Source organism: Protopterus annectens, chromosome 2.part2, assembly GCF_019279795.1.
Source record: "Protopterus annectens isolate FY-2018-M chromosome 2.part2, PAN1.0, whole genome shotgun sequence".
NCBI classification, from domain to species: domain Eukaryota; kingdom Metazoa; phylum Chordata; order Ceratodontiformes; family Protopteridae; genus Protopterus; species Protopterus annectens.
Window position 1 is genome coordinate 687,115,186 of NC_056730.1, and position 72,089 is coordinate 687,187,274.

Below are 72,089 nucleotides of genomic sequence, written 5' to 3' on the forward strand. Positions count from 1 at the left end.
TACTTTGCATATCCTGTCTTATACAAGTCTTGGCATATTAAATGTATGTGTTTTATTCCTTTTGTAAACTTCACTACATAATATGTTACCACTGGCAACTAATTGTTTAATTAGTCAATTAGTATATCTATTTAAATGGAAGCTAGTGTATGTATTTCTTAGTACTCTGATGATGCCCTGAACATTTACGGGTGAAAGCGCTTAGTACCTTGTGTTGTTTGGTTTTATTTTTAATAAATGTCTTCAGCGGTCGTACCTGGGTCGCCTGTTTTTAGTTATATTTCCCTCAGCCAAGCGAAGGTACTCAAGCGGTTTAAAAGCACAAACATTATACCACTACTGAAGAAAGCCACTCCCTCTAGCCTTAATGATTATAAACTAGTGCCCCTCATGTCCATCATCATGAAAAGCTTTGAAAAGTTGGTCAAAAAACACCTGACAGCAAACCTTCCGACAGCACTTGATCCACGGTGGTTCACATATGAACCAAACCATTCCATGGCAGATGCCATCTCAGTTACACTGCATCTCACAATGGCACACCTAGAAAATAAGGACAGTTATATTATAATGCTGTTTATTGATTGATTTCAGTTCACCATTCAGTACAGTGATCCTACAATAGCTAATCAAAAAACTTGTCCACCTAGGTGCTAATAACCACATGTGCAACTGGATCCTACATTTTCTGTCTAGAAGACCCCAATGAGTATGTGTGGGCAATAATTCCTCAAAGAGCATCTCTATCAACACAAGAGTACCTCAGGACTGTGTGCTCAGCCCACTACTGTTTACTATCTTGACCCATGACTGTAAAGTCAGATTTAACACCAGTCACATCATTAAGTTTGAGGATGACACTACAGTTGTGGGCCTCATCAGCAAAGGAGAAGAAAACCTTACAGGGAAGAAGTGAGTTCTCTGACTGACTGGTGTGCCAGATATAATCTTGACCTCAATGTTAGCAAAACCAAGGAGATTATAATAGACTTCAGGAGAGTATAACCAGCTCACTCTGCTCTCATGATAAATGGGGTGGTAGTGGAAAGGGTAAAGAACACAAAATTCCTGGGGGTCTATATAGCAGAGGATCTTTTTTGTTCAACCAATACCAGTCACATAGTAAAGAAGGCCCATCGATGCCTGCACTTCCTGAGGAGACTGAGGAAAGCAAGCCTACCTCCCTCTGTCCTTTCCACCTTCTACAGGGGTACCATAGAAAGTATCCTAACATGCAGCTTCATGGTGTGGTATGAAAGCTGCTCAGCTGCAGATCAAAATCCCTACAAAAGATACTTAGAGTGGAGAGAAGATAATGGGATGCAAACTTCCAGTGATAAAGGATCTATACACAACATGTTGTTATGACAGAGCAGCAAAAATAACAAGTGATCCTACACACCCTTCTTTTGAACCGTTCACATGCCTGTCATCTGACAGAAGATACCGCAGCATACACTGTAAAATGACCAGGTTCAAGAACAGTTTTTTTCTCTCAAGCAATTAGACTCCTGAACTCCGGTATTAATCTCAGGGATGTAAGATGCTGACAAGTCTTGTGATAACCAAACAACAGTGCAATAGCAATAAGACATCACAACCAACTTATCAGTTGACAAGAAAATTATGTGCAATACAAACTGCTACATATTCTCATAATATAGAGAACATGAGAATTACATTGTGTAATATGTACAGGTACAATAAGGAACCAATCAGCTGCTATAGTGGTGTACAGAATAAGCGTAGTAATAAGTCATAATATAAATGTCCAAGGGAAAGGTAAATGTTAGATGTGATACACATGATGTATATGTCTCTCTTCTAACCATGTGTAATTGTATGTATGTATTTGTCTTCTTAGTTCGAGCATGGTGCACAGAATTTCATTTAGACTTCACTTGTGGTGCCTAAATGACAATAAAGCTTACTTTGATATTTGACTTTGACTTTAGTCAAAAAGGTATGAATGGAGAGCTGCAAGGACTGAAAAGAAGGAATTACTAGTCTCTGAGCTGTCCTACATGATATGGAAATCTTTTTTACATTGCCTTGCAGCAAGGAGAATTTGCTTAAATTAAAATCAGCTGTGTGGCCAGGTTGCTAATTGTACACTAGGTGCTAATATGCAAAGGACCCCTCAGCTGATGTGGTACTAGCTTGGAAATGTCAGTCTGTTTGCAAATTCTGTTAAGTCATATCATCTAAAATTATTATATCTAAGTTTGATATCCCCACACCTGCTACGTGGTTTCTATAGTATAAGGGCAATGTTTTCCTGTTTTCTCTTTCCATTCAAGGCCACGTTATATCTCCTTGTAACATCATGTAAAGCATGTGGTTTTCTGAAGGTGAAGAACACATCATTACGTACATATCTGCCCCTGGCCATTGGAATGCTGCCCTTAACACGCATGTTTAAAAGTATGAAATTGGCTTGTTAAACTGGTTTTACAGCATTATGCTGGCTGTCCTTTGTGTATTCAGGGAATGTTGTTCTTAACAGACACTAACATTAAAAAAAAAGAAGTTGCAGCTCGTGTACTAGAGTTAAAAAAAAAAACTTGTTTGATTTTAGCAAACACACATTAGGTAGTTAAACTGGTTTTACAGCGTTGTGCTGAGATATTTTCATGTTTATAGCAATTTATTGCAGTTAAGGCTGTTTTACTTTATTGTTCTCAGTAATTCATGTGCAATTTGCTGCAGTTTATTTTGCAATTTCCTGCCTGTTGAGATCTTCTATGCTTTTTGTATTGTACAGATTAATATAATGCAATGTCTAACTAATGTTTGATAACTAAACTTGTTCATATTAGATTGTATAGTGAGCACACATTTATGCTTTAGAAAGAACTGTTTTGTATTCTTCTCTTTTCATGTGGTTTGAATGTCAGACACCCACAACGGAAGAAGTAAGCTTCATTTTGTAAATTATGTCTGGTACTATAATAATAGTAGACCTGTAACATTATTAGAAAGTGAAGACCTTGCTAATTTTAGTCACTTCCAGTCTCTGTGGATTATTCCCTCAGATGGAGTGTGGTTTTTCCGCTACAGCAAAGAATTTAACTGTTTTACAAGCCTATCTTACAGAGAAGTTACGACAGGCCAAATTCTCAACCATGCCTTGTCTTAATGAGGCACATTTTAAAACTTAGGAATGCATTACTTGCCCATTGCTGTTTGTTTTGTAAACTAAATATTTTATCTTTCTCTGTTTGTTAGGCTAAATGCATCACAACTTGATAGTTTCCACACATAAACTTAACTTTGTTTTAATAAGAATTGCAGGTACACAGAGAGATTTATAAAAACAAACAAAAAATGTGTCTTTGTGTATTATCACAGTTCTCTCATAAATGTGCGACATGTGACTTTTTCACTTGACTGAGGCGAGGCCTAATAACAGTGAAAATGCACACTTTTTCCTACAAAAGAACAGCCTTTTCATCAACGCTGTTTGTGCAGATTTTATTTAATAACTCCTTAACATATTACACTGGCCACAGCAGAATCCAAAATGCTTCTAGCATGAATTTTTGCTCTCCATTTCCCAGTGTAGTCATATACCTAGGATTTCTGTTTTTGAAGCCTCTAAATTACCTTTTGCCAGCATCTCTATCTGTCAGTCTTTTGCCAGATTGTTTTCATTCTTTCAGTTTAGATGCACATTTTTCAAGCTTCTACTTTAATGTTTCATTGTCCTTTTTCACAGGCATATCATTGTTGGACATGAATCTTACTGCAGAGTGTTTTTTATCGGCAGATTATCTTGCTGATTGCACCCAGAATGTGAACAATGTTCACTTGTATAAGACTGATGCTCATGCTTTACAACTGTGGAGCCGGCTATGGCTGTGCTTACACCTTCAAACCACAGCTGCAAGAATCTATCCTCACATCTTGCTTCCATCAACTTGTGTTGATGACAGGAGCATTACTATCTCTACAATGTGCTTTTTCTTTCAGTCATACCTTTTAACTGTTCCTGAGTTTGCTTCATATTTGTGCCCTATTCCTCATAAAATGCTTGATTTTCTGGCAAATTACCGAGGAGTACAGTTGATCAGTAAGGCCATATATTACAGTTTTATACTTCTTATTGTTCAATAAATACATATTGCTGCAAAACATGTTGTTATATTAACTTTTTATTTGAATTACAGACATTTTGTAAAATTGTACCCTCATTATTTTGGGCTTTGACCAGAATTCTCCAGGGAAGAAGTTGAGAGGTATGGTTAGAAATCATATATTTTCATTTTCACCAGATTTGGATTTGGATGTATTAGACTTTCTCATAAATTGTTCACATTTACAGTGATAAACAAAACTAAGACTAATTCTTTATATTTGCCTGGTTCAGTAGTAAGGAACTTGAATTCACATCAAAAAACAGCCTACACCAATCCTACTTGGTCAAAAATCCCATGACATAATGAAGATAAAAAAGAGATTTAAATGCCTGTATCTCAAATATTAAACTTTGCAGATTACATTATGGGACCTTTTGGTAGCACTGTTAAAAGTGAATCTGTGTTTCTTCCTTGAGGCTAACAAGTGTCACCTTTTATATGAGTACAGCCATGTTCTTTTCTTTGTGAAGCATCTGCAGTGACATACTGATGATGTCAGGAACATAACGCGTAGGTGTGTGTGTGTGTGTGTGTGTGTGTGTGTGTGTGTGTGTGTGTGTGTGTGTGTGTGCGAGCGCGCGTGCGTGTGTGTGTGTCTGTGTGTCTGTATGCATGTATGTTTATGGTTTGCAAGACTAAAATGTAAGCCACAAATGTTCAACACAAGACTAAAATGTAAGCCACAAATGTTCAACACTTTAAAGTTTGAACACCAAAGTGCCACTTGGAAGTATAACAGAGAACATTAAAACTTGCAGGGAGGCACCCTTCCATACTCTCTGAGACATGAAAAATATCGCTCTTTAACCCAATGCTTATAGGTACAAATTCCAAGATAGCTGTACCTCGGAGAAAGGGAATTCTCTGAAATAGTGCCGTCTCAGAATTAGTATAAATGCTTAGCTGTTCTTCAGAGTGTGTGTGTGTGTGTGTGTGTGTGTGTGTGTGTGTGTGTGTGTGTGTGTGTGTGTGTGTGTGTGTGTGTGTATACATTAGATTGTTAAACACATATTTAGCACAGAAGTGCAAGCTAGGCAATTGTCAGTGGTCCCAGCCCTATTGGTTCACTGGTTCATTTGCTGAACATGGTTCCTTCTGTGTGGAGTTTGCATGTCTTCTCTACGCCTGTGTAGTTTTTATCTTGGTTATCTGGTTTCCACAAACACCCTAAAGGCATGTTGTAGGTCCACTGCCATTCCTCTGATTTGCCTGTCAGTATGCATTTGTGTATGAAAAATAATCTTCACTAGTTTTATCTGCACACACACACACACACACACACACACACACACACACACACACACACACACACACACACACACACACACACACACACTCTCACATACTTGCATACACATATTGGGGCACATAAAAATATCATCTAGCTACCTGTAGAAAGAATACAGTTCAAAAATAAGGCAAAAATATGTCATGGAACATTTAGGCCTTCAGACCTTCTGAGGAACAGGTATTCCCCAGACTGCAAGCTGTATATGTGGACTTTGAAATAGGTTCAGTAGAGAGGAACCCATGGGCCCTCCTGGTCTAAAAGTGATAATATATAGTTGTGTTATTCCTTAGGAAAATGTAAGGTATACAGATTAGTACAAAACAAAACCAGTCCTGTAACACCAATCCAAAGACCACACTATGACAGTGTATTTTTTAGCGCTTTCATCCACTTTTTATTGCGTGAACTTCTTCAGAAAAACAGTTAACCCTACCCAAACTTCCTTTTATATCTTTTCTCTAATAGCGAACAGGAAATGACATCAAACCAATTTTGAAACAGAAACTAACATAAATAAGTACATATGTATAGCATTAATTGTAAAAAATTTTTTTTTATAAGTTAAAATATGGCTTCCTTTTTTGGTATTCCAAAAATTCAAACTAAGTAAAAAAATCCCCCATTTAGACCCATTATTTCAGCCAAACACTCAAAAACAGAAAACATATTGATCTGGCTAGATTACATCCTTAATCCCATTGTTTAGAAATCAAAATACTATCTCAGAGATTTATGGCATCTGCTAGAAATTCTGAGAGATTACAATATAACAGAAAGACCGATTCACTTTGGTACTTTAGACATTAAGTCCCTATATACTTCCATCGACCAAGAAAAGGGTATTGAGTTTCTTAGAGAGTACCTTACCAGCAATACTGATTTTACTGGTGAAAAAGTCAACACTATATGCAGTTCGATGGATTTGGTTTTAAATAATATTTTTTTTAAATTTAATAAACTTCTGTAAAAACAGGTTTCCGGAGTAGGGATGGGAGCAAGGGTAGCACCTGCATTCGTAAATTTAGTCATGGCTAACTGGGAACTGAAGTTTATAAACCAACATCCAAGTTTCAACAAGGTTCAAGTCTACTTTAGATATATAGATGATTTTTTTTTTTATATGGACTAGGAATTATGATTTGGTTAGTGACCTCAATTCCACCACAAATTTTTTTGATTTTAAAATCAGTGGATTTGGGGAACCCATCAACTATTTAGATTTACACTTAAGTATTGATATACTGGAGCTGGTCTACACTAATATGGGAGAATGCTACGCACCCCCTACTGTAATGCCTCTCTTGGTAAGATCAGACCACAAAATGGTCTCCTTTGAAGTAAAAATAAAACCTGGACCCCCAGCTAAACTGGGAATATTCTGGAGCTATTCTAAGGCTAACCTCCTTCTATTAAGTGAGAACCTGGCAAAAGTTCAAGCCCCCATAAACCATGAGAACACGGCTGTCTTTGCAGAACTGTTCATAGAAACCCTGTACAGTAATGTTAATAGCTGCATAGAGGCAGCTGTACCCACAAGGAAGAAGTGCAGAACTAACTCAAAAAACAAGCCACCCTGGTGGGATCACAAAATCAATAGGATGTATAACAGGAGGAAGAAAGTCCAGGCAAAAATTAGGAGGTGCAGCACTGAGCAGGATAAAAGCACTATCATCAAACTAAAGAAATAACTCAGAGGTCAAATAAAGTCTACCAAAGCCAAAGTTGAGGTAAGTTTGGCATCCCAGGACAAGGACAACCACAAAGCATTATTGAGCTATGTCTGCAACCTTAAAGGCAATACACAATTGCAAGCAGAGCTCATTGTAAATGGAGTCACCTATACTGAGCCAGAAGATACAGCAAACCTGCTGGCTGATAAGTTCAGCTCCATCTTTACCCCTCTCTTCCCCTCAACCTTCCCTCAGGAAATACCATGAAATATAACTCCCCATCCTATCACTAGGGAAAAGGTCCTTAATGCTCTCTCTTAGACAAAGAACACTGCATCAATGGGTCCAGACAATATCCCAGGATGCCTTCTAAATAGCATGAAACATGACTTATCAGGGCCTCTGGAATTACTATTTAACTGTAGCCTCTAAACAGGCTTTGTGTCTCATGAATGGGAAAAGGCAACATTCATCCCTCTGCACAAAGGTGGGCCATCTACCGACCCTGGAAACTACAGACCCATAAGTCTCACTAGTCTTATATGTAAAGCCATAAAAAGAATTATCATGGAGATATCAATAGAGATATAGTAAACGTCCAGTCACTGGACCTAACCCAGTTTGGTTTTGTCAAGAGCATATCATGCCTACTCAGCTTGGTGGACTTCTTTGGGAAGTTCATCAAAGCAATGGATGAGGACAACATCATTCACACTGCCTACCTTGTCTTGGCCAAGGCATTTGACACAATACCCCACTGGGACATTGTTGACAAATTCAAGAGGTTAGGTACAAACCTGTATGTCACCCGGTGGACAGATAGGACCCAGTAAGTTAGAATTGGAGATTCCACCTCTACAAACAGGCCGGTCACAAGTGGAGACCCTCAAGGATCAGTTCTTGGACTGCTCCTTTTTGGCATTTACTTCTCAGAAGTCAAGGCAATGTCAGTGGCCTCTGGCTGATGAAATTTGCAGATGATTGCAAATTAGGCACTGTCATTGAATCTCACACTGACACAAATGTTCTCCAGGTCTATATTACCCTATTGAAAGATCAAATAACTGACAATGATAACGTCGATACACATACTTCGAAGTGTAAGAAATACAAACTAAGTAAATATCAAAAAACATAACATGAACTGTCATAGTTGGCCAAACTCTTGTAGTGCTGCTTATTACGTAATGCCGTCCTATTCTTTCAGTTTTAGTACGTGAGCAGAACAGAGTTAATGAGATGAGAATACAGCTTATTTTAGGCCCCCGTTCACCTAAAAAAAAGAAAAGCTCTACAAAGACAACACCATTTACAGACAGTCTTAGAAAAGAATGATGAGAATGTCTTACAAGATTTTCTGACTGTGGTAGCTACACTTTTAAAAATGTAGCAATATCTGTCAGGGATGTCCTATGCATCAATAATACGGAAATTGTTTATTTTAGTTTAGTTTAGAATCACTTTATTTGTTTGTTCTGGAGGGTATAGCACTACCGAGCCTTTTCTTTATCTTATAATACATGTAATTTATGTTACGTGATTAGGTGTTAGTGTATTAATTTAGTTCTTCACTAGCAACCCAGGAACGCGATGTTGGCCTACTCTAAACATTCGATATTGTGAACTTCGACAATTAAGTGTTTTGTGCTGTGCAGTGTTTGATACGTCTGTGTTGATGTTGTTGTATTGTTATTTTACCTTTTGATTTCTCCCAGAAGGGGCTGACACAGACAAACAACTGGTGTCAGAGCCATGGACTAAAACTAAATGCCAAGATATACATAATAGCATCCTTTAGGGAACTCATCCATCCCTGGTAACTATCATATTGACAACACACCCCTTAGAGTTGAGTACAATATTCAGTACTCAGGGACTTAGGGACATACATACTGTAGATAGTAAACTAGCCTTTGATCATCATGTGTCTACAGTGGTGAGGAAATCATGTTATGTTGTAAAACTTATAAACTAAGGTATGGTATCTTAGTCCAAGGAAGTCATTGTTCCACTGTATTCGGTATTCATCAGACCTATCATTGACTACAATGTCCTCTTTGGTATGTACCTAACCAGGCATATCCAACAATTGGAATGTCCACAGAGGTTCCTCACTAAAAGAATACAGGGTGTAAATAAAATGCAGACAACCTCAAGGCCCTATCCCTGTAATCTGTCTCCTACAGGCTTTTGAGAGGAGCCCTATACCTGTCCTACAGGGCATTGTCAGACCCCACTCTGATGGCCTCCTGCACATCCACAAAACAAACAGCACCAGAATTACCTGTTCTAAAGTCTTCAACCTTGCCTGTGATATAAATAGGACCTACTGGAGAGATAGGTATGTATCCCAGAGACAACCCCCGTCTATGGAACAAGCTCCCCATCCATATTTATTTTATTTTATTTAAATTTGTTGACCAGGAGTGTCCGACTGGACATGGGTCCATTTTCAGCGGAGGCCCGGGGAGAAAAGCTCCACAGTAAAATAAACAGACAGTAGTTACATTGGATTACATAGTGATTAACAATTTAACATAGAAATTACTTACAACATATTTACAGATGAAGAACATAGTACATCAGTAGACAACTAGAATCTTTATCTGTGAAGTACATAACAGGCATTAACAAATGTAACAATGAGAAGTTCCTGCTGCATAATAAGTACTAGGCTTATGAGGATCTGAGCTTGCTATCATCAAGGTAGTTAGTGGAGGTGAAAGAAAAGTAGTAGTTGGATGGGGTGGATGATATTAGAGTGAGTGTTGCAAGGGCATAGCCAGCATGTTTTTAGGTGCGCTTTTAATAAAGTTTTGAAGTTGGTGCATGATGGTACAGAGGTAATTGTGGGTGGGAGTGAGTTCCATAATTTGGCTATGGCGCAAGAGAATAGTGCTTCACCAGCAGAGTTATTGGCTTTAGTGATCTGCAAGTGATTTTTGTTGCTGGATCTTAGTGGTCTGGTGGTGCGATAGGGTTGGAGTAGATTCTGGAGGGATGGGACATTTAGTGGATGGTTTACTAGTTTGTGGGTGAGTGAGAGTTGATACCACTGAAGGAGGTGAGGGAGTTCAAGCCAGCCCAGTTCAGCAAGTGAGAGACAGTGGTGACTATGGTAGGATGCCCCATGTGGCGAATTTTGCGATTTTGTTGTAGCAGGTCTCTAGCTTGTTTAGATCACATTGCCTTAGGTTGGTATATACTGGAGAGGCATAAAATAGGGTGGAGATAAGGTGGGAATTTGCTATTGAAATCTTTGCTGCTTTGGTGAGAAATTGTTTATTTCTGTATAATGCTCCTAGTTTTTGTGGACTTTTTTATGGTCATGGATATGTGAATGTCAAATTTTAGTTTATTGTCTATTTCCACTCCTAGCAATTTGGTGTGTTCAGTTGGGTATATAGTGGTGTTGTCTTTTGCTGTGATGTTAAAGTGAGAGTTGTTTTGAGTATGTTTGGTGGGTTGGAAGATGAGTAGTTTAGTTTTGTTTGGGTTGAGTATTAATTGGGCATCTGATAACCATGTTTCAACAGAGGAAAAGGCTTCCTGTGTGACTTTTTGCAGTTTGGGTAGGGACTGGGCTGAGCAGATGATGGTAGAGTCATCTGCGTATTGGATGAGTGTGCCATGTTTGGTGGCAGAGGCTAGATTATTGGTGTAAACAGAGAAAAGTAGGGGTCCAAGGATGGATCCTTGGGGAACCCCTATGGAGACAGGTAGTTGGGGAGATATGTCATTCTGCCATACAATGGATTGTTGGCGGTCAGACAGGTAACTCTGAAGCAGAGTTCCTCCCTAAAGCAATTCAAGTGCAACTTGGACAATTGGATGGCAAACCAGAAATTCATCCCTGGTTTGGCACCTATGTCTCTAAAGGACACAGGTAACCTGTAAATGGTTCATGTCCCAGGCCCATGCTTACACTTATCAAGGATTTCAAAACTTGTCAGAGATTTGGGATGCGTGGCTAGGCTTAAAAAGACCCTTTTGGTCATTAGCCTAGTAAACACCTATGAACCTATCAAGTTATATTACTGACAACAAAAGGTAACAACAACAACAACACAATCTTCAATGTTTCAGCAAATAATGAATTCAAAATGCTCTTTCCCTATGAAAACAGAATGTTATTTGTGCTAGATATAAACACATGTATTGCTATTTAGTTTGTTTTAATGTTATCTCAGCAGCATGATGTAAACTGTTAAAGTCTGTCTTTTTAAATTGCACTGAACAGCATGATCAGCTGACATATTGTCTGATCACATGACTATGTCTAGCTGTTTGCTATGTGATGCAGTTTCTGATTAAGTCCTTTATGCATGTTGGATGAGACCAATTAATCTAACAACATCATTCTCTGTCTGGATTCATGGTCATATTTATGTTTTTCTAAATTTGTACTTCGCTTATCAAGTTAGTCCCACTAGACCAATGGTCTTTTTTAATGAGAGACCTGAGGTGGTACTCATACTGGGTATGGAAAATTTGGCCAGGGAACCAAGGAACTTGTCTGTTTTTGATAAGTGCTGTGGGATCTTTTACATCCACATGAGCTACCACCAACTCAGGCGGATAGAGCCTTGGTTTAACATCTCTTCTGAAGGACTCTACACTCAGGAGTATATCATCCTGCTTATCCTGCACTGCAATGTTATTACAGGAAAAACAAATCCAACTAGATGGTGTGGGGATAAACCCACAGCTTTCTGCACTATAGATAAGTATGTTATCTGTTGAACTATAATTCCTTTGTGAGGAAATAAAATGTCGTCATTCAGATACCAAAATTGTCTCAGGTGAAGTCTGAAAGAATACTGATAAGTGACATAAACTCTATTTGCAGCAATGCAAGGGAACAGGTCAATATTTAGGACAAATTATTTCACAGTTAATTTGTTTGTAAACTGTACAAAAGTACATTATGTACACAAACAGAAAGCAGCTGACAGAACATTCATGATGTTAAATTTGATTTGCCCTTCTAGTGTCAAAGCGCAAATCTGTCCATTTCAACTTATTTCAAAGTAAATATCATTCACCAGTAACAGGATAATTCAGTCTCAAGGCATTACACTGACTATCATATTTCTGTCATCATTAGAAATCAAGAAAAGGAAGGACACATATCTTCCTTGCAGAGATGGTCACATCTATGTGAAAGAGTACTTGGCATGCATATAGACAGATAAAACAGAGCTTTAAGGCAAAATGCTAACCAAAAGGGAGACAATTAAAAACTTTTTGAAGGATGCAGCAAAACTATATGGCAGAATTAAGGACGTTCTGCAAAATCAGGGACAGTTGAAAGGTGTAAGTGGAATTTTTTTCTCGGGTGCTGTCATCACAAACCTGTGCACCACTGTTTAGAGATGTTCATAGGTCACAGGTGTATACTAGACTAGTGACCACTAGGGCCCTATTAAGCTTAGCCATGCAACCCAAATGGGACCCACAAATTTGATTTATATAGGTCCAAAAAACTAGGAAAGTGAATCAAGCAATGACGCGGTATAAAAAACTTTTGTTAAAATGACCACATAAGCGCTTTCCCAGTTGAGACACTGCTTCATCGGATGTTCAAAGGTTTCAACTCATACATATGCTTTAAATAATACAAAGCATTAGACCAACAACCAATCAGAAAAATTCCCTCCGAATACATTATTCTCTCCATTGGCATTTAAAGTAATAGCACAAGGTATTTTGTGTATATATATATATATATATATATATATATATATATATATATATATATATATCTATATATATATATATATATATATATATATATATATATATATATATATATATATATATATATATCTATAGTGTGAAGTCATATAACCTTATTTATACAAAGGTTTATCTTTCAAGAAGGGTTTCAGTGCTACCTTATCATTGAGACCAATACCAGTGTCAGCCCTCAGTCTGATTATCCATTTTGCTTCAGATACCTCAGTTTTATTCTCTATACCCCCCCTCTATAACCAGCTGTTACTCTCTCCATAACTAAAATTAAATGTATGTGTATGCCCAGAGATTTGTATATGCTTGGCTAATGCATTATTGAGATGTCCTTTCTTTATGTCATATATATGCTCTCTTATTCTATCTTTGAAATGTCTTATGGTCTTGCCTACATAAAACATTCTGCAAGAGCAAACTGCTAAATAAGCCACATCAGATGTGCCCCAACTAGCCGGTGTATTAAATTTAAAAATGTTATTAAAACCTGGGTGCATAAACTCCCCAGTGGAATCAATATATCTGAAAAAGCTGCATTTCCTGCAAGGAACTGTAACACCCCTCTGTTGATCTGTGTTCAAATATTTAGGATAGCAAAGCACACATTTCAAATTTCTCTTATTCTTAAAAGAGAATTTAGGTTTGTCTCCTACAATATTCTTAATGGTCAAGTCACTAATTAATATAGACACGTTTTTCTTCACAACATGTGAACAGTGTTGTTCCCAAAAGACATGGGCATGCGTATTGTATCACAGATGGGCTTGACAGAAAAGTTTGTGGGTGGCACCTCTTGGAAGAGGTATGGTTTTGCTGTAGTATGTCTATAGACATTAACGTCTGAAAGTGACCCTTCTATATCTTGGTTCTTATAGCCCCTTTCCCTTAGTCTACCTTTTAATTCATTTAAGTCCGCTTCAAATTTTCCATCATCAGGATTAAACCTCGATATCCTAAACCCTTTCCCTTTCACTATGCTCTTAAAAATGTGATTGGGATGCTTTCTGGTCCTATACAATAAATTGTTTCCATGACATCCTTTACTATAAATTGTAGTGCAAATGATATTATCAGCTTTCTTGTAAACTTTTGCATCAAGAAAATTAATTTCACTCCACAAGGTATTCATATCAAACCTCAGGAAGGATGTACTTCCATTTAGGTGGGCAAAAAATAAAGATAATTCACGTTCAGAGCCATCCCATAATAGAAACAAGTTATCTACAAAGCATCTACAGGTCCCTTAAAACATGTAATTTTACCATTTAGCCATCACTAAATTTGCATAACTATTCGCTCTGGGCATATCCATCGCAACACCTTCCTTTTGCAAATATAATTCCTGATCAAATAAAAACACATCATTTTCAATTATTAGTTCCATCGGTAAAAATACTAGATCTATAGAACTGTGAGTTAAAGATCCCTGCTCTACTAAATAACATCTCAGCATATCAATGCCCTTCACATTAGGTATCGTAGTAATATGTTATATAGGTGGTTATTTACTGATTGCCTCTGTCCATCAGAGACATAGGAGCTAGACAGGGGGTGAATTTTTGATTACCCATCCATTTTTCCAAGTTGCACTTAAAAAGGGATTGGAAGGAACTCTGATTCAAATGGGTGGAGGGCCAGTTCCAGAAAATGTGACTTCTCTGAGAAACATATCTGTCTCTCCAACATATCCTATTTATGTTTCAAACAAAATTTAGGTCTTTTAACCTAGTAATTCTGATGCTGTTTGTTTTGCAGTTGTGCAAAAGGTTCATCAAAACAAGCTCCACGGATGCCCTATAGCCCAGGCAAAGATCAGCTTTCAGAAGTTTGTATGATACCCAGTAAAGAGACAGGGTTTGAGGGGATCAGCATCAGACAGTGTGTTTACTGCCTATATTAGTTTTTGCGAGAACCTTTCTGGACGTTTCAGTTGCTGCATGTATCTGGTAAGGTACATACCAAAATGGGCATTATACTCTATGATAGGTCTGATTAGGGCCAAGTACGGTCATATGATGACCCCTTGGACCTAGATGCCATGCCTTTGCTTATAAGTTGAGCAACATAGAAGGAATTTCTTCCTACCTTGGGAAAATGCTGGTTGAAGGCTAGGTTACTATCTACATGAGTCCCCAGATCCCATATTAGTGAATCATCTTTTAAGGGTGTTTTATTGATGATATAATTACCCTGAGCAGTAGAATTTCCAAAAGGTAGCATAATGCATTTCTTGGTACTGAGTTTTAAGCCATAGCTTTAGCACCATGTGCTTGTCTGTATTAGATCTTCCAGAAGGATGTTTTCATCTTGCGGGGATTCAGTGACTGCTCCCAGTTTGCAGTCATCTGAGAACTTGGCCAGACAAAAGTCTTTGACATTGACTTTGACATCTGAGAAGAAGATGCCAAAGAGAAGTGGGTTCAGCACAGAGCCCTGGGGGCTTCACTGGTGACCGACCTCTTTGTGGAGGTGGCCTCACCTATTCTAACTGCCTTGGTCATATCACTGAGCCAGCTGGCTATCCAGTGTGTTATAAAGATATTTATACCTAGTTCCATAAGTTTGTTGACAATGCCCGAGTGAGGTATTATATCAAATGCTTTCGCTATATATAGATAAGCAGTATGCACCATTTTCCTCTTATCCATTGCCTTAGTGATCTTTCCAAGACATCCACTAGATTCAGTAAGGACGACTTTCCCTTGACAAAGCAAAACTGGAATGGATTTAGTGTCTGGAGGTCTCCTATATCCTTGTTGATGATTTCCATGATAATTCTTTCCATGGCTTTGCAAATGAGACTAGTCAAACTAAGAGGTCCGTAGTTTCCAAGATCCTTTGAAGATCCTTCCTTATGAAGGAGGATGACTGTTGCAGTCCTCCATTCACATGTCACAATGTTTGTATTAAAACTATAGTTAAATAATGAGTTCAGTGCAGGGGTCCTGATAAGTCATATCGTACACTATTCAGGAGGCATCTTGGGATGTTATCAGGGCCCACTGAGGCAATGTTCTTGGCTTTAGTGAGTGCAGCCAGCACATGCTCACTAATTATAGCTGGAGGGGTTATGTTTGAGGGTGTTTTTGAGGGGATGGTTAGGGATGAGAGGGAGTAAAGTTGGAACTGAATTTGTCTACTGACAAATTTGCTATATCACCATCATCAGTGAATGTGGTACCATTAACCAGCAGTTCATGACATTGCTGCGTGCTGCTCTTGAGGTTTTTGACACAGCTGTAGAGGGCCTTATGCTCACCTTTCACCTGGGATGCTTTCTTAACCTCAAAGTTGGTTCTGCCTGACCTAATTAGCCCTCTTAGTTGCCTATTTACTTTGATGAGAGACTTTCTGTATTTATGGGAATTACCCTTCCTGATTGTTGACACAATGTTTTCCTTTTGTTGCATATCCTGTTTAATTTGGGATGTCACCAGGGTGGTTTGTTTCTAGAGCTAGTCCCGGATTTATGTCTGGTAGGTACAGCAGCCTCTATGCAGCCATTGACATGGTTATACAGAGTCCCTGACAGCAGTTCAGCATAGGCTGCTTTAGTCTCTGGGTTTGAAGGGCCATTGAATTTTGACAATTCATGACATAATAAAAGATAATTTGCCTTGAAATAGTTCCTAACTGTTACTGGTTTTAATGGTATGACTGAATTGATTTTGATTTCATAGGAAACAGCTTTATGGCCAGACCTTACCAGGGAGGATGAGACATGGGGGGGGGTGCAGTGTTCTCCCATATTTGTAACCATGAGGTCAAGTATGTTGGAGCCTCTAGTGGGCATATTCACTATTTGGTCAAGGGTGTTTGCATTTATGAAGTCCAGGAATCTCTGTGCCTATAGAGTCAAGGTTGTGTAGGATTTCCAGTCTACAGAGGGGTAATTAAAGTCTCCCATGAGTATGGTATTAGTTTGGATGGTAAGTGTGTCCAGTAGTCCATGTAAGCATTGTGAGTTTGTTGGGACATGAAGGGTGAATAATAGCTAGCTAGGATATGGTACAGGATTTTATCTATGGTGATCTGCATGTGGAGGAACTCCAGAGCATTCTCCTATCTGACCACCCTAGAGGCATGCTTGTTCTTCCTTTAGCCCTTGTCTGTGCAGCTACTGGTCTAAAAGTGTGTAAGACACTGAAATCTTGAGCTGATCGGGTACTCTCTGCCACTTTAATCCATGTCTCTGTAACTACACATATTCTATATTCTCAAGTGTGAAGAGAGCTTGGAGGGAGTGTAGATTTTTGCTTAGTCTCCTGGCATTGAGCAATCACACTTTAAATTCATTTGAGTTATTTTTTCTATGTTGGCAGGTTTGTTAATTTGACATTGTCTAAAAAGGCACTATGGGGTTGGATAAAGTTTTACCCAGTATTTGAAAGTCTACAGCTAACAAGTATTCGACTCTCTTAGAATGACACCACAAAGACAGACAGTTCATAGGTTCATAGGTAGGTACTAGGCTATCGGCCCAAGGGCCTAAGTAAGCCTAGCCAACAAAGTTCCCTGGCTTACGCCAACCCAAAAAAGTTAATTTCCTGTGCCCCTGTTGAGCAGAGCCATACAAGTGACCCCCGGGGTGTATTTCTATTTCCCATCCACTCATCAAGATTTTTCTTGAAGAGTGTTAATGAGGAACTTTGCTTAACATAGATGGGTAGCTTGTTCCAGAGTATGGGAAGTCTCTGGGACAGGACACTATCCCTCCCGCAAGTCCTGTTTATTGTGGTGGCAAGGTTTAGGTCCCTAGAGCATGTAGTTCAGAGGGATTGGGATTTCTTTAGGTGTAGCATGTCCAACAGCTCTGGGTTTGACATAGCTTTATATGTTAGGCAGAGATCACCTTGGAGTAGGCGATATGCTACAGAGTAAAGCTGGAGTTTTTTGAGAAGATCAGTGTAGGGCATCTGTTTGACACCAGTAATTCTCTTTGTGAGGTACTTCTGTGTCCTTTCCAGCTGCTGCAGATGTCTTGTGAGGTACATTCCAAAAGGGGCGTTGTACTCTATAATTGGTTTAATGAGTGTCGAGTAGAGGGGAACAATGATCTCTTTTTTCCTGGATGAGAACCCTTTTGTGATGAGGTGTGCTATGTAGAAGGATTTCCTGACTACTGTGGCAATGTGATTATCAAAGGAGAGACTACTGTCCACCTGGGTTCCAAGGTCTCTTATCACACATTAGGTGTTAAGAAGACTGGCGCCTATGTGGTAGTTCATGGGTACAGAGTTTTTACCAAAGGGGATAATGCACTTTTTGGCATTGAGCTTGAGGGCATGGCTCTGACACCAGGCATCTGTCTCAGTGAGGCCCTTCTGTAGGATGTCCACATCATTTGGGGACTTGACTATAGCTCCTAGTTTGCAGTCATCTGCAAACTTCACTAGCCAGAGGCCTTCTGTGTAAGCCTGTACTTCAGAGAAGTAGATACCAAACAGGAGAGGTCCCAGGACAGAACCCTGTGGTACTCCACTTGTCACTGGTTTGAAGTCAGATTTGGAGTCTGCAACTTTTACAGTGTGGGTTCTGTCAGTGAGCCAGTTAGCAACCCATCTTGTGACATAGGGATTTATACCTAGTTTAGTGAGTTTAGCTATAATTCCGGAATGGGGGATGGTGTTGAAAGCCTTGGCGAGGTCAAGATAGGCTGTGTGAACCAGCTTACCCTCGTCTATGGCTTTGGTGACTGCCTCAAAGAAGTCGATCAGATTCAGGAGGCATGATCTGCCTTTCACAAACCCAAACTGGGTGGGGTCCAGAGTTTGGAGGTTACCAATGTCTTTGTTTATGAATTCCATGATGATACATTCCATGGCCTTGCAGACGAGGCTCGTCAGGCAAATAGGGCGATAGTTCCCAGGATAAGTGGTGGATCCCCCTTTGTGGAGTGGGATAACTGTTGGTAAGCACCATTCAGTGGGCACAAAGCCTGGCGTGAGGCTATGATTGAACAGGATGCTTAGGTGGGGAGCCAGTTTGTTCTGACGTTCATGTAAAACGCAGCCTGGGATGTTGTCCGGTCCCATGGATGCTGTGTTTTTGGCTTTAGAGAGGGCTGCTTTTACCTGTAAAGTTGTGATTACAGGGACTCTGCATTCTTCCTGTATAGATATGGGCCCATTAGGGGGTGAGATGGGGGTAAAGTTAACACTGAACCTATCTGCCAGGATGTTGGCAATATCAGTTGGTTCTGTAATTTTTGTGCCATTGTGCTGTAACTCAGAGCAGATCTGGGTGTTGCCATTGAGATTCTTGACATAGCTATAGAATGGTTTGGGTTGTCCTTAGAATCAGTGGCAATGCTGTTTTCATAACTAACTTTGGAGGATCTTATAAGGGATCTCAGCTTCTTGCTAAGACTGACTAGGGAACTCCTCCACTCATGCGATTTTACTCTTTTGCAACAATTTCTTCCTTCTGTTGTAGAGTTTGTTTATGGCAGGGGACCACCAGATTGGCTTCCCTTTTTTTGGAGGATAGCATCTTGGTTCTGTTTGAGATAGCACAATCCATGCACTTGTGTAAGTGCTTAAAGAGTGCATTTGTGTAGGATTCAGCAGTCGTAACTGTATTGTCCATTGTGCATGGGTGTCATGAAGTTTACTACTTCTGTCTTAAGAAGCATGAAGTTGGCTTTGGAGAATTTTTTTTACCATGGTTTCCTTAATGGGGGGGGGGGGTGCAGGATGTGGATATCTAGGGTAATTAGCTTATGGTTGGATCTGACTAATGAGGAGTTGACTTCAGGTGTGGAACACCGGTCACTCATGTTGGTAATGACTAGGTCTAGCATAATATTGCCCCTGGTGGGTGTGTGGATAAGTTGATTCAGGGCATTGGAATTTATGAATTCCAGAAAGCGCTGAGCGAAGGAGTTGGTACATGAGTAGTTTTCCCAGTTAATGATGGGTTAGTTGAAATCAACCAATATTAGGGTGTTTGCTTGAACCCTAATATTTTCCAGTATATCAAGAAAAGAGGAGTGGGAATCCTGGGGCAATGTGGGGGATCTGTAGCAAGCTACACTTTGGAGTGCAGTTTTGCCCAGAGTCAGTTGCACTTGCATAACCTCGGCTGCATTATGCTGAGCAGCTAGCCTGGAGGTGTGGATATCCTTAATGAATATGGACACACCTCCTCCTTTGGTGTTCCGGACCAGGTCAGATGGCCGAAAAGTGTGGTATGAGTTATAGCCTGGTAATGCAGTGGTGCTCTCTGGAGCCTTGAACCAGGTCTCAGTCACTGCACAGACATTGATGTTCTCCATTTTAAGGAGTGCCTCGAGTGAGTGCATTTTGAGATTTAGACTTCTAGCATTGAGTAGCATTACTCTCAGTTTTTGCTTGCCTGTTCCTGTTATGGTGGTGAATTTGTCATTTGAGCCTTGCCTAAAAAAGGCACTATAGGGGCAGCAAGAGCCTTTGCCAGTATACAGAATCCCAGGGGTGAGAGGTCCAGGCCATCTCTGGCAAAGCATCGTGGTCTGTCGACCATGTCATCCCAGGCAGACAGATACTGGATCCCCTTAGAGTGACACCAGAAGCTTAGCCAATTGTTGAAGTCCAACATTTTATCCTTGTACTGCAGTATAATTCTGGCTGATGGCAGGATGCTACTCAGGGCTAGGGTCATACCTGCCTGGGCTACAAGATCGGAGAGTTCTTCCATGTCTCTTTTCATGTAGTCCAGGGAGGTACATCTCAGGTCATTCACACCAACATGGACAATCACAGAATCATATTTGTACTTGTTGTGGAATGACCTGAATGCATGGGTTATGTGGCAGATCCTGGCACCCAACAGGCAGCTGACAGTGACCATCTCCTTGTTTAGCCTGGTGAGTGGGACATGAGTGTGCCTGACTATAGAGTCACCTCTGACTAGCATGTTGGGTACATTGATTTGCCTTATGGGCTGTGGTTGAGTGGCACACTGAGTCTGTGGGCTATGTGTCATTTGGGTTGTGTTGGTGGTGGGAGGTTGCTTGCATTTCTTCTTTAGAGGTCTCTGTTGTTGAGCAGATTATTATTGAGAGCCTCCGTGAATATTTTTGTGTTTCTATGTGTGGATTTCGGTAGTGTAGGTTTAGTGGGACTATGTGATGAGTGTGGTGTGGTGCAAGTGTTTACCTTCTCCTCTTGACTATCAAGTTCAGTCTTGGTTGGAGAGAGCTTTACCTCCAGTTTGGCTAGATAAGTGCATCTCTCACAGGTTGTAGTGTTGGGTGGTAGGAATAGAGGGTTGTCTGTGTACATGAGGTAATTGCTACATTGCCCCAAGATGCCCAGATTCATCAGATAGAAAGGAGAGAACACTGGGAGCTGACCCTTGGACATGCCTGAATAAAAAAAACATTTTCCTCTAGACAAGTGAGGAAAGTAAGTACAAGAGTTGTTTTTCTCTAAGCAAGTGAGGAAAGTAAGTACCAAAACTGTTTTCCTCTAGGTAATGAGGAAGACTGAGTGCTGTAGTAATTTGTAGTTTATTTAGTGCTTACAACAAGTTCTGAACAAGTGCTGAGCACGGATAAGCAAATTCAAGTGCTAAAACTAAGAATCTGTATCTGGACCTTGTTGTAGATAGGCTACCTAGTGCTTACCACTCCCACCGATAAGCTAGAAGGCTTCCCTCCAACACAGAAAGGCTTGGGGGCACATAAGCTTACAAACAGTCCTGGCTACAGCAAATCTCTATCTGGACTAAACTAGTTACAGGGAAGGTGGGAAGTAAGCGCAAATGCAGGCTTTTATACCAGAAAGTTGAAAGAGATGAAAAAAATGCCCAGATGGCCAATAAACTACAATTTCTGTGCCAGAAACCACTCTTGTGATAGATATGCTACCTAGTGCTTACCACTCCCACTGATAAGCTAGGAGGCTTCCCTCCAGCACAGAAAGGCTTGGGTCACAGAAGCTTACAAACAGTCCTGGATACAGCAAATCTGTATCTTGATTAGACTACTTACAGAAAAGGCAGAAAACAAGCTTGGAATTTATAAATGTATATATCTATATGTATATAAATATATACACTTGAGTGTGTAGTAAAATTAAGGCAAATGCAGTTTAAATAAATGCAGATAAGTTAAAAATGACAAAAACAAGTTTATGAAAAATCAAATAAGAGCACTTGAACACTGATCATGTTTTGCTCATACTGTGGCATCATCCTTGGTGATGGTAATGTGTTTCACATTGCTAGGCTTATACCAGCCTGGGACACATAGTCTAAAAGCCTCATCATTTTTCTCTTCATATAGTCCAGGGAGGTACAGCTCAGATCATTTACACCTACATGGAGTATGATGGAATCGCACTGGTACCTGTGGCGTAATGACTTGAGTGCATGTATGATTTGGAAGATTCTGGTTCCAGACAACCAACTAACAGATATCTTCTTGTTCTGCCTGGTTAAAGGGGCATCAATATATCTTACAATGAAGTGCCCCATGACAAGAGTTCGGGAAAGTGTGTTTGCTTGGCTTAGGGGCTTACTGTTTGAGGTTCATGTGGGAGTGACTGTATGTGTGGTGTTAGGTGTCATGTTTTCTGAGTGCCTTTGGTCTTGCTGAGGCATAGCTTTGACAAGAGATGATCTAGGTTATCTTCGTTGTTTAGAAAGATTATTTTGAAGTGCCTGAGCATACGTTAGTCTATGTGTTTGTTGTTTACTATGTGAGGTGGTGTTGTGTGTGCATGGTTTCGAAAACTTTTAGCCTTCAGTGTCATTGTGTAAGTACATCTCATGCATACTGTGTCTGCTTCTTTAAGGATTATGTGGTCACTAAACATGAGACAATTACTACATTGCCTCAAGATGTCCATACTCACCAAGCTGGCTACAAAGAAATTAGGAAATTGCAAGTCCAGACTATCCAGACCTTTGATTTGTGAGCTACAAGGGGATGGTGTATTGAGGTTAGAAGGCTATTAAGTCTGCTTTATCAGAGCAAATTATGCTAAACAGTACTAAATTCTACTAACATCTACATGTTTGCACAATAATAAATTCAACTTAATCTCTAGGTATTGCCACTTAACTCCCAGCTAACTGCTCTAAGTTTTTTGGCACACAAGGACTCTGTACTAGATTACTGCTTTACTGGGTACAGTTTTATGAAGTGTTTTTTGCTACTGTACAGGGTGCTGCTAACCTATACAAATGCGCAAAATTTATAACAGTGCAGTTCACGCAGTTCCATACCTCTTCAAGTCCTTGATAAGAGACCCTGGGTGGGGTAGCTCTGTAGTGGAAACAGGAGGCTAGCTCGAAAGGCATACAATCAAATAAAGGCAATATTGGTGCTCTTCCAAAAATTTTAACTTAATGTGTTGGTGAGGGGTCGGCAGACAGAATGTAACTTTAAGCATGTAAAATCTAAGCAGAATATAAAAGCAAACCTTAGCAAAAAACTGTATTAGATTCAAGAAACAGGACCTGCCTTTCAAAAACCAAAATAAGTGGTTCTGATCAGTTAATTTGCCACTGGCTGCATAAATAAACTCTGCTGTATTTTATTCCATGGTTACACATATATGGCTTTTGTGGCTGGTGACCATATAATTTCCTGTGTCTGCAGTGTAGACTTCCTTGCTTAGGGTAGTCACACTGGCTGTTACCAGACATCAGCCATAAACCCAGTGGACAGGATGAGGTTGAACAGTTTATATAAAGGCTCAGATAGTGCATATTTGGCTCTGATGAGAATGCAGGCTAGTATGTCATCTGATCCTATAGAGATATTAATTTCAGCCTTTGACGGGAATTCTAAGATTTGTTGCAGTATGATTTCAGGCGAAACTAAATTTTAATTGAAAGCAGGGGCAACGATGTGGGTAGGTGGGTATTTAACACGAAATTTTTATGCTGTATGCTGATATATTTGCTTTATCCTTGGGATTGAAATGTGTGATATTATTATGGATGAGCTGAGTGTAGTTTTCAACATTATTCCTTAATTTCTAGATGTAACTGAATAAAGATTTGTAGTTTCCTTTGGTTTCTATAGTGACATTAACTTTATACAGTGCTCATTTTCCCTTATAGTGCCTTAAGTTCCTTGCTGGCATATTTCAGTGTGGTTTTGAGGTAGGGGTATGGGATTGCCTTATAAATTGTTCTTATTTTCCCTTTTTGTTTACAATTTATTAATTTGGCAATTCCAACAGAATGATTTATTCCTGAATTTACCATTGTGTTTAGGGTGAAATTTTCTATGGTACTCTTTAGGTTTAAGTTGAAGCTTGAGGTGGATAAAGCAACACTCTCTGCTGGGTTCATTTGTGGGGAGATTGCTGTGAATTTTGTGTATATCTTCTATAACATGAAGTAGGTTTGCCCTGGAGGTGTCCCTAAAGATGGTCTAATTTGGTGGTGTGGTGGTATCACCAGTCCTAACAAATAGGTTGACTGATTTAAGTTCCTATTAACTAGAGATTTGGTGATGTGGGGTGAGTTACAAGTGGTGGCAAGGCTGGCAAGAACCAGGTGAAGGATATTATAGCCTCTAGTGGGTAATTTTACAATTTGCTCTAGTGCATTACTATTAACAAGCACTAGCAAATGCTTATCATATCAATTTTAGAGGAGTAATTGTACCAGTCAGTGCTTTAGTAATTGAGGTCCTCTAACAAAAAGGTATTTATTTGATACTTATCCCCTCAATGGTGTTACGGGAATTTCTGTGATCTTTGGAGGACATTGATGTGTGTCTATATTTGGCAATGGAGTAACTGTTGTATTTATTAAGGATAGCTTGGATTTTCAGGAGCCTCAGGTTAAGTCTGTGGGAAACTTAATGTGAGATGATGCTGTTTCTGAGAAGTACAAATACTCTATCAGTCACTCATGGGCCTGGAGGGTTTTAAGTGCTAAACATTGGCATGGTGAGTGTGCTGTCATTTCACTGAAACCATGCCTCAGAACAAACACAGATATAAATGTGTTTGAGTTTCAGGAGGGTCTCACTTCCTTTCATCTGTCTATTTAGACATCTACTGGCATTGAGTAGTGCCATTGCCATGTTGTCTGAATGTGGGTTTGAGTTTCTTATGTAAGAATACCCAGTAGCAGGACTCTGCCTAAGAAGGCACTACTGAGAAGAAAAGCTTTAGCCAGTATTCAAAAGCCTTGTTATGAGAGGTGTAAGCCATCCTTGGTTAAACAGGAAGTCATATTTGCCATCTCAGCCAGTGCATACTGAATCCCTCTAAGAATGACACTAACTACCTAGCCAGTTGTTATATCCATATGTCTTGTTATCTAGTTATTATACTTGGTGAAGGCAAGATACTAGTAATGACCAGTGTCTTTTCCTGCTAATAATACATAAAAAACAAGTTCCATCTTGTCTCTTTTCATGTCCTTCTGGGTGAAGCATATCAGGTCATTCACTCCCAATACTAGATTGTTGTCATACATCATGGAGCTTAACATTGGAAAAGCATTTTGCAACCAGTTGTTGTCCAGTCAGGTGAGTGCTGAGTCTGCAATCAGAATGGGTACAGACTGAGTGAGAACAGACTGCTGAACCATGTTGCCAGATAGTGGAAGACAAGGGCTCTTTGCAGTGGTCAGGAGTTGGAGGGAGACTACTTTAGAAGACCCCGAAGATTTATGGATGGCATATTTAGGATGATACTTCAAAGTTAAGTTAGAATGTGGCAAATCTAACAATGCATATTGAAAAAACATTAGATTTCCGAGGAATTATGACTAGTAGTAATTTGCCTGTTGGCTACTGCCTGGCTACTAAATCTAAAGCTGGTCTTGGCACAGCTACACTCAGATGGGAGTCAATGTGTCTTTCTTCCTTCTCTAACAAGAAGCAAAAGAGCAGCAGTAATCCTAAATGATTCATGGGAAATGGGTGACAGACTGTTTGGTAATCAGGGGTCTCTTCCCAGAATTATCAGGGGTCTGTCGACTTGTTGTAGCCTTCTCCTGGAAAATCCCATATGTAGCACATACAAGCATTGCTTCAGCACTATAGACCTAAGCTGCACAACTGTCCAAAATTAAAACTCAAGATAATCCAAGCAAAAAGTGTGTAGACAGTGAAATGAAGCACAACTCCTTTTCTCATATAAGACAAATCAAACCATCCAATAAAATATACAAGCGTTTAATATAGGTTAGCACTTTCACCACCAGACAAGTGGATTCATCAAACTATATAAATAAAACAAATAAAGTAACACTTTTTATACTCACATACTTGGTATATCCACAAATGCTTTTAATTAGTATAATGATGTTATCCAATCTGATGCATAGTGCGTAATGCATAAATATTCTGAAGCATTCAAAATACCTTCCAATGAACAAATTTCAATTCAAGTTTGAAGATAATGCATTAACTATAGTATTGAAAAACACTATTTAAGGAACAAGCAACTGCCCCTAATTACAAGAAATATGAATAATAATGTCATGCTCTAATGTAACTAGTCAAATAACTATTTTAAACTTAAACTGATCACAGGTATTTCTCAGTACTGATGATCCAACCCTACTGAGTGTCACCATGTGTATAACTCTACAAGTAGAATACAGTGAACCACTTAAAGTGAAATCAACTTAAACAGTATGTAAAATATTCCTATTAGCTCATGTTTTAAATAAAATATGTACATTTTACTTGAGTACAAAACAAGAACACCATTAAAATAACTAAAAATGAAATGTGTTCAGTAAATCCAACAAATGATACACATTGCATATGGGTAAATTCGAAAAAAGAGCTAGACTGTCAACGACTGATTTCTAGCTCTAATCTAATTATAAAATACTGCTATATTCCAAAATACTACCATAAATAAAGATGCATTACTAACACCCTAGGGAGCTGAAATAATGCAATAAATTTACGCTAGGCAGTGAATCAATATGTATATAAGATATAAATATATAGCACTAGCTAGCAATTGTGATAAATTCATATATGTATAAAACAAATATAAATATAAAATTGTACAGCTATCAAGCATTGCCAGGTGCAACTAATCATATGTATGGAATGTAAAATAAAAATCTATCTATGCATATCAATAAGCAATATAATGTCTGTGCAACACTATTGAAATCAATAGAAACGTATACAAATGAATAAATGTTTATACATATAACTATACACAGTCATATACATGATGAACTAATTATGAAGACATGCATATACTAAAAACAATAATACATCGAACACATTAAATCTAAATTTGCTCATATATGCTACATATACAAGATAAACCTAATAATGCTCATGGAGGACATGAAGCCTATTATTGACATGTAATTAGGCATATGAATACATCATATACTTATGCAATATGTTCATATATAAAAAAAACATTGGTTCACAAGTACTTAATAACATCATGACTGTGTGTGGTAAACATTTAGGTATTCCCCTAGCATCCAGAATTGCTTTAATGGATACTTTCCCATTTAGGACAAAACCTTTGTCTTCCCTCAGTGTATGTATCCATCTAAGTTCACTACTCTCTGTCCTATTCTTTAAGTCCCCCTTTCTATTGTCAACATCCACGTGTTCTAAAACAAGAAATAAGAAATGACACATACAATCAGTTCGATTAATATATCTAGATAAAGTACTCATATTATCCTGTGACCTGATACTATTCATGTGCTCTCTTATCCTTTCTTGGAGTGTACGATTTGTCATCTCCACATAAAAGAAGGAGCAACAGCTACATTGGGCTAAATAGATGGCATTCCTACTACTACATTCAGCCCTCACTCTTAATTTATATTGTTTACTTGTCTCTGGATGACAAAAGAGGTAATCCGTTCTAATGTATTTACATTGATTACACTGGCCACAAGGTTGTGTGCCCATCATCTCTCTCTCTCTCTCTCTCTCTCTCTCTCTAAATCAATATTTTCTTTAGGATAACAAAGCATCCTTTTCAAAATTTTCCTATACTTATAACAGAATCTGGGATGTTCTCCAACAATTTTCTTAATTCTATCATCAGTCATTAAAAGTGGCCAGTGCTTTTTAAATACATCTCTTACTCTCCCAATATCAATAGTATATGCCATTGAAACATTAACTGTTTCCCTATTAAATAATCCAGTCTTCTGACTCATAATCAAATTATCTTTAGATGAAAAATATGGGTGAACCCTCCCAATCCTCAGTTCCTTACTTCTCTAAAATTAGACATAACATTGCGTCTCTCATAGCCTCATTGTAACAAATTCTGACCTAGAGTCATGAGTTCTTGTTCAAATTTCCTCTCTGTGTTATTCAACCTGGAGACACGCATGTCCTGGCCTTTAACTAGATTATTAAATATATGCTTGGGATGCATGCTAGTTCTATGTAGCAGTGTGTTTCTATGACACTCTTTCCTGTGTACACTGGTCTTTATCATTCGATTAGTCTACTTCCCAATTTTAACATCCAAATATTCAATCTGGTCATAAGACTGTTTAAATGTAAACTTCAGGAAGCTAGTACTAGTCTGTAGCTGTTCTACAAATTGTCTTAATGTCATAGAATCACCTGCCCAAATAACAAGTATATCATCTACAAAATGTCGATATAATAAAACATTTTGTTTAAATAGATGACTGTCAAACACGCATTCCGTCTCCCATATCACTAAGACAGCATTGGCGTAGCTATTGGCACAACTAGTGTCCATAGCTACGCTATTGCATTGTAAGTACTAGGTATCTTCAGACACAAATAAATTGTTCTCCAGTACAATTCCCATAAAATAACACAAAAGATCTATAAGCCTGGTCTCATATTGGCTATACTTTACTAAGAATTTCTGTAAGTAGTCCAAACCCTGGATGTTAGGTATAATGGTAAAAAGGGATACAATATCTAATGTAACAAATGAAAACTCTTTCGAAGCATCTATACTTTCAGAGAATGAATATAGATCTTGCAGTAGATGTTTAGTGTCCTTCAAAACTGTTCCAATTTGATCTAAAATAGGTCTCAAGTGTTTCTCTATAAATATGGAATAAGGTTCGATCATCCACCCCCTCCCCGAAACAATGGGTCTGAAGGGTGGATTGACCAAATCCTTATGAATTTTTGTCATGCCTTGCAATAGTGGAACAATAGGGTAAGTTACATCAAAATAGTTCTTTAGATCTAACGTGATGTTATGTGTCACTAGACAATCATTTAACTTGATACGTATATCCCTTATCTTACTATCAACCTGTATGCTACTGCACTTACTATAGGTGTTAACATCTGCTAGCATATTCCACGTAACATTAAAATAAAATTCCCTATCCATTATAATGGTCATGCCCCCTTTACCTGCTGGGTGCATAACTATTCTGTTGTCTGCTTGTAAGGATTTCAATGCTTCACGTTCTTCTCTATTCATATTATTAAACCCTTTCCCCTGTTCACTAGCAAATGTATCATGTATCTCATTTTCACATATTTTACTGAATGCTTCCAAAATTGGATAGTTAAGTATAAAATTACTATATTTCTTAAATGATTGACCAACGATAATATTTTCCCTTCAGTAATTATCAGAAGCTGACAATTTAATCATTACAATCCTAACAAATAATTTCATGTCAGTCAAGGTATCTGATAAGTCAGACCTCTGTGCTGGAATGAAGGACATTCCTTTATTGATAACCATCTTTTCTGCATGGGTTAAAGTCCTTTTAGAAATATTCCATATCAGGGATCTTCCTGATGCCACATCTTCTTGATTGTGGGGTAGTCGTCTGTTGAAAAATGTTCTTTTCTCTTCATTCTCCCTCTGCTTCTCAACCTCTGTTGTTCCCTCCCTTTCTTCTGTCGAATAGGGAGGGGGAGTTTCATAAAAACTTGAGATAATGATTGTAGGGTGGTCTTCTTCCTAACTACCGGTTGCACATGGGGAATCTCAGTAGTCACTTCTGCACTACTATTGGGAGTAATGTGACTGGAAAGTGAGGTTGATTGTTCCACCTCAGTAACATTATGTTCACTTGTATTCATATTGCCTGCAGAGTGGGTTTGTGTGTAGCTGTTACAACAATTCCGGTGGGCAACCGCCTCTTGCTTCTATTCCTCCTGAGTTATTCACTCCTTCAGGATGCTGGCTCATATTGTCAGATCTAGGCCATGAAAAAATGTGGCCCTGGTGAAAATCTGATAAATCTCTCTCTCCATGATCTTCCTCTTATGCATAGCCATCTTACGTTTATATGCTGATACATTATCAATGACATTGCCCAGCATTTGATCCATCACTGGTGCTGGAAAACCTTTATATAATGTCTCCTGATGTTTCTCGACTTCCACTCTTAGTTGTTGTTCTTCTGGTCTAAAATATTCATTCATCAGCCTCATGTAACTCATACTAGTTTCCAGATTAATATCCTGCCATTTAGCTAATAGTTCTGGATAGTGAGTACCATATGCAGGCATCTTTAATACTCTCAGGTCCCGGGGTACTATACGAAAATGCAGGCAAGTTTCAAAATGATGTCTCTAAAGTTGTAACCATTTAATTTTGAACAAATCATCCTCTAAACTGTGAATTATAGACCGCAACCGGGTTTGATCATACTTCGGCCTCTCTTCATCTAAGTCATTTCTATTAATAACATAGACAGTAAGCAAGGAGTTATTGTTGCTATTTAAAGCATTCGTCAAACCTGCATGTTTCTGGCTCCTCATTGGCTCAAGTGGATTATAGTTCAACTCAATGTCACTCTGGTTAACACCATCTGCCATGCTTCTGTGGCAAACAAAAACCAAGTAAAGCAAATCAAACAAAACACCCAATGAATAAATTAATCACTGTATAGAGACAAAAAGATAATCCAAGCAAAAAGCGTGTAGACAGTGAAATGAAGCATGACTCCTTTTCTCATATAAGGCAAACCTAACCATCCAATAAAATATACAAGCGTTTAATATAGGTTAGCACTTTCACCACCAGACAAGTGGCTTCATCAGACCATATAAATAAAACAAATAAAATAACACTCTTTATACTCACATACTTGGTATATCCACAAATTCTTTCAATTAGTATAATGGATGTTATCCAATCAGATGCATAGTGCATAATGCGTAAACATTCTGAAGCATTCAAAATACCTTCCAATGAACAACTTTCAATTCAAGCTTGAAGATAATGCATTAACTATAGTATTGAAAAACACTGTTTAAGGAACAAGCTACTGCCCCTAATTACAAGAAATATAAATAATAAGTTCATGCTCTAATGCAACTAGTCAAAGAACTATTTTAAACTTAAACTGATCACAGGTACGTTCTCAGTACTGATGATCCAACCCTACTGAGCATCACCATGCGTATAAGTCTACACGTAGAGTGCACTGAGCCACTTAAAGTGAAATCAACTTAAAAAGTACGTCAAACATTCCTGTTAGCTCATGTTTTAAATAAAATATGTACATTTTACTTGAGTACAAAATAAGTACACCATTAAATTAACTAAGTAAATGTGTTCAGTAAATCCAACAAATGATATACATTGCATAGGGGCAAATTCAAAAAAAGAGCTAGACTGTCAACAATTGAGTACTAGCTCTAATCTAATTATAACAGACTGCTATATTCCAAAATACTACCATAAATAAAGATGCATTACTAACACCCTAGGGAGATGAAACAATGCAATAAATTTACACTAGGCAGTGAATCAATATGTATATAAGATATAAATATATAGCACTAGCTAGCAATTGTGATTAATTCATATATGTATAAAAATATAAATGTAAAACTGTATAGCTATCAAGCATTGCCATGTACCACTAATCATATGTATGGAATGTAAAATAAAAATCTATCTATGCATATTAATAAGCAATAAAATGTCCATGCAGCATTATTGAAATCAATAGAAATGTATACAAATGAATAAATGTGTATATATATATATATATATATATATATATATATATATATATATATATATATAACTATACACATTCATATACCTGATGAACTAGTTATGAAGATGTGCATATACTAAAACCAATAATACATCAAACAAATTAAATCTTAATTTTCTCATATATGCTAAATATACTAGGTAAACCTAATAAAGCTCATGAAGGACAAAAAGCCTATTACTGACATGTAATTAGGCATATGAATATATCATATACTTATGAAATATGTTCATATATAAAAAAGAAACATCAGTTCACAAGTACATAATAACATCACGACTGTGTGTCGTCAACATTTAGTTATTCTCCTAGCATCCAGAATCGGTTTAATGGATACTTTCCCATTTAGGCCAAAACCTTTGTCTGCCCTCAGTTTATGTATCTATCTAAGTTCACTCCTCTCCATCCTATTCTTTAAGTCCCCCTTTCTATTGCCAACTTCCACCTGTTCTAAGGCGAGAAATAAGAAATGATGCATATGATCAGTTCGATTAATATATCTAGATAAGACACTCATATTATCCTGTGACCTGATACTATTCATGTGCTCTCTTGTCCTTTCTCGGAGTGTATGATTGGTCATCCCCACATAAAAGTAGGAACAACAACTACACTGGGCTAAATAGATGATATTCCTATGACAATATTCAGCCCTCACTCTTAATTTATATTGTTTACCTGTCTCTGGAAGACAAAAGAGGTCATCCGTTCTAATGTATTTACATTGATTATACTGGCCACAAGGTTGTGTACCCATCATCTCTCTCTCTCTCTCTCTAAATCAATATTTTCTTTAGGATAACAAAGCATCCTTTTCAAATTTTTCTTATTCTTATAACAGAATCTGGGATGTTCTCCAACAATTTTCTTAATTCTATCATCAATCATTAAAATTGGCCAGTGCTTATTAAATACATCTCTTACTCTCCCAATATCACTAGTATATGTTATTGAAATATTAAGTGTTTCCCTATTAAATAATCCAGTCTTCTGACTCGTAATCAAATTATCTTTAGATGAAAAAAATGGGTGAGCCCTCCCATTCCTCAGTTCCTTTACTTCTCTAAAAGTAGACATAACATCTCGTCTCTCATAGCTTCATTGTAATAAATTCTGACCTAGAGTCATGAGTTCTTGTTCAAATTCACTCTCTGTGTTATTCAGCCTGGATACACTCATGCCCTGGCCATTAACTATATCATTTATTTATTTATTTTTATTTTATTTATTTTACATTTGTTGACCAGGTTAGTCTAACTGGATTTATGTCCATTTTCAGTAGAGTTCCAGAGAGAAAAGCTCCAAGAGATTACTAGACTACTAACATACAGGTGCTAGTTGTTATACAGTTAAATACTACAAATTTTAAACTGTTCAGGAATCTTCATATTTATACAAAAAACATGTTACAAGCATTAGATAAGATATTTTAGACTTTATGTACAAGACTTCATTAGTAACTAGACAGTAATTGTTGCACAAATGCATACTTCAAGTTTCAACAGTTCAGCAATGCTCCCATTTTAAACAATACTTGTTGCCTGCCTTAGGTAGGGTGCTTTAGAATTATATGCAGAAGAATTTAACTAGGTATTTTAAATTATCTCTATTAGGATAAGACATATTTTGCCAAGGATAGGCCTTGATCTAAAAAGACACAGATAGAGAAGGAATTAGGTCTTAAGAGAGGATATTTGGGATATAGTATGAGATTAGTCTGGATTTGTATAGGGACATAACCAATGGGTTTTAAGATAGAGTTTCAGACTGTGTTTAAAAAGTGCAAATGAAGACAGTGATGTAAGTTCCAATACTTTCCAACTGCATTTGAGAACAGAGCATCTCCTGCCATGTTATTAGATTTACATGTTGATACAAGTAGTTTATTAGATGAGCGTAAAGTTGAAAGGTTCTTATATTGGGTAATGAGACTAGCAAGTATTGGGGTATTGGTAGGTTGGAAAAGGGTTTTGTGTGCAATGGTGAGTTGTTTAAAGTGAATCTGATTCAGAAGTTCTAACCAGCCTAATTGTTTTAGATTATGGCAGTGATGGGTCCAAAAGGAGGAAGCAGTAGCAAATCTGGCAATGCTATTGTAAGTGTTGGCTAGCTTGTTAAGGTTATTTTGATAAGTTAGTATATATATGGAAGAAGCATAAAGAAGTGTGGAGATAAGGTGGGAATAGGCAATAGTGGTTCTGGCTAGTGGGGAGAGAAAGGGTTTTATCCGATAGAGGGAGCCTAGTTTCCTGTTGACAGTTTTTATGATATTGTTGATATGGGTTTCAAAGTTCAGGTTGTTATCAATGGTTACCCCTAGAAGTTTAGTTGTCAGATCAGGAGATATGAGTGTACCATTATTGGATAAGACTGAAAAGTTCATTGGGAGTGATTTACGGGTAGGAGTGAAGAGGAGGAGTTTGTTTTTTTTTTGGGTCCAAGAGGAGGCAGCGTTGTAGAAACCAATTTTCTGTTTTATTGAACATTGTCTGAGTTAGAGTCTGTAGTTGGGATTGAGATTTAGCTGAACAGATTATTGTCAAATCATCTGCGTATTGTACACAGTTAGTTAAAGGAATAGCTAGTTTGAGGTCATTGATAAATATTGAGAAAAGGAGGGGGCCCAATATAGAGCCCTGAGGAGCACCTAGGGTAACTGGGAGATGGGATGAGAGGTTGTTGTTCCATAGCACTGCCTGCTGTCTATTATCAAGGTAAGACTGGAACCATTTTATAGTCCTTGTGTTCAGAGAGAAGGATTTTAGAATATTGAGAAGTAACTGGTGGTTGACCATGTCGAATGCTTTTGAAAGGTCAATGAAAAGTGCTGAAGAGAGAAGATTGTTATTACAGTTTTTATTGATGCTGTCAGTAAAGGATAGGAGTGCAGTTGTTGTACTGTTGAAAGGCCTGAAGCCATGTTGAGATTGGCCAGTAAATTGTTCTGGAGTAGGTAGTCTAGTAACTGTCTGTGGATGCACTTTTCCATTATTTTAGCTAATGGGAAAGAAGAGCTATGGGACGATAGTTAGAATATTCTCTTGAGTTTCCACCCTTGTGTAGTGGGATAATGTAGGAGATTTTCCAGATGGTGGGAATAGTGCTTTCTTGTATGGTTCTATTTATCAGAAATGATACAGAATAAGCTATGACTGTGGCTGCCTTTTGCAGGTATTCAGTAGGTAGCTGGTCAGCTGAGGTGGTAGTAGGTTTTAGTTTACTTAAGAGGTTGCAGATGAGGGAAGTTGGGACAGGTTGCAGGTTTAGAGTTGGGAGATAGTTAGTAGTATTGGTTGGAAGGGCAGAGCTATCGGCTGTTAGTTGATTAGCGAGTATTTGGATGGTCTCCGTGAAGAAGGTATTAAAAGCATTAGCAGTTTGCTTTGGATTGTCAGAATTTGATCCTATAGGGGGTGGTGTTGTGGATTGGCCTGGTTGAAGTAGTCTGCTTATGCTAGCCCAGAACTTTTGTGGATTATTTTGCTTGGTCTGCTGGAGGTGGAAGTAAAAGTTTTTTTTTTTACCTTCGAGTATAGGTTTCATAGTCTAATTTCATTTTTGCCTGACTTGTTGTTGGTCTATGGAGTTTTTAGTTGTTCTCCATATTGCCCAAACTTTATTTCTCTGTTGAATTTTCTGCCTGGTTTTCTTTGTAAGCCATGGGGCAGGTTTAGATTTAATTTTGATAGAACACTTTGGTGCATGGTGGTTAAGGATTGTTAAGAATTTTGAGTTGAAGTAGTTTGTTGCTTTGTCAAGTGAGAGGTATTTTATAGGTGACCAATCACATTCTTTTAGTTCAGTTTGGAAGTTATTGGGGTTAACGTTTCTGTTGCTTCTTATTGTTTTATATATGGTTGGGTTGTGTGAGCTCGACCTTTGCCTGATTATGTAAGTGAGAGAATGGTCACTTACATCGTCAGGGAGGGTCGCTACATTATAGAGTTTGTTGGTGATTATTTATTAGAATCCAGTCTAGGATGGATTCTGTGTTACTGGGTTTATTAATTCTGGTTGGGGAGTTAATTGTTTGTGAGAAGCCATTAAGGTTAATATGGGAGGTTGGTTATTCAGTAGAGCAGTCATTCCAGTCTATATCAAAGTCTCCAAGAGAGAGTTCAGCAAGGATACCTTCCAGAGTGGTGATGTTGTTACCAGGTGGCAAGTAGATACATATTATATTTAGGGATTTGCTGGGATTAAGTTGAAGTTTGGTGCTAATGATTTCTGCATTGGTTTCAGAAGAGGAACCAAGATCTAGTATATATATTTGTAGTCCTTCTTTATAGAGGATAGCAACACCCCCTCCCTTTTTTATTTTGCAGCCTTGTCTCAAGATGTTGTACCCAGATGGAATGATTTCAACATCTTGTGTAGTGGGTTTTAGCCATGTTTCTGTTAAACAAAGTATATCAAAGGAATGAACATCCAGGAGAGCATGGAGATGAGCAATTATATTATTTATGCTGTGAATATTGAGGTGAGCTATATAGAGTGAGTTGGGATATTTAGACGGGATATTTGGGGTAGCGAGAACATGAATTTGTGGTTCTGTGCTTGTTTTTTGCCCTGGTCCTAGGTTAGGATGAAAATCCCCATCTAGTAAGGAGAGGTGTAATAGTTTGTTTAAGGGATTGTGGTGGTTAAACTAATGGTGAAGAGGTTTTTTAAGCTTTAGACAGTTGTATTTGATATGGGTCAGTCTATGATATTTAGCAGGTAAATAGCTAGGTAAAGATATTATATGTATGTGTTCTGGGGAGTTAATTAGAGGTATAGCACTTGTTTGTGCATTAGGGAATTTCAGCTGTAAATATTTTGACTGTTCATATGAGGTTAGCAGGTAGGTTGCTGTTAGAGAAAGTAGGAGAAAGACAATGATTAGGAGCCTTAGTTGGATTGGGAAAGGTCGTGTTTGCATAATGACTAATATACTTACTGGTGTTCTTTAAAGGGGAGGAGTTATACTAGGGGTGATTAGAGAGAGGTGCATGTATAATGTTAACAAGATGACTATTGTGATTGGATTGGAGAAGAAGAGGGTGTGGTGAGGATGTATACGCTTAGGAGCAGTAGGGGTAGGTTGGAATTGGGGGTAGGATAGGGGAGCGGAGTGAGCCAGCAGGGTAGAGATCACCTACACTTAATTGCTTTGCAGTAAGAGACTTGAAAACATCTTTGCTAATTTGTTCTAACCAATAATCTTTAAAACTCTAAGGCAACACTAATTTAAAATAAAAGTAATTTAAGCTATAACACAATGAAATACAAAGTGCAGAAAAATACAAGCAATGGAAATGTGCAAACTTCATAGGCTCATAGGAGGTTACTAGGCTATTGGCCCTAGGACCTCTGCAAGCCTAGGCATGTTATACCCTTGTTCCCTTATAGACCAAAATATATAGGCTATGTTCGTGTGCAAATCTAAGATCAGTACCAGCTGCCCCCTGCTTAAGAGGGACATAGGTGAAACCCCTGGTGTAAATTTATAGTTTCCCATCCAATTGTCCAGGTTACACTTAAATAGGGTCATTGAGGAGCTCTGTTTTACATAAATTGGGACTTTGTTCCAGAGGAGTGGCAACCTCTGGGAGACATATGTGTCTCTTCAGCATGTCATGTTAATATCACACGCTAGGTTAAGATCCCTAGTGCAACTGAATGTTATCCCATTGGATTTGCGGATGTGCAGCAGCTTCATCAAGGCAGGGTTTGAGACTGCTCTGTAGATCAAGCACAAGTTACCTCAGATCAGTCTATATGATACTGAATAAAGTGATAGGACTTTCAGTCTGTCTGTGTAAGTCATGTGTTGTAGGGCCTGAATTTTCTTTGTGAGAAACCTCTGAGGTATCTCCATTTGTTGCAGATGTCTGGTGAGGTACATACATAAGGGAGCATTGTACTCTATTGGTTTGATGAGAGTCATAATCAGGGGATTTATAATCTCCTTAGTTTGGATGCTCTACTCTTGCTTATAAGGTATGCAATGTAGAAGGCCTTCCTTACTACTGTGGCTACCTGATGATCAAAATTAAGGCTGCTATCAACTTGCATTCCTAAATCTCTCATGACTTGGTTTGAACTTAGGGGGATATTATTAATGTTGTAATTAGCAGAGGTTTCTCCTATGCTGAAGGGGGTGATAATACATTTTTTGCATTTAGTTTAAGTTTGTGGCTTTGACACCAGTCATTTGTTTGTGTAAGCCCACTTTGTAGTATGTTGACACCTTTGAGGGATTCGATGATTGCACCCAGTTTGCAGTCATCAGCAAACTTGGTAAGCAATAGACCATCTATTTTCACCTGGACTTCTGGAAAGTAGAAACCAAACAGTAGGAGGCCTAACACAGATCCCTTTGGAACACCACTAGTAACTGGTCTGCTAGTAGAGTTTGCATCCCCAGGTTGGCTGTATGTTCTCTGTTTGTGAGCCATTTGGCAACCCATCTAGTGACATAAGGGTGAATACCCAGCTGGATGTGTTTCTCAATGATGCCTGAGTGAGGGATTATGTCAAAGGCCTTGGCTAGGTCGAGATATATAGTATGAACTGTTTTGTCTTCATTCATGGCTTGGTGACATTCTCAAAAAAGTCCATCAGGTTTAGCAAGCAAGACCTGCCCTTAATGAAGCCAAACTGACTTCAGATGAAGGATTCCAAAACAGTCACACAACAACAGAAGTTAATATCAGTGGCTGCTCCCAAAGTTTCTTTTTTTTTCAGACACCTTTATTGAATTATCACTTGTGACATAGACAAATTTATATTCAGATAAAAGTAATCAAATTATATTGACATAAACATTATACTTCATGTATATTGCTATATATCATATAATCTAAACAGTATTACGTAAACTATTCAATTCTTCCTTTTTTTAACAAGAAACACCTTCATTAAACCATCACATACTATATAAGCAATCATACGTTTATATAAAAGCTTTCACACGCAGACATTACATAGCTCACTTAAGTCCTGCTGCCTTTTTAGGCCCCGTTCCTCCCTTTTATGTATTGTTCCCACAATTCTCATTTTTTCCTATGCACGTTGCTCCTACCCTTTTCTAAAGATCTGAATTCCAGTTGTTTTATCCCTGTTACTATATTTACTACTTTCAGTATAGTTGATTTAGATTTTTATTTCCATTTTCTAGTGATTGCATTTTTGGCAGCCAGCAATATTAGACACAGCAAGTCCAGGAGCTGCTCCCAAAGTATCTGTCAAAGCTGGGATAGATTCAACTAAAAAATGGGTACCCCCTGCATCAGGTGATCCAAGAACATCACACCAGTTAACATTATACCTGTCATATGATGGGCTGAAGGCTGAGACAGATAAAAGCAATTAATCACTGAGCATTATAGGATAGCTTAGATAAGAGAATCTCAACATAATCTGACACTTATGCTACAGCCCTTGAATGGGGCAGCATAAGTGATGAGGTCTGATGATAATGGAATCTCTTCCTGCAAGAATTACTTATATAAATCCATCTGGAGCACTTCCCATCACATCTCCTTGGCTACACTGATACCCTGTTCATGTATTGCTGGTATACTGCTGAAAATGTTCCAAGATGGCAACTGAATTAAGCAGGAGCAAGTTATACATTTGGCACACAGATGTTTGATACTGAAAAGCACTAATGCTCATCTGCAGCTATTTATTATTATGTAATAATTATAAGACTGCAAGATCTTGGATAATTCCTCTTACACTAAGGAAAAGTGATCTTGCAGTTGGTATACAGAATCAGTGTGTGGAGCACAGCCCCTGATAATGGGTGAGGGGTGCATTAAACGTCCCTCCTTCAATAATGCTTTAAACTGTTACATTGATTATTCACTTTCACTGTTATCATTGCAAAGCTCACGTTAATGTTTGCACTTTTCATTGTCAAACATCTGTGTACCAAACTTTTGTCATGTAGCTAAATTGACCATGCGTTCAAAACAGAAAACTGCATTTCAATCCTCTTCAAGTCACATTATTACTCTAGCCTTTTTCTTCAGACTAAATGATTTTAAATGGTACAACTGGAAATGAAAGTAATTGTAAAATACGATATCTGAGAACAAATGACCCCCTCTTACCTGTATGTCCTCAGAAACATAAGATGGCTCATGTCATGTCTGATTTTAAACCAGATTCTGACAATGAAATCTGCTAATTCCTCAGGTGTACCTCTTGGAAACATTGCATTTGTGGAAATTGTAAATAATATGGAGGGAATTTTCTGGATGTGATCAAAATACAAAAAGAAATGCTGATAAATTAGCATGGAACTTCATCGCATAACTAAAAACCTACAAACACAAGTTTATATACATGTTGCTATCTAATCACACTGCTTAAAAACAATTAATTATCATGCAATGCCTCCTGTGATGTAAGAATATTAAAAAAAGTAGAACTACACCACATGAATTTAAAAAAAAACACACATGTATATAAATATATCCATAGATAAATAGACAAACCTATTAAATCACACTGAAAAACTCTTCTCAAAACTATTTGTGATCTAATTTACATATTAAAATAACATTTTTAGGAATGTTCACAGTTTACCAACATTCAATGCTAATGCCATAGCTATGGATGCCTTATCATTAATCCCAGGCAATTTCACCATCTCAAGTAGAACTTGCCAATATAATTCCCTATATTCCAGGTAAGAGGATCGATCCCCTCAACACTGGGTGTAATCTTCTCCAAAATATAAAATATAGTTTTTTATATTTCTGACATACCAAAACATATCTATATAAGGCATTTGCAGACTACCTTGTTCTAATAGCATATAGGTGCTGATAAATCCTATTCCTAACATGATGCTCCATTTTACCTATATAAAATGCAGGACAAGATACACAAGTGGCCACATAAATCACCCCTACCCCTTAGTTTTACAGTCATACTCAGCATTTGTACTTGTGACCCTAAGACATACCTCTCAACCTCTTAAAAGCAAGAAATCTTGACAAAGCCATAATAATGTTGGGGGGGTGTCAAAGGAACAAAAATAGGGACACTTTTAAAGTGTTGCTCTTACAAACTTAGAACATTGATAGACTAACAGATTTTGCATTAGCATGAATTTTCTGAAGGGTATGAAGTCTGAAACTCAAATTTCTGTCCTTATTTTCTGTCTTCAAACCTCAATGATTTGCCAATGATTTGCTAGAAAACCACAATTATTTAAGAGAAACCGACTAAAAATCTGGACATTCTGTGCAAATCTGTACAGCTGACAGGTGTGCCCTAGGGTAATTTCTTATTGTAATATTGATACTATCATTAATGTGCTTACACTGTGTACATGCTCCACATTTCTTCATTCCCTTTTTTTTGGTTATCTTTTCATAATATACAATTTTTACTGCTTAAAAAATAAGATGTTAGATTCTTAACCTTTCTTACGCAATAGTAGAGGCAATCCCTAACTTAGGTGTCAAATTAAAGGCCAACTCAAGCAGATGGGGCCTCAGTTTAACATCTCATCCAAAAGATGACAGACCCAGGAGAACTGTACCCTTCTTATGCTATAAGAACAGAACGCACAGCTTTCTGTATTAAAGGGGAGTGTGTTACCTGTTACACCACTGACCCTGCTAAGTTTAAGGTTGTGTTATTGATGTCTTTGTAGGTTAGTAAATATTGTAAGTAAGGACAGTAGGAAGGAGTAGTGCTGTAGCTGTTGTGGGCCATGCATAATTAGGTATGAATGATTTTGCTTTATATAGCACTCTGAGTTTCTTATTGGTTCTGGATATTGTATCCTGTGAGCAAACGATTTTTTAAGTGTTGTTCTATAACAAAAAAGTGTAGCGAGTCCAGGAACCTCACAAAAATGCAAAGGATAAGATCCACAAATTAAATCTGCATAAACGAACTTTATTTTAAATCGTTTTCGCCTCCGTAACCACAGAAGCTTCATCAGACAAGAGGAAAAAAGCGCCAAGTGTGTTGAATTTAAAACATTTTGACTAAGGAAATGATGTCATTTCCTTAAGCACGAATTAAAACAAATTAAAGCAATAAAAATGCTTATACCATATGCCTTCATACAAGAAGAAACCTTGTGTCAATAATGTACAAAATATGCATATCAAGATATAAAAAATAATGAGTATACACTAACTAGCAACCATTTAAAAATATACTTTCTCCCAACTGTATGTATATAATGACACAGTTGAGTAACCTTAAAAAACAGCTCATCATAACAATATTACACCCCTTCTAAAAGGATATATTGAATATAAAAATGTGAATAACATGCTAAGACACAAGAAATGCTTGCCTTATTTTAACTTGAAAAGTATATAATTTACATGTAAAGGCAATTCTTAAACCTTAAAATATACAAATAGAAAGGGGTTAACAGAAGTAACCCCTCTAATTACCTCAGGTAACTTTTATATTTCAAAACTACAGAAATATTGCATGCATCATTCAACCCAGGAACAGAAAAGGCATCTAATAAAAGTTGCCATTCTAATTCTTTAATTTCAAGTAAGAGCGATTGTGGCCCACCCCTAATGCCCACATTGACAAGATCAATCCCCATAAAATGGAAACTATGTCCCATATGATTTAAGATGTGTTTAGAGAGGGCATTGTTGCTCTTTTTGTTTTTAATTGCATAATTATGTTGGTAAATACGGTCTCGTAATCTACGATCTGTCTTACCAACATAAAATGCAGGGCAACAATTACAAAGGGCTAAATAGACTACTGATTTGGTGTTACAAGTAATCTTATGTTTAATGATGTATTTCTCCCCATTAATGGTGAAAGAACTCCCAACTTTCAGGAGTCTACACCAATTACAGGTCCCACAAGTAAAGGTACCAGTTTGTCTCGATGGAAATTGAAGAGATTCCCTTGTTTGCAAAAGTTCTTTTAAATTGCTTCCCCTCTTGAATACAAAAAAGGGTTGCGATCCCAAAATCTCTGATAACTGGGCATTATTTAAGATGAAGTGCCAATTTTTCTTAACAATGGAACAGATGCCATTGACATGTCTATTGCATGTAATAACTAAGCTAGTCTTAAAATCACGACAAGGCACATTTTGAGTAGCTACTAGTTCTCCTAAGTCGTGTTGGTCCTTTATAAGTTCCAAAGGCGATGTACAAGCCACAGGCTCCAAACAACATGTAGTGATGTGTACATTGTGTTGAAGGAGAAGGGGTTGATAAACTCCATTTTCTCTCTTCAAAGAAACCTCTTCAATTAAACTATCAATTAGCTCTATTGGGTATCCCCTATTAAGAAACATGGCCTTAAGTGTGGAACACTCAAGTTCAAAGGCCTCGGAGGTATTACACATATGGACAGCTCTAACTAGCTGTCCTTTGACAATCGACCTCCTCTGTTTCCGGGGATGGTTGCTGTCAAAATGTAGGAAAGCATTACAATAAGTAGGCTTCCTAAAAATGCTGGACAAATATCGATGGTTATTAGTATCTTTAATCAATTTGACATCAAGATAGTCAATTTCATTGGTCGAGAAATGATATGTAAATTTTAAAAATGTAGATGATTCATTCATATAATTAGTTAAGTCAACGACAGCATCTTCACCTCCTTGGAAGAGCACAAACACATCGTCTAAGAACCGGGTGTAAAATTTTATAGACTCTTTATATGAAGGATTATTCAAGAGAAAAGTGTTCTCCCAATAGGCAACAACTAGATTTGCCACGCTGCCACCACAAGGGGAGCCCATGGCAATCCCTCTTTTCTGTAAATAATAACAGTTGTTGAAAATAAAAAAGTTTGAGGACAAAATAATGTCCAAGAGTAGTGTAACAACAGCAATCTCGTCATTCGGGGCTTTTAAATGTGACAACATTAACTCCACCCATTCAACCGCCTCCTGATGTGGTATGGAGGTGTACAAATCCACCACATCGATTGTTAAAAAATTATGGGACGAGTCGAATGGGATATTGTCAATAGATTGAAGAAAGGACCAAGAATCTTTACAAATTTGAGGTATTAAGCTAAGATATTTAGAAATAATATGGTCCACAACTCTTGCACAAGGGTGGGTGATTGAGCATCTCCCGTCAACCAAGGCCCGCATTGGTGGGTCTGATAAGTTTTTATGAATTTTAGGGATCCCAAACATAACTGGGACCCTAGGAAAAGAGATATTTATAAAATTGAAGGTGTCAATATCAATCCTACCATCAATGAATAGATCTCTGAAATAACCTTTAATCCTGTTATATTGACCAGACATCTCATTTAATGATGAGGTGTCGTATGCAGGAGAGTTCAATACTGTTAACATTCTTTCATTATAGTCATCTTTGTCAAAGATGACTAAACCTCCACCCTTGTCAGGTTTAATAACCCTGATGGGCATATCACGTAGATTTTTCAAAGCAATTCTTTGGTTACGAGAAATGTTACACTTTTTGTCAAACCATTTAACATTTTCAAAAAACTGCCTTAAATCTAATTCACAGGCACACTCGAAAGTGTGCAAAGTCGGATGCAAAGGAGGGTTGAAAACACTCCGCATCCTAAATAAAGATCTATCACCAATTGAGTCACCTTGGAACAACACTTTAAGATTTAAGCTACGTACAAAACATTTAAAGTCTGTTAGGAGCTTAGGCAGGTGGATCTTCTGGTCAGGGACAAAGGAAAGTCCAAACGCCAACAGTTCGATCAAGTCACTTTCAATATTAAAGTTTGAAAAATTATAGACTTTAAAGTCACCCTTGATATTAGTCAAGATGGTTGGTACAGGGGGAGGTACTGCGGTGCATCCATAATTGGATTCTATTTGGACTTGTTCTTGTTGTATTGCCGCTGGTAATTCTTGCGTCCTAAAAGGCTTCTGTTGGCCTCTGTAATTAGGGCGATTCCCTGATTATTATAATTGTCTCTAATCCTGCTGCTCCTTCTTGGTTCTTGAGGCGAGGGATCATCATCCCTAATGTCAAAGTCATAGTCACCCCATCTGGGGGAACGCCACTATCAAGAGGTGCCGCCGCTCTGTCATTAACGTTATTACTGTGCTCAACAGACATATTGTTATTTCTGTTGATAGATTTATACAAATTTGGATAGGCAAGGCAATTAGAATACGCTTGCCTATCCCTAGCCAGTTTTTTAGTTTTGTTGGATTTAAGTTTAATCAACAGAGCGTCGATACTCTGGAAGATACGGTTATAATCATATTTGTATCTCACAAAGTTAATGTCTGTCTTGATTATCTCATCAAGTTCACTAGTCTCGACCAATAAAGACTCAATGTGCCTTGAATAATGTTTCACCATTAGATCCAATAAGTCTAAACCTTGTTTATTGAAAAGACTAGAAAGATCATCAATAAATGCAGCATCTTGAAATAGCCCAGTAGGGGCAAACGAGCTCCTCAAGCCCTTAGGGATAATTTTCTCTTTAATGCATTGTTTAAAATAGGAAACCTCTAATTGTAGTTTCCTTATTTTTAGCATTTTATCATCAAGGACTTTAAGATTAGTAGCAATATTGTCTGTAGTGTTACCTGAAGGAAAACATCCTGAAGCCGGTGGACCCGATGGGAAAGGAGAACCAAAATCGAATGCATCAAGGTTTCCTGCCCATTCGGAAAGAGAGGGCACACCAATAAGCCCAGGATTATTGTTACAACTGCTGTTCGCTCCGTTAGGAATAATGTTCTGATCGGTACCCCCAGCCCTGTCAGCAACAAGTTGGCCATTGTTGTAGTTCTCCTCAAACCCTGTAAAAGCTCGCATCATACTCACAGGAGAAACCTGTGTAGTAATAGAGCCCGCAATTGTAGATAGAGGGCGCTGGGGTTGTCCTGGTTGCAAAGAATCTAGTTGTCCGCTCATCGAGCTGTTGTGATTAAAAGCTGGTAAATTAAAATTCACATTCCGTGACACTGGCGCACCGTTAGTTTCAATCCTGTCCAGGCGTGTGTTTAGTGCATCGAGCCATTGAGTCAATAGAAGCAAGAGCGTATCAGTACTCTTTGGTTCATCGGTAGAAGGTCCGTTACTGGAGCCAAAGAGAACGGGTGTCCTAGGACTCGTAGGACCGCTGACTGACATACTAGTTGAAAACGAAGAAACAAACTGAAACTAATAACAAAAAAGCATAGCGAGTCCAGGAACCTCACAAAAATGCCAAGGATAAGATCCACAAATTAAATCTGCATAAACGAACTTTATTTTAAATCGTTTTCGCCTCCATAACCACAGAAGCTTCATCAGACAAGAGGAAAAAAGCAAGTGTGTTGAATTTAAAACATGTTGACTAAGGAAATGATGTCATTTCCTTAAGCACAAATTAAAACAAATTAAAGCAATAAAAATGCTTATACCATATGCCTTCATACAAGAAGAAACCTTGTGTCAATATTATTATCTTGATATGCATATTTTGTACATTATTGACACAAGGTTTCTTCTTGTATGAAGGCATATGGTATAAGCATTTTTATTGTTTTAATTTGTTTTAATTCGTGCTTAAGGAAATGACATCATTTCCTTAGTCAAAATGTTTTAAATTCAACACACTTGGCGCTTTTTTCCTCTTGTCTGATGAAGCTTCTGTGGTTACGGAGGCGAAAACGATTTAAAATAAAGTTCGTTTATGCAGATTTAATTTGTGGATCTTATCCTTGGCATTTTTGTGAGGTTCCTGGACTCGCTACGCTTTTTTGTTATTAGTTTCAGTTTGTTTCTTCGTTTTCAACTAGTTTGTCAGTCAGCGGTCCTACGAGTCCTAGGACACCCGTTCTCTTTGGCTCCAGTAACGGACATTCTACTGATGAACCAAAGAGTACTGATATGCTCTTGCTTCTATTGACTCAACGGCTCGATGCACTAAACACACGCCTGGACAGGATTGAAACTAACGGTGCGCCAGTGTCACGGAATGTGAATTTTAATTTACCAGCTTTTAATCACAACAGCTCGATGAGTGGACAACTAGATTCTTTGCAACCAGGACAACCCCAGCGCCCTCCTTCTACAATTGTGGGCTCTATTACTACACAGGTTTCTCCTGTGAGTATGATGCGAGCTTTTACAGGGCTTGAGGAGAACTACAACAATGGCCAACTTGTTGCTGACAGGGCTGGGGGTACCGATCAGAACATTATTCCTAACGGAGCGAACAGCAGTTGTAACAATAATCCTGGGCTTATTGGTGTGCCCTCTCTTTCTGAATGGGCAGGAAACCTTGTTGCATTCGATTTTGGTTCTCCTTTCCCATCGGGTCCACCGGCTTCAGGATGTTTTCCTTCAGGTAACACTACAGACAATATTGCTACTAATCTTAAAGTCCTTGATGATAAAATGCTAAAAATAAGGAAACTACAATTAGAGGTTTCCTATTTTAAACAATGCATTAAAGAGAAAATTATCCCTAAGGGCTTGAGGAGCTCGTTTGCCCCTACTGGGCTATTTCAAGATGCTGCATTTATTGATGATCTTTCTAGTCTTTTCAATAAACAAGGTTTAGACTTATTGGATCTAATGGTGAAACATTATTCAAGGCACATTGAGTCTTTATTGGTCGAGACTAGTGAACTTGATGAGATAATCAAGACAGACATTAACTTTGTGAGATACAAATATGATTATAACCGTATCTTCCAGAGTATCGACGCTCTGTTGATTAAACTTAAATCCAACAAAACTAAAAAACTGGCTAGGGATAGGCAAGCGTATTCTAATTGCCTTGCCTATCCAAATTTGTATAAATCTATCAACAGAAATAACAATATGTCTGTTGAGCACAGTAATAACGTTAATGACAGAGCGGCGGCACCTCTTGATAGTGACGTTCCCCCAGATGGGGGTGACTATGACTTTGACATTAGGGATGATGATCCCTCGTCTCAAGAACCAAGAAGGAGCAGCAGGATTAGAGACAATTATAATAATCAGGGGAATCGTCCTAATTACAGAGGCCAACAGAAGCCTTTTTTAGGACGCAAGAATTACCAGCGGCAATACAACAAGAACAAGTCCAAATAGAATCCAATTATGGATGCACCGCAGTACCTCCCCCTGTACCAACCATCTTGACTAATATCAAGGGTGACTTTAAAGTCTATAATTTTTCAAACTTTAATATTGAAAGTGACTTGATCGAACTGTTGGTGTTTGGACTTTCCTTTGTCCCTGACCAGAAGATCCACCTGCCTAAGCTCCTAACAGACTTTAAATGTTTTGTACGTAGCTTAAATCTTAAAGTGTTGTTCCAAGGTGACTTAATTGGTGATAGATCTTTATTTAGGATGCGGAGTGTTTTCAACCCTCCTTTGCATCCGACTTTGCACACTTTCGAGTGTGCCTGTGAATTAGATTTAAGGCAGTTTTTTGAAAATGTTAAATGGTTTGACAAAAAGTGTAACATTTCTCATAACCAAAGAATTGCTTTGAAAAATCTACGTGATATGCCCATCAGGGTTATTAAACCTGACAAGGGTGGAGGTTTAGTCATCTTTGACAAAGATGACTATAATGAAAGAATGTTAACAGTATTGAAATCTCCTGCATACGACACCTCATCGTTAAATGAGATGTCTGATCAATATAACAGGATTAAAGGTTATTTCAGAGATCTATTCATTGATGGTAGGATTGATATTGACACCTTCAATTTTATAAATATCTCTTTTCCTAGGGTCAAAGTTATGTTTGGGATCCCTAAAATTCATAAAAACTTATCAGACCCACCAATGCGGGCCTTGGTTGACGGGAGATGCTCAATCACCCACCCTTGTGCAAGAGTTGTGGACCATATTATTTCTAAATATCTTAGCTTAAGACCTCAAATTTGTAAAGATTCTTGGTCCTTTCTTCAATCTATTGACAATATCCCATTCGACTCGTCCCATAATTTTTTAACAATCGATGTGGTGGATTTGTACACCTCCATACCACATCAGGAGGCGGTTGAATGGGTGGAGTTAATGTTGTCACATTTAAAAGCCCCGAATGACGAGATTGCTGTTGTTACACTACTCTTGGACATTATTTTGTCCTCAAACTTTTTTATTTTCAACAACTGTTATTATTTACAGAAAAGAGGGATTGCCATGGGCTCCCCTTGTGGTGGCAGCGTGGCAAATCTAGTTGTTGCCTATTGGGAGAACACTTTTCTCTTGAATAATCCTACATATAAAGAGTCTATAAAATTTTACACCCGGTTCTTAGACGATGTGTTTGTGCTCTTCCAAGGAGGTGAAGATGCTGTCGTTGACTTAACTAATTATATGAATGAATCATCTACATTTTTAAAATTTACATATCATTTCTCGACCAATGAAATTGACTATCTTGATGTCAAATTGATTAAAGATACTAATAACCATCAATATTTGTCCAGCATTTTTAGGAAGCCTACTTATTGTAATGCTTTCCTACATTTTGACAGCAACCATCCCCGGAAACAGAGGAGGTCGATTGTCAAAGGACAGCTAGTTAGAGCTGTCCGTATGTGTAATACCTCCGAGGCCTTTGAACTTGAGTGTTCCACACTTAAGGCCATGTTTCTTAATAGGGGATACCCAATAGAGCTAATTGATAGTTTAATTGAAGAGGTTTCTTTGAAGAGAGAAAATGGAGTTTATCAACCCCTTCTCCTTCAACGCAATGTACACATCACTACATGTTGTTTGGAACCTGTGGGTTGTACATCGCCTTTGGAACTTATAAAGGACCAACACGACTTAGGAGAACTAGTAGCTACTCAAAATGTGCCTTGTCGTGATTTTAAGACTAGCTTAGTTATTACATACAATAGACATGTCAATGGCATCTGTTCCATTGTTAAGAAAAATTGGCACTTCATCTTAAATAATGCCCAGTTATCAGAGATTTTGGGATCGCAACCCTTTTTTGTATTCAAGAGGGGAAGCAATTTAAAAGAACTTTTGCAAACAAGGGAATCTCTTCAATTTCCATCGAGACAAACTGGTACCTTTACTTGTGGGACCTGTAATTGGTGTAGACTCCTGAAAGTTGGGAGTTCTTTCACCATTAATGGGGAGAAATACATCATTAAACATAAGATTACTTGTAACACCAAATCAGTAGTCTATTTAGCCCTTTGTAATTGTTGCCCTGCACTTTATGTTGGTAAGACAGATCGTGGATTACGAGACCGTATTTACCAACATAATTATGCAATTAAAAACAAAAAGAGTGACAATGCCCTCTCTAAACACATCTTAAATCATATGGGACATAGTTTCCATTTTATGGGGATTGATCTTGTCAATGTGGGCATTAGGGAAGGGCCACAGTCGCACTTACTTGAAAATAAAGAATTAGAATGGCAACTTTTATTAGATGCCTTTTCTGTTCCTGGGTTGAATGATGCATGCAATATTTCTGTAGTTTTGAAATATAAAAGTTACCTGAGGTAATTAGAGGGGTTACTTCTGTTAACCCCTTTCTATTTGTATATTTTAAGGTTTAAGAATTGCCTTTACATGTAAATTATATACTTTTCAAGTTAAAATAAGGCAAGCATTTCTTGTGTCTTAGCATGTTATTCACATTTTTATATTCAATATATCCTTTTAGAAGGGTGTAATATTGTTATGATGAGCTGTTTTTTAAGGTTACTCAACTGTGTCATTATATACATACAGTTGGGAGAAAGTATATTTTTAAATAGTTGCTAGTTAGTGTATACTCATTATTTTTTATATCTTGATATGCATATTTTGTACATTATTGACACAAGGTTTCTTCTTGTATGAAGGCATATGGTATAAGCATTTTTATTGCTTTAATTTGTTTTAATTCGTGCTTAAGGAAATGACATCATTTCCTTAGTCAAAATGTTTTAAATTCAACACACTTGGCGCTTTTTTCCTCTTGTCTGATGAAGCTTCTGTGGTTACGGAGGTGAAAACGATTTAAAATAAAGTTCGTTTATGCAGATTTAATTTGTGGATCTTATCCTTGGCATTTTTGTGAGGTTCCTGGACTCGCTACGCTTTTTTGTTATTAGTTTCAGTTTGTTTCTTCGTTTTCAACTAAGTGTTGTTCTATGGTAACACCAAGAAGCTTGCTGTGATACTTGTTTACTTAGTATGTTATTTATTTTGGTGACATTGAATATGTCAATATATGACTGACATGAGGCAGTTCTTAACAGGATGTGTTTAGTGTTGTTGGCATTTAACATTAACTGGGGCTCATTTAGATATTTTTCAGTGCTGTTAAGAGCTTGCTGAGTAGCAGTTTGAAACTGTTTAATAGATTTGTTGGAGCATATGACAGTAGAGTCATTTGTATATTGCACTAAAAAAGAGGATGGTACAACAGGAATGGTTCACTTAGAGCTATATGTTACACCATCGAGTGGCTAGACCTGACATGCTGCACAGTCTATGATCAATGTTCTCCTATCTTGAGGATACTGCACACCACAGTAGATGCCTGATGTGGTTGGGCTATACAACTCTTACCCCTATGGTACACCATCTAGAGTCTATGCTGCTGCTCACAGCACTATTCTTGTTTTTTTTTTTAGATGGAAACACTCAGATTGTTTTTCTTAAGTGGGGGAACCTGAGAGAAATGCAGAGAGAACATGCAAACTCCAAAAAGGCATTGGTTGGAGAGCAGACTTGAACCTTATATCTTGCACATGGAAGACAAAGACTTCAACCATTACTCCAATCACTACCTTCAGTAATGGGTAGGGAAATGGAATACAAAACTGAAGGCACATGGGATTAAAATGAGTACAGATAAAACAGTTGTAATGGCAACAAATGGGGGAATTCAGAAGAAGCTGAAAACTGAAATAGAAGGGAAAATAGTGTAAAGGTTAACAGCTTCAGGTATCTGGGTGGGGGTGGTTGAGGAGAAGGAATGTCTGAATGATGAGGTCAAAGCTGAAATCAGGGAGGCTGCAGCCAACTAGCACAGAGTATCAGGGGTAGTGGATAACAGAAGAATGAAAAAGGAAGCTGAAAAGTAAGGTGTACAAAACAGTGGTGTAACCTGCGCTACTGTATGGTACAGAAACTTGGACAGTAAATGAAGAGCAGTTGTGGAAGGTAGAGGTGATGGAAATGAAGTGCCTGAGATGGGTGGTAGGCTGCACACTGTGGGACAGATGAAGAAATGAAGACAGAAGAGCAGAAGCTAAAGTATCTCCAGCTCCAGAAATGGTTAAGGACAACAGACACTGTGGTTCAGGCACATGTGCAGGAAAGCAGAAGACAATATGGTGAAGAAGATTTAGGACAGACAGGAAGAAGGCAGGAGGAAATGAGGATATCCTGCAAAGAGGTGGACGGAGTGTGTGAGAAATCTGTGACAGTCAGGCATGAATATCAAAGACGATAGGAGACTGGCATTAAACAGGATGAGATGGCGACAAGTGACACAACATCCCAGCACCATGTAGAAAATGGGAAAAAAAGGTTTATGATTATAATGATGAAAGAAGTCAGTACAATTTTGAAATTATTATTGTTAATACTGTATATATTTTACTGTGCATTGTGCTGCCATTGGCCCAGATCATGGCTGAAAAGAACTTTCTTATCAGTCAAACTACCCAGTTAAAAAAATTAAATAAATTTTATAAAAAGGGAAGGACAAACCAATGAACTCATTAGCAATCATTTAGACCTCACATTAACCCTACATGATTTTAAGTGTGTTAGCATGATGGGCACTGGTAATTTAATATGTATGCTGCATATTATACCTACATGTTTTCAAGTAATTGTCATGGCCTGCAATAGTGTCTGTAGCCATGGAAAGGTACTTGCAGCTACAAGCTCAGAATATAAACAAAATTACTTGTCTATGGGCAAACCTAGTATATGATCATGTGCTGTAGTCCATGAACCACGTCATTAGTCGGTAGAGTAACATAGCTTGCTGTTCAATGCTTGAAAAAGACAACATTATATAAATGTACTGACATTACACATCATTATATCTAGCTATCTACATCCATTTTATTTTGGATAGTGATATATCACAGGTTATGACTGCATAGCAGTGAAATGACTATTTGGGGCATGTTGTGCTGTAAGTGCTCCTGTAGCATGTGCCTCGAGTACTGGAGTGTATGGCATACCTCCTTCTGATGTTTAACCAACTTTATCTTGCAACAGGAATCTGTATGGATTTGAACCATCAGATATTAAGAACACTCATTTAAGATTATTTGCCACATTTGCCACAGACAATGACATTTATTAGCAAAAAGAAAAAGTGTTTAAATGTACTCAGAATGTAACACTGTATCAGGTCACATTTAAAGTGCAACTGAAACAAATAATGAAAGTTGTCCTTTCCCATTTGCCAGTAAATGTATGGATGATTAGGATACCCATGTACTCACACAACATTAAACAAAGAGTGCAAATGCTGTAAGTGTATTCCTCTCTATTTTTTATTTATTTATTTACATTTGTTGACCGGGCTAGTCTAGCTGGATACATGTCCATTTTCAGTAGCGGCCCGGGGAGAAAAGCTCCAAGCATAAGTAAATTACAAAATACAATAATTAAAAATGACTAGATTCAAATACATTAGAGAGCAAAAATGCTTGGAAGAAAAAAACAAAAAGTGTTTCTATGAACAATAGTACAGAGTCTTTGCGTAGCTTTAAGATACAATCAAGTACAGAGTCTTTGCATAGGTTTAAAATACAATCAAGTACAGGTTTACACAATATTTTAAAATTGTCATTCATTAAGTCAAAGAAGGGGAAAGAGAAAAGGCAGGAAGACACAAGGGCTAGTATAAAGTTAGCTTCTATTGATTAATGCTGCAGAGGGGCCATAGCCCAGGAGGAAGGGATATAGCAAGAAGAAAAATAAGAGGAAAAGTATGATTCAGTCAGGCTTAGAGCAGGGACAGAGCCAATGTATTTTTAGATGTTCTTTGAGATGTTTCTTGAAGAGTGGTGTAGATGAGAGAGATATGTGTGTGTTCTAGGAAGCTTGTTCCAGATTCTGCCCACAACATTGGTAAAAAGTGAGTCCCCAGCTTTATTATTAGATTTAATACTGGAAATTAGTAGCTTATTAGCTGAGCATAGTGTTGTAAGATTTTTATATGGGGAGATCAGGTTAGAGAGGATAGGGGTATTATTTGGGTGATAAAAATTTTTTGGGTGATCACAAGTTGATTATATAGTAGTTGGTTTTGTAGTTCTGACCATCCGAGTTGTTTAAGGTTGAGACAGTGGTGAGTTCTAATGGTGTTTCATTCCATTATCTATGCTTTCCCAAGAGCAAAGCTATCACATTTTATTGCATGTTTTATCTGTATCTATGCTTAATGTGCTCCCTTGAATATGCACAACATTTCTTACTAAGAGGCAGAAACTGTGGTCATTAAAACAACATTTGAATGTTAGGAATGCTGTTCTTCTAAACCAATCAATGTATTTTTCAGACTATTTGGCAACCCTGTTCTCTCTGACACACCTTTAGTAAGTGTACATCAAAGAGGGGAGATAGTGAAACAGTAATTGTTCCTATAGACTAATCGCAGACACCTGTAAGCCGTTAGCAGGTAGCACTTGTCAATGTTCATCCTTGCAGTGCTAGGGCATGTACATGAAATTCTGTAGCTCCTTATTACATTATGTTTACCTTCTCTGCACCTAGGGCAGTTTGTGTTATTCAGGAATACTAATGATTTACACCTCATTGCATAGTAAGAGTGCTCACAGGGTGACCTAAGTACAGGCTTCATTCCAGCAGAGTGAAGAACTGCCATTGTCATCCCCTTGCACAAAGGTGGTGCCACTACTGATCCTGGAAACTATCACCCCATTAGCTTGACAAGTCTGATTTGTAAAGCCTTGGTGAGTATTATGATGGATCTCATAAGCAAGGACATAGGCAATCTCCAAGCACTTGAACCCACCCACTTTGGATTTGTCAAGGGGACATCTTGCCTGTTGAACCTGGTTGACTTCTTTGAGACTGTCCACAGAATAACAGCAGGCAAATAACTAAAAGGTATAAGAACAAATAAAATATTGTGTCAGTACAGTCAGTAAATTTATTGAATCCAAAGCCAGTAGTAAGGGCTTTCGTCTCTTCCCTTAGAGACTTCTTCAGACTATAGCTTTGTAAATAAAAACCATACATTTATACTTGAATTGCTCATTAACCAATTAACATTTTTTTTAAAAACACATTATCATTAAAACATTTTACCAAATTGCATAAATATATGTAAAACTATCTAAAACTAACTATATCAATGTTTCAGCCCCTTCCTATTTAAATACATAATAAATTATTTCCTATTATTTAGTCCTGGAGGGAAACAAGCATTTAATTTCACTTGCCAACAGTATTCCAACCATCCCAGTTCTTCCTCAACATTTACTATGTTAACATTAGGATGTAGAGCTTCCAAAACCATACATCTAAAATTTATTTTACTTTTTTTCTCAACATAGTGTTTACTCATAGTAAACGAGTGGTTTGTTTATAATTAATGAAGAAGGAACAGTTAACCCGGTCATGGGAAATCAACAAAGAGCCGGTGAAAATTTAAACTGTAGTGAAAAGATTCTTTATGGATGTTTAACCCCTCCGGTTAATTCTTTTAGTGTGCAAGGAAGTGCTATGTGTGATGAAATGACAAGTACCACCCTCAATATTCAGGAATTCTTTTGTGTTTTAGAGAAAGATTTTTTGGCATTAAAACACCTTCAATGGGACAATTTATTTTTTGAGAACAGCTTAAAAACAAAACAAGTCCCAAAGGGACTAAGAATTAAAAATCTGTCAGCTCGTAAAGATTTACCAAAAGATTTCACGGAGAAGTGGCTTGAGATTAATCAGAAAGCGGGGCTTCAGTATATGGAACTGCTCCGTGAAGTGAATAATGCTAAAATTGGTGAACTAACTGCCAAGGTAAAAGATAATTATGATGTTTTAAAAGATAATACCTCTTTTGAGAATTTTAATAGCAAAATGGGTATTATTCAGGAAAATCTTCATAAACTCAATGAAGAACTTTGTCAGAGAAAAACAAAAAAGTTTTTCAGAGACCGCAATGAATATACTGGGGGCGTGGCGGCAGCCTATGGATTAAGGCTGCAAAGCACTTTACTGAGCAATGAAATGACAGGAGATTCTTCGGTTATGGAGGAGAATGTATTAAGAAGGTCTGAGAGACTAAATAATAAAACCAAAGGACAAGCCACTGGGGCTGAAAGCCTAAAAACGAATATGATGATTATGAATGATAAAATGGAATGTAAACAGGGGCAAGGAATGAAAACATTTGAACAAGGGGTAAGACCGAAAACCAAAGATGCTAACAAAAATAAATCAACCACTATGGAATCTCAGCCGAAGGGAAATCTGATGACCTACAATAGACAAGTAGTGGATGTATATCAAACTGAATTGATAACCAAGAGAGATCATGGGCCCAGGTAACAGCAGATGGAAATAAAGAGAATTATTCCAATAAACACCAACAACAGCCCCAAAAAAACTGGTATGGTAGAAGATGTCCAGGGAAGAACTGTAACAGGAAAAAACAATACTGGAAGACTTAGGTACTGTACATTTTAAAATCATTCCTCTATCTAGCAAAGAATTGACTATTGATGATTGTTGTGTGCTAAGTAAGGCGTGGAATTTTGCCCAAGCACAAAGAGCTAATAAGCTGGTGATGATTAATGAAATTAGATACTATGTGAGAAAACTGAATCTAAGCATGTTATTTGGACCACAAATGCAAAGTAATGTTGATGTTTATAAACCTACTAGTTATAATCCGCCTTTAATTAAAGAACTAGAAATGTTTCTTAATATATGTGAATCTCAGATGCTTGAAATGTTAGACAATGAAACAATGTTTAGATATTATAATTTAACTAAAAAAGAAAAGGAATGTTTTGATTCACTAGTTAAAAATGAAGAGGTTTTAGTTTTTAAAGCTGACAAAGGTGGTGCTATGGTTTTGTTGGATATAAGTGAATATGAATGTAAAATGAAAGAAATGTTGGCAGATAAAAATTTTTATAAAGCTGTGCACATGGTAGAAGTAAATAAGGAATATTCACTGATTGATTCCTGTATAGAAGAATGGTTCTATACAGGAAGAATAGATGAAAAAAAATGAAAAGAAATCTATCCAAACACTAATCCAAAAATAAGTAGGATCTTTGGAATTCCAAAGATCCACAAAACATGTAGATTCACCACCACTAAGACCTATAGTGGTTAGTAGAAATAGTAAAACAGAAGGAATGTCAGTGTTTGTTGGACAAGCATTTACAGAGAATAGTACCAAAATGTACTACATATGTTAAGGATAGTTATGATTGCATGAGAAAATTGGAAGGAATTCAGGTGTCTGAGTCATATATATTGGTTACCCTAGATATCAATTCTTTATACACTATGATTAAAACAAAGAAGGGATGCAAACAGTAAGAGTGGAGTTATTAAAATTTAAGGAGTTCTCCCCAAATACAGTTGGATTATTAATGGAAATTATTGATTTAGTTCTGAGTCATAACTATTTATATTTCTATGATCAAATATTTGTACAAACAAATGGTGTTGCAATGGGTGCAGACTTAGCCCCAACTTATGCTAATATTTTCATGCATGGTTGGGAAACTGCTAATATATTAGAAAGTGAACACAATGTAAATATAGTTAAGATGTTACGGTTTATTGATGTCCTTTTAATATGGGATGGTACTATGAATTAGTTAATAAAGTTTTTAAATGATATCAATAATGTTTGTTCCTATATAAAATTTACTTATAGTTATAGTTTATATAAAATTAATTTTCTAGACTTGACAATATATAAAGATGAAAATAGACTTATTTCTAAGATATACAAGAAGGATTTTCAAAATAATATGTATTTACATTACTCCAGTTTACATTCCAAGAAAACTAAGACCAACATAATAAAGGGACAACTTAAAAGGATAAGCAATTTAACAAAAGAAGATGAGGTGTTTGAACTTGAAGCTTCAAACTTCTGCAAAAGAATGGAAATAAGAGGATACCCACAAGTAGAAGTAGAAAGGCTGTTCACTGAAGAAGTAAGAAAAAGAAAAAATTAGTAAGTATTGTTAATAATAATGAAGGGGATAATAGAACTAAGAGCTACACGACAGCACTAGCAGTACAAAATAGTACAGATGCAAAGGCAATAAAAATATTTTAAGGAGAAATTGGGGGATTTTGAAAGGAAATAGAGAGATTATTGAGAAAATAGGAAATGAACCCAAGTTTGTGCAAAAAAGGGCTAAGAACTTTAAAGAATATTTTCAAGGTAAACTGAATAAAGTTAAAGAAGTTGAGGTAAGAAAAGATATAGTAAAGTGCTACAATTGTAACTATTGTCAATATTTGTATACTGGCAGTAATGAATTGCTAGTGGACAAAACAGTAGGACAGGACCCAGGGAGGTTTACATGTAAAGCAAAAAACGTAGTTTATTTATGAGTCTGCTTAGAATGTAGTTCAATTTATGTGGGGAGAACAAAGAGAGAACTATACAGAAGAATTTATGAACACAATTATGCCATCACTCATGCAGATATGAAAAATGCTAAGAGTAAACACTATGTTGAGAAAAAAATGTAAAATACATTTTAGATGTATGGTTTTGGAAGCTCTACACCCTGATGTTAACATAGTAAATGTTGAGGAAAAACTGGGATGGTTGGAATACTGTTGGCAAATGAAATTAAATGCTTGTTTCCCTCCAGGACTAAATAATAGGGAAGAATTTATTATGTATTTAAATAGGAAGGGGCTGAAACATTGATATAGTTAGTTTTAGATAGTTTTATATATATTTATGCAATTTGGTAAAATGTTTAATGATACTGTGTTTTTTAAAAAAATGTTATTTGGTTAATGAGCCATTCAAGTATAAATGTATGTTTTTTATTTGCAAAGCCGTAGTCTGAAGAAGTCTCTAAGGGAAGAGATGAAAGCGCTTACTACTGGCTTTGGATTCAATAAATTTACTGACTCTGTACTGACACAGCATTTTATTTGTTCTTTGAGACTGTCACCAAGGCCCTGGATGAAGGAAAGTCCATACATACAGCTTACCTTAACTTGGTCTAGGCGTTTGACACAATCTCCCATTCAGCCATCATCGAAAACCTAGCAAACAAAAAGATGCCCAACGCTGAGAGTAAGAACACTTTTAATTCCAAAAAACAGATAAAAACAAATAAAAACAGGTAAGCACTTTCACGATTGCTCGCTTCTTTAGACCTTAACAAACAGTATGAAAAAACAGGTCTTTAAATACAAAAAACGTCCAGTTAATTAAAACCAATTAAAACTGTTGGTAGTTAACATTTATCAGTGAACCAAGCCTCTCTTCTTTAGGATAGGCTTTAGAGCAACAGCACTATTCAAACCAGGTGGCACATATGCTTTAAAGTTGACAATCCATTTTAACTCAGCAAATTCAGTCTCATTACTCAAATCTCCTTCCCTTAAACTTTCATTTAATTTCTGTAGTACCAAGAACTTAAAGCTGTGACTCATACCTGCTTCAGATACATGTTTCGCTAATGCATTTGTTAATTTATTATTTCGTATATCACTCTGATGCTGCAGAATACAGTCCTTAAACATACGATTTGTCTTTCCTATGTAATATGAATCACATACATTACACTTAGCCATATAGACCAAATTTTTTGTACAACAATCTGCATAAAAGGACAGATGCATAGGTTCCATACTTAATGAATGCATAATCAAGTGTGTAGACCATATATAACTGCATGCTTTGCAAGACCGGCATTCATGAGTGCCCTTACGCTGGGAGGTAAGGTGCCTATATGGTTCACTGTGTGTATAATAGAGTTGCTGTTTTAAGTACTTGGTATTTTTAAAACAAAACTTAGGAAATTGTTCTATATGTTCACTGACAGAGGGATCAGTTAACAGGATAGACCAATTTTTCTTTATGATTTCACACACTTTATTAACCTCTGCTGAATAGGTCAAACAGACCCTATTTACACCCTTGTTGCTGTTAGCCTCTGTGTCCCTCACTATACTTGAGGAGCTGTCAGAGAAGTAAGGTTTTACTTTGACACCAACCGATGTATTCAGTTCTCTAATTTCCTTATCTATCTCATTGCCCTTATAGCCCCTCTTCTATAGATCTGCCTTTAGCACTGTTAAAGCTTGCTCTAAAGAGTCAGCATTAGTATGCAATCTCATGCACCTAAGAACCTGATTTTTAACCACGTTCCTAGTAATGTGGGATGGATGCATACTAGAACGATGCAAGATGTTATTTTTCCTGCATGGTTTCCTATATATTTTAGTGGACGTGTTACCTAACATATCTTTGCTCACAGTAATGTCTAAAAAATCAATGATGTCAACAGAGTAGTGCAGAGAAAAAGACAAATAATTAGATGAAGTCCCTAACATGACCACAAAGGCTTGAGCCTCATCCATAGTACCATCCCAAACAAAAAAAGATGTCATCCACAAATCGCTTATAAAACATGACATGTGTTTTATATAGATCTTTGCTGAAGACACATTCTAGCTCCCAATTGGCTAAAACCAAGTTCGTATATGTGTTGGCACATGCTGTGCCCATTGCTGCCCCTACAACTTGTAGAAAGTATTCTGACTCAAAGAGAAACAAATTATTTTCTAATATCAGCTCTAGCAGGGCACAGATCATGCTAACCTTAGAGTTAGAGAAGCCACTTTCTTTAATCAAGAATCGCCTTGCCCGCTTAATCCCATCCTCATTGGGTATCACAGTAAACAGTGATTTTACATCTAGAGTAACAAACAACATTCTTTTGATGTCATTACTAGATCTACCCCTAGCCCAGTTGTATAAATGCTCTAGAAACTGTTTACTATCTCTCAAAACTGTATCAACATTGCCCAATACACCTCTCAGTTGTTTGTCGACATATATCGACATTGGCTCAGTGAGCCATCCCCTTCCTGAAACTATGGGGTGATAGGGAGGATCCTTGGTGTCTCTGTGCACTTTTTGCAATCCATAGATCTGTGGTATAGTGGGGTGCTCTACAGAAAAATAAGTGTATAGAGAGTAGTCTATCTGCTCTGACATTAGTAAGTCATACAGAAAGAAAATCAGCCTGTTAATTATATTATTAACTTGAAATTTCTGCACTAACACATACACTGTATTGTCATACAACATATCATGCATTTTGTCCAGATAGACAGACTTATCCAACACTACAACTCCACCTCGTTTGTCAGATGATCTAATAACTAGGTGCTCTGCTCTAACCAATTGATTCAGTGCCTCATGCTCATTAGGTGTTAGATTAAAAAAACTTTTATTATTTTTGTCATTAAAGGACCTTCTTAAGTCATCCTCACATAACTTAACAAAAGACTCCATAGCTGCAGGGTTAACTGGTGTAAATGTGCTAGGTTTCTTAAAAGTGCTGCAGACTCCAGTATCACTACCTGGAAAGATAGTCTTCAACATAATATCCCTGGAAAACACTTTAAGATCTAAAATAGTCTCCACAAGGTCCATTTTCATAGCAGGTATAAAAGAAAGACCTTTGTTTAACACAGCTAGCTATTCTATTGCGAGCTCACTAGATGACAAGTTAAAAACCAAATTATTCACTTCCAACTGCGTGTCATGGGGGCTTTTGAGTAAGTTGGAGGGTCTGACTGCATCCTGTCTCTCTTTCTGTGACTCCTTGACCTCCCTATACATTTGTCCTGCCTGATGGGTAGTGCTTTTTCCAAAAAACAGCAGACTTCAAGTTAGTATTCTTACTGGGGACAGAGCTCTTGTCCAAAAAAATACTGGGAATTTTAGGTCTGACTACAGAGGCTAAACTCTTCATATTAACCACATCTAGAGCACAGCCTGAATCACATAATACAGAATCATTAGATAGAAGTACATCAATACTGTCACATCAACCACAGATAAAGAAACTACATCTGAACTGCTAACAGCTTCTAAACTAGTAGCAGCAGACAAGCCCATATCTGTTCCTTCATTTACAGAGGCTAAAAATACATTAACAGATGAAAACTCATCAGGTTTGTCCTGATCTGAGTGAGCTTTAGGTACAGTACTATCCTTAGCCACAGCAGGCAAAGCATCAGTACTTACAGTTCTGTTAGGTGAAAAAACACCTATAGAGATACAGTCAGTATGAGCAGTGCATTTGATGGTTGTAAACATTCCAGATACATCCAAAGATTCATTCAGTGCCTTTAAATCCACTCGCGGGGTTTCCGTACTTACATGTTTAGTCGCAGGCGTTTTTTGGTGAAGGCTGACATCACCTTTTCCCACAACAAGTTTCTGAGCAATAGCACAGTCTACAGATAGTTGTGCATCACCAACTACTCCATTAATGGCTTCGGGTATCACAGTTGTGGTACATTGATATAATGATGATGTACTTCCTGTAGGGGGATTCGGCTGAGTATACCTTGGCCAGGAGAACACATTACCATCCCTGAAGTCCGCAGAATCCCTGTGGAGCTTCTTAGTCTTCTCTTTCCCTAATTTTCTCTCATAAAGAGAGACATTAAGTAATACGTTATCCAATAGCTGCTCAAACTCCTCTCCTTTAAATGTGCTCATCAGATGTGAAGTTAAATTATTGATTTCTTGTGATAAGGTATCCTCTTCAGGGTGCAAATAGTCATTAAGTAGTGCCATATAGTCCAGACTTAATTGCAAGTTAAGAGTTTGCCACCTTTTAAGCAATTCAGGCAAACTATCACCATATGATGGCATTTTTAGTACCCGTAGCCCTCTATGGACTATCTGATGGAATATAGCTGCTTCAAAATGAAAGCGCTGCCAGAGCAGACGCTTATGCTTAAACAGCTTATCCTCTAGTACTCTCAAAGCCTTTTTAAAAGCTTGTACTTATTAGGTGCAACATCGTCATCACTAAAAGACACTCCAATCAGGGGATTAGCATGGACGGCTATCCCTACAGTACCTTTAGTATTGACATCCACTGTTTTCTCTGTGTGCATCGACTTATTCAGTCCAGATGCATATCTCAAATCCAAATCAGTACTCTCAGTCATGATTCCACTGGCGAACAAAAAACAATAACTACAAAAGAATGTAGTGGAATCTAGGATATCCAAAAACAAAGTCCAGCAAACAAAGTGATGCCCAATGCTGAGAGTAAGAGCACTTTTAATTCCAAAAAACAGATAAAAACAAATAAAAACAGGTAAGCGCTTTCACTATTGCTCGCTTCTTCAGACCTTAACAAACAGTAGGAATAAACAGGCCTTTAAATACAAAAAAAACTTCCAGTTAATTAAAACCAATTTAAACTGTTGGGTGTTAACATTTATCAGTGAACTAAGCCTCTCTTCTTTAGGAGAGGCTTTAGAGCAACAGCACTATTCAAACCAGGTGGCACATATGCTTTAAAGTTGACAATCCATTTTAACTCAGCAAATTCAGTCTCATTACTCAAATCCAAACCAAAAGTGAAAAACGGCCAATTGCACCAAGACACGGACTGCTTCTTAAATCAAACCACAATTTATTGTAAGCGCTTTCAGATGAGTTATTACTCTCCCTTCATCAGACAAATACATAGTGCAGCTTCCTATTTATTTAAAATACCCCAAATGTAATTAGCTCAATGATAATTACAAAATTATGAAATTATTCAATTTCAATGTTAAAACAATAAATACTCATTATAAGGTATATACATTGAATGAGTAAAACGAGTATTTATCATTTTAACATTTGTAAACAGTAATATAAAGATAGTGTATGAAATAGAATATTATGATCAAGTTTTCCACTAGTTTATTTCTAGTATTTATTCTGATTTACGCATGGTGACTTTTAGGTAAATTGAGTAGTTGTCAATACATATGGTTTGGGTTGTAACACAGACGTTTTATGTTGAACTGAATAATTGAATAATTTTATAATTTTGCAATTATCATTTAGCTAATTACATTTGGGGTATTTTAAATAAATAGGAAGCTGCACTATGTATTTGTTGTCTGATGAAGGGAGAGTAATAACTCATCCGAAAGCGCTTACAATAAATTGTGGTTTGATTTAAGAAGCAGTCCATGTCTAGGTGCAGTTGGCCATTTTTCACTTTTGGTTTGTTCTTCAGTCTCTTTTATGTTTTTTTATTTGGTTTGTCATGTCGAGTGATAACGGATTACCTGCATGGCATAATGGGACTGGCTCACAGCTTTTGTTTTCCCAGGAGGACAACTCTGACCCGAGTGCTATCCAGAATTCTACAGAGGCGAATGGCTTGGGTAATTTAACCATGCTAATCAACCTTCTGCTTGGCCGTGTGGAAGCCTTGTCACAGAAGGTTGAATCGAATGGAGGGTGGAACTCTGAAAGCCATCCAATAAATACGAGTGTGAATTTAAGTAATGCTACAACCTCAACTGGCGTCCCAGGATTACAACAATCTCCACAGGAAGCTAATGGCGTTAACAGGCTGCCAGTACAAGCGAATATAAGCGGAGAGGGAGTCGGTTTGCGTCCTAGCAATAATTCACATCAAATACTTGATATGAACACTGCTACACTTCCATCAATGACTAATTTTCTTAACAACAAAGATTTTTTTGCCAATAACTCTAATCCGGACGGGGAGGTGGTGAATGGCGATGTTCCGGTGAGTGCTTTTATTGAGAGACTTAATCTATTTGACCGCAAGATTTTCAAATATAGAAAATTACAACTGGAGGTTACATACATCCAAGAGTGTATTACAAAGAAAATAATACCGAAAGGGTTGCGCCAATGGCGTTACCCTGCTGGACTGGTTGATAATTCCACATTCCATCAGGAATTGCTTGCCCTGTTTGAATGGCAGGGTTTTGAGTTTTTACTCTCCCTAATTAACTTTTATAATGCAGAAATTGTGAGTTTGAAGGAAGATTTGGAAGTGCTTGAATGCAGCTTATGGGGGATATGGAATTTCCAAGATACAAATATGATTATACAAGAATTTTTACTAGTATTGAGGTTTCTATAAGTAAGCTATTAACAAATAAAAGACAGAAAATGGACAGAGATTTGAAAGATTATGTGAATAAAAAGGCTTACCCCCTCCCCCTTTGGTTCTCCATTATTCATTAACCAATCAAGTAGATAACAAAAGAGCAGTCCAAATGAATGTCACCCAAGATATTAGTGAACCAGAGCCATTACAAGTATGAAGGAGCGCATTAGCAATATTAATAATATAAATACACAAGGAGAGAATCAACAACAAGGGGAGCCTTCATTTAATATGGAAGGTGACCAGGGTTTTCAGAGGGTAGGGAACAGGAGGAACAACAACAATCGAACCAACAATAGGAACCAAGGGCAGAGGAGGAATCGACAGAATCAACGGAGGAGGTGACAGATCAAACATTAGATGGGCCTAAAGTCCTAACGTGTCAACAAGGGGACTTTAAAATATATAATTATACTGTCTTGACAATTGACCAACCGTTGACTGAATTTTTCTCCAAAGGTCTGTCCTTTGTTCCTGATAGGAAGGCTGACTTAGTTATAACTGTAGTCGACCTTAACTTATTTGTACGCAAGTTAAATTTAACTTTTACTATGGGGAATACTTCTTCACTTATTAACACACAGAGGGTGTCCAGTGTTTTTAATCCACCATTATATGGTGTGCTTAATATTTTTGAGAATTTGTGTGAAATTGATTTAAGGTCGAAGCTTGACCCTTCTAAATATGCTAGTACTGAGAATCTTAATATTTCTAAAAATGAGTTAGACTTCATCTCCCTTTTAAACCGATGTAAAGTTAGAGTTATGAAGCCTGATAAGGGAGGAGGTCTCATTTTCATGGATGAATACCAATATGAGATGAAAATGTTTAAGTATTTACAGTCTTAAGCTTATATGGATGCTAGCTTAAACGAGGTCAACTTAGCATACAAAAAAATTAGAGGGGCCCTGGATGACCTGTTTTTGGAAGGCAGCTTTGACATTGATACTTTTCAGTATCTGACTATGCCAGCCCCAAGGATTCCAACCATATTTGGCTCCCCAAAATTGCACAAATGTCTGATCGACCCACCTTTAAGGCCGATTGTGAACGGCAGAGGTTCCATTACCTATGCCTGTGCTAAGTACGTTGATAACATACCTAAACCCCTTACCCAGGATGCCACAGATTTGTAAAGACTCCTGGAGTTTCTTGGAGAACATAAACCAGGTAGTTTATAATGATGACTACATCTTCTTGGTCATAGACGTTAAAGATCTATATACTGTCATTCGCCAAAAATTAGGAATTGAATGGACCAGGAATCTTATGCATTCTAAAAAAGACGATAATACACATATCTACCTTGTAGAAACTCTTCTAGATTTGGTTTTATCCAATAACTATTTGATATTTAAAGGTCAGTTTTTTCTCCAAAAAAACGGAATAGCTATGGGGTCCCCTTGTGGAGGCAGTTTTGCCAATAGCATTATGGCTTATTGGGAACGTAATATGTTGTTTAATAATCATTTATTTCAAGAACATGTAGCTTGGTACACTAGGTACCAAGATGACATGTGCCTGATTTGGAAAGGACACATGAACCAGATACCAGACTTCATTACCAGCATCACCACCATGACTGAGTTCCTCGAGTTTGCATACACTATTGGAACAGAGGAAATAAATTATCTTGATGTTAAGATTAGTAAAGATAGAGGGAACAATAAATTTAAATCCAAGATTTTTAGGAAATCAACATATTCGAATAGTTACCTCCATTTTTCTAGTAGCCATCCGTATTACCAAAAAAGAGCGGTGGTGAAGGGGCAGTTCGTTAGAGCTGCAAGAATGATTTCAGAACATCAGGATTTTATACTTGAATGTGAAAATATAAAAATAATGTTTCATAACAGAGGGTATCCTGAAACATTATAACGGACATAATGAACGAAGTCAAGATTAAAAGGGAATCTGGGCATTTTAGACCTCTTCTATGTGGTGGAACCATGTAAAGGATTGACTTAGTTGATATTGACACTAACATAAATCACAACATTAGTAAAAATAAGCCTCTGAGTCTTAGTTTTCTTTTCACATATAGTATTGATTATAAAATTATTAAGGAGATTATAACTAAAAATTGGGGTATAATTTTAGAAGACCACGCTTTGTGTAAAAAGATAGGTCCTGAACCTAAATTTACCTACAGAAGAGGCCTAAACCTTAAAAACCTAGTTGAGAGGGGTATGACAAAGGCTAAAATGGTGGGCATGAAAAAATGTGGTATGTGCCCACAATGTAAATATATCCTGCCATGTGATAAAGTAAAACTCAATGGAAGGTTTTATTATTTGAATGATAAATACAGTTGTGAAACAAAAGTTGTTGTGTATGCAGCTCTGTGCGATGTGTCCCTCCTTCTATATAGGTAAAACTGAAAGAAAATTGAGAAAAAGAATTTATGAACACCTTTATGCTATAGGAAGGAGGGACATAACAAATGCACTTGCAAAACACATTGTATATTTTCCAGAACATACCTTCTCTTTTGTCGTCTTACATCAAGTGCAAAATGATGTGAGGGGTGGCCCATGGCAGTTGTTCTTGGAGGAACAAGAGTTTGTTTGGCAAATTAGAACATCAGCCTATGTTCCCCCAGGATTGAATGAATATGCCTCTATTAAATGCATTCTTAAATTAAAAGCACTGCATAGATAATAATATGTAAGTAATAGGTAAAAAGTGGTGATGGATATCATTTTATACTTTTTATTAGGATGGTTTAAACTTCTTTCTCCAATTGCTATATATATTTATATTCATATTTATACATATTTTATGTTTATGCTGTTTTTTCATGCTGTGGTTTTTTTAGATATGTGTATTTGAGTCTTTTAGGATAAGACCTTTTGGAATAAGTTTTTATACAGATAAAATCTAATAATATTTATTAATTAACAATATATTTAAATTTTAGGTTAGCAAAAGGCTAATTAAGTTATTGTGAGGCATGACATTTGATTTCTTATGATTTTTTGCATTTTGTATTTTGTATCTTGTATTTAGAAATATATATTAATTTCAAATTTTAGCTTTATATATATATATATATATATATATATATATATATATATATATATATATATATATATATATATATATATATATATATATATATATATATATATATATATATATATATATATATATATATATATACATTTGTTACATTTTTACTCATTCAATGTATATACCTTATAATGAGTATTTATCAGTTTAACATTTGTAAACAGTAATATAGTGTATGAAATAGAATATTATGATCAAGTTTTCCACTAGTTTACTTCTAGTATTCATTCTCATTTAAGCTTGGTGACTTTTAGGTAAATTGAGTAGTTGTCAATACATATGGTTAGGGTTGTAACATAGATGTTTTATGTTGAACTGAATAATTGAATAATTTTCTAATTTTGCAATTATCATTAAGCTAATTACATTTAGGGTATTTTAAATAAATAGGAAGCTGCACTATGTATTTGTTGTCTGATGAAGGGAGAGTAATAACTCATCCGAAAGCGCTTACAATAAATTGTGGTTTGATTTAAGAAGCAGTCCGTGTCTTGGTGCAGTTGGCCGTTTTTCACTTTTGGTTTGTTCTTCATTCTCTTTTACATTTTTTATTTCATTACTCAAATCCCCTTCCCTTAAACTTTCATTTAATTTCTGTAGTACCAAGAACTTAAAGCTGTGACTCATACCAGCTTCAGATACATGTTTCGCTAATGCATTTGTTAATTTATTATTTCGTATATCACTCTGATGCTGCAGAATCCTGTCCTTAAACATATGATTTGTCTTTCCTATGTAATATGAATCATATACATTACACTTAGCCATATAGACCAAATTTTTTGTACAACAATCTGCATAAAAAGACAGATGCATAGGTTCCATACTTAATGGATGCATAATCAAGTGTGTAGACCATATATAACTGCATGCCTTGCAAGACCGGCATGCATGAGTGCCCTTACACTGGGAGGCTCACCAACAGGAGCCTCAAAGTCAAATTAATCACCTCCACCTCGGATAGCAGATCTGTTACTAGTGGAGTTCCTCAGGGATCTGTATTGGGACCCCTACTGTATGGCATATACTTCTCGGAGGTCCAGGCAAAGATAAAGGGCCTGTGGCTGACCAAGTTTGTGGATGACTGTAAGTTGGGTGCTGTCATTGACTCCCCAAATTATGTTAACATGCTGCAAGAGGGTCTCACAACAACTAATGACTGGTGCCAAAGTCATGGCTTCAAGCTAAATGCAAAAAAATGTATTATCATACCATTCGGCAAAATCATGGCCCCTACTGATTACCACATCAAAGGCAGTCCCCTAAACACACAACCTGTGGTGGGAGACCTGGGTAATCAGGTTGATAACATTCTCACATCTGACCATCATGTAGTGGCAGTAGTAAGAAAATACTTTTATTTCGTTCATCTCATAAGTAAAGGGATTGCATCCAGAAAAGGCGGTTATTACCTCTCTATACTCCTCTCTCATTAGACTGATAACTGAGTGGAATGCCCCATTTGGTATGTACCTCTCCAAACATTTGCACCATCTGGAAATGCCACAGAAATACCTCACAACGAGAATCCATGGCTTCCAACACCTGTCCTATGTGGACAGGCTCAAATCACTATCACTGTACTTGGTATCATACAGATTGCTCAGAGGTGATCTGTGTCTCACCTACAAGGCAATCTTGGACCCTACCCTACTAGAGATGCACTGTATTCATAAGTCAAACTTCTTGTGCATTACCCACTCAAAAGGCCTGAATCTAATATACTACATCAACAAAACCTTCTGGAGAGACAGGTTTGTCTCCCAGAGGCTGCCTCATCTCTGGAATAAACTTTGCATACTCGTCAAACAAAGTACATTGCTGAACTTCTTCAAGTGCAACCCTGATGAGTGGATGGGAAACCACAAATTTTTCCCAGAGGTTCCACCTGTGTCCCTCATTGACAGGAGTGACAGGTGCTGACTGAGGTTTCTTTTTGGGATAAACTCTTGGCTAGGCTTGTAATAGCCCCAGGCCCATTAACATAGTAACCTCATTTGATCATATGTTATGAAGGTAATTGTGTGGCTAATGCATTTGTATTATAGTGGGGAGACTGTTTGGATCCAGAGAGCTTGATAGTTAAACACATACAACTTTTGGAGACTTATCTACTTTCTTCACTGCTTGATTGTCAAGGTATTTTGCCATTTCTTACATAACTCTCTTAGTGTAACATACAGGGTGAATCACAATGTCCAATACAAAACATTTAATTTTCTGTTTTTTTTTCCTTTATCGTTTATTGTTGGCATAATCCATGTATATCAGTTATGTCTGCATTACAAAACGTTTGCTACAAAATGGTGCCTGAACTATATTTTGTAAGTGTTATTTTATTGGAACTTGAATAAATATTGCAGATTGCTATAGTCTGATTTTGTAGCTAGGTCAGATAGTTTTGCATGTGTTAGCACAAAAAATATATTACGTTTGATATATTTACTTCACTGCCCTCCATTGCAGGGGGATAGCACTATAATAGTTTTTACATTTCTACATGTACATTATGAATTACTTTTGTTAATGCTGCAATGTCTTATACAGTTGCACAAACCTGTTCTCTGCATTACATATTTGCTATATATTGTTATTTTATTAATTTTTTTTGTGGATTTGTGGGGTGTTCTAACTTGCAAGTACTCATAGGAAGCATTATCTTTTAAATTCTTTTGTGCATGATGGATGTATACATTTATGCCTGAGTTCACAGACATCCTGTCTGTGTATTACTGTATATACTGCAGCATAGCTATGGTGGGGCGAGAGGGGCAACTGCTCTGGGTGCAGAATGTTGGGGGTGTGCAATCAGACAGTACTGATCTCTCTGTAATGCAGTGCTGTATGTATGACATATGCCATGTTCTGCATTTGTCCCATTCACACTTGTCTATCCCCTGTCCTCATTCGTACGTGGATATTTATGTGGCACATGATTGAACTATGTATTACCTGCAGGTATGCTGTGTACAGTGCACATATGTCACGGTTGGTTACAGTGTATCTGTGTACCTACCTCTGTGATACTGAGGACTACCACACATCCTTCGCAGCATTACATGCGTATGTCCATACTATTGTTCAGTGGCCTGTGGGGGGTTGTCGGAGCTACGGTTACACGTGTCCCTGTTTGTGCACGCATCATGGTGGTCTTTGACCGGCCTCCGTTGCTATCGTGGGATGGCTCCCACATCACCTGGTTATATTTCAGAGACATTCAGTATGCCTACGCATGCCAATAACTCAGAGACCTCTAAGCTAGGACAGGTTGATGGTGACACCGTTGATCAGGTTAGTGTAAGTACTCTGGTTGCAGAGATGGTAGCTTCTCCCCATAGCCATTGTGAGAGTGAGGAGCCACACAGGAGGGTTGGTATAGATGCTTCGAGGATGTCTGCTGTCCACCCTCCTCCTGATGATGGTGTGTCAATAGGTGCCACCTGACATATGTGTCTGGCCATAGTGGAGGCACAGGCATTTTCCTTGTAAGACATAGTGTGATTACTGAACATTGTGCATTCTGACGTGTATGACTCAATGAACCATGTGGGCAACTACTTGGACAGGATGAATGACACACTGCATCGGACAATGTCTGTGATGGAACATTTGCTGGGGGAGGGTGGGCAACTACTTGGTCAGTGAGCTGCTACATCATCTGATGTTAGCAGATGTGGCCATGCAAGATCACTGTGCTATAGTGAAACTATTTCCACTGCTCCACCAATGATAACATATTATATAGCTTACAATAAATTGTGGTTTGATTTAAGAAGCAGTCCATGTCTAGGTGCAGTTGGCCATTTTTCACTTTTGGTTTGTTCTTCAGTCTCTTTTATGTTTTTTTATTTGGTTTGTCATGTCGAGTGATAACGGATTACCTGCATGGCATAATGGGACTGGCTCACAGCTTTTGTTTTCCCAGGAGGACAACTCTGACCCGAGTGCTATCCAGAATTCTACAGAGGTGAATGGCTTGGGTAATTTAACCATGCTAATCAACCTTCTGCTTGGCCGTGTGGAAGCCTTGTCACAGAAGGTTGAATCGAATGGAGGGTGGAACTCTGAAAGCCATCCAATAAATACGAGTCTGAATTTAAGTAATGCTACAACCTCAACTGGCGTCCCAGGATTACAACAATCTCC